The 66,518-nt window shown below is 36.4% G+C and overlaps 11 protein-coding genes, 1 long non-coding RNA gene and 1 other non-coding gene across 21 annotated transcripts in view; 6 read left to right on the top strand and 7 right to left on the bottom strand.

Annotated features, from left to right (window-relative positions):
• LOC111432524 (protein NDH-DEPENDENT CYCLIC ELECTRON FLOW 5) overlaps positions 1 to 695 on the bottom strand; it is a 3,545-nt gene extending 2,850 nt beyond the window's left edge. Inside the window, exon 1 of the mRNA XM_023069447.1 lies at positions 102 to 695. Within this exon, the coding sequence (XP_022925215.1) occupies positions 102 to 602 (501 nt within the window). The 5' untranslated portion in view covers positions 603 to 695. The remainder of the gene's footprint in view (positions 1 to 101) is intronic.
• A 3,283-nt stretch (positions 696 to 3,978) lies between these two features.
• On the top strand, positions 3,979 to 11,847 carry LOC111432385 (casein kinase 1-like protein HD16). Of its 6 annotated transcripts, none has more exons than XM_023069239.1 (18): positions 3,979 to 4,227; positions 4,331 to 4,382; positions 5,091 to 5,527; positions 5,797 to 5,922; positions 6,011 to 6,084; positions 6,194 to 6,263; positions 6,344 to 6,399; positions 6,502 to 6,573; positions 6,919 to 7,013; positions 7,143 to 7,209; positions 7,292 to 7,421; positions 7,534 to 7,752; positions 7,911 to 8,041; positions 8,286 to 8,460; positions 8,578 to 8,668; positions 10,171 to 10,328; positions 10,454 to 10,642; positions 11,529 to 11,847. In XM_023069239.1, the coding sequence occupies exons 3-18, from the start codon at positions 5,114 to 5,116 to the stop codon at positions 11,586 to 11,588; spliced, it is 2,127 nt and encodes a 708-aa protein (XP_022925007.1). In that variant the 5' UTR covers positions 3,979 to 4,227; positions 4,331 to 4,382; positions 5,091 to 5,113; the 3' UTR covers positions 11,589 to 11,847. The 6 variants fall into 6 exon arrangements, with proteins under 6 accessions (XP_022925007.1, XP_022925010.1, XP_022925009.1 ...); XM_023069242.1 differs by having other exon boundaries at positions 5,088 to 5,527; XM_023069241.1 differs by lacking the exon at positions 4,331 to 4,382.
• Positions 11,848 to 14,783: 2,936 nt separating this feature from the next.
• LOC111432388 (putative H/ACA ribonucleoprotein complex subunit 1-like protein 1) lies at positions 14,784 to 16,650 on the top strand. The gene is made up of 4 exons (XM_023069247.1): positions 14,784 to 15,051; positions 15,384 to 15,532; positions 15,628 to 15,743; positions 16,333 to 16,650. The coding sequence occupies exons 1-4, from the start codon at positions 14,889 to 14,891 to the stop codon at positions 16,499 to 16,501; spliced, it is 597 nt and encodes a 198-aa protein (XP_022925015.1). The 5' UTR covers positions 14,784 to 14,888; the 3' UTR covers positions 16,502 to 16,650.
• Positions 16,651 to 16,824: 174 nt separating this feature from the next.
• On the bottom strand, positions 16,825 to 20,935 carry LOC111432386 (glutamate dehydrogenase 1-like). 3 transcript variants are annotated; one of them, XM_023069246.1, is made up of 9 exons: positions 20,587 to 20,935; positions 19,069 to 19,216; positions 18,820 to 18,933; positions 18,420 to 18,641; positions 18,260 to 18,334; positions 18,062 to 18,178; positions 17,635 to 17,961; positions 17,470 to 17,556; positions 16,825 to 17,379 (listed from the first exon to the last, which is right to left on the bottom strand). In XM_023069246.1, exons 2-9 carry the CDS (start codon positions 19,174 to 19,176, stop codon positions 17,194 to 17,196), a joined length of 1,236 nt encoding a protein of 411 aa, XP_022925014.1. In that variant the 5' UTR covers positions 19,177 to 19,216; positions 20,587 to 20,935; the 3' UTR covers positions 16,825 to 17,193. The 3 variants fall into 3 exon arrangements, with proteins under 3 accessions (XP_022925014.1, XP_022925012.1, XP_022925013.1); XM_023069244.1 differs by having other exon boundaries at positions 19,069 to 19,213; XM_023069245.1 differs by having other exon boundaries at positions 19,069 to 19,207.
• A 9,201-nt stretch (positions 20,936 to 30,136) lies between these two features.
• LOC111432378 (glutamyl-tRNA reductase-binding protein, chloroplastic) lies at positions 30,137 to 34,497 on the top strand. Its single transcript, XM_023069232.1, has 12 exons — positions 30,137 to 30,380; positions 30,529 to 30,597; positions 30,718 to 30,804; positions 30,983 to 31,081; positions 31,179 to 31,274; positions 31,469 to 31,534; positions 31,629 to 31,719; positions 31,829 to 31,896; positions 31,985 to 32,050; positions 32,314 to 32,364; positions 32,815 to 32,879; positions 34,237 to 34,497. Exons 1-12 carry the CDS (start codon positions 30,213 to 30,215, stop codon positions 34,289 to 34,291), a joined length of 981 nt encoding a protein of 326 aa, XP_022925000.1. The 5' UTR covers positions 30,137 to 30,212; the 3' UTR covers positions 34,292 to 34,497.
• A 725-nt stretch (positions 34,498 to 35,222) lies between these two features.
• On the top strand, positions 35,223 to 35,384 carry LOC111432582. Its single transcript, XR_002708660.1, has one exon. It is a non-coding gene; the product is annotated as a small nucleolar RNA snoR138 (small nucleolar RNA).
• Positions 35,385 to 36,997: 1,613 nt separating this feature from the next.
• On the bottom strand, positions 36,998 to 38,383 carry LOC111432380. The gene is made up of 2 exons (XM_023069234.1): positions 37,547 to 38,383; positions 36,998 to 37,411 (listed from the first exon to the last, which is right to left on the bottom strand). The coding sequence occupies exons 1-2, from the start codon at positions 38,279 to 38,281 to the stop codon at positions 37,295 to 37,297; spliced, it is 852 nt and encodes a 283-aa protein (XP_022925002.1). The 5' UTR covers positions 38,282 to 38,383; the 3' UTR covers positions 36,998 to 37,294.
• LOC111432384 lies at positions 38,179 to 38,759 on the top strand. Its single transcript, XR_002708629.1, has 2 exons — positions 38,179 to 38,296; positions 38,381 to 38,759. It is a non-coding gene; the product is annotated as an uncharacterized LOC111432384 (long non-coding RNA).
• Positions 38,760 to 40,054: 1,295 nt separating this feature from the next.
• LOC111432379 (5'-adenylylsulfate reductase-like 5) lies at positions 40,055 to 42,616 on the bottom strand. The gene is made up of 4 exons (XM_023069233.1): positions 41,979 to 42,616; positions 41,022 to 41,203; positions 40,725 to 40,849; positions 40,055 to 40,629 (listed from the first exon to the last, which is right to left on the bottom strand). Exons 1-4 carry the CDS (start codon positions 42,144 to 42,146, stop codon positions 40,208 to 40,210), a joined length of 897 nt encoding a protein of 298 aa, XP_022925001.1. The 5' UTR covers positions 42,147 to 42,616; the 3' UTR covers positions 40,055 to 40,207.
• A 629-nt stretch (positions 42,617 to 43,245) lies between these two features.
• Positions 43,246 to 46,620, bottom strand: LOC111432382 (superoxide dismutase [Cu-Zn] 2-like). Of its 2 annotated transcripts, none has more exons than XM_023069237.1 (7): positions 46,465 to 46,620; positions 46,064 to 46,165; positions 45,899 to 45,994; positions 45,786 to 45,817; positions 45,564 to 45,639; positions 44,548 to 44,601; positions 43,246 to 43,498 (listed from the first exon to the last, which is right to left on the bottom strand). In XM_023069237.1, the coding sequence occupies exons 1-7, from the start codon at positions 46,550 to 46,552 to the stop codon at positions 43,479 to 43,481; spliced, it is 468 nt and encodes a 155-aa protein (XP_022925005.1). In that variant the 5' UTR covers positions 46,553 to 46,620; the 3' UTR covers positions 43,246 to 43,478. The 2 variants fall into 2 exon arrangements, with proteins under 2 accessions (XP_022925005.1, XP_022925004.1); XM_023069236.1 differs by having other exon boundaries at positions 43,246 to 43,467.
• An 83-nt stretch (positions 46,621 to 46,703) lies between these two features.
• LOC111432381 (ethylene-responsive transcription factor RAP2-11-like) lies at positions 46,704 to 47,783 on the bottom strand. Its single transcript, XM_023069235.1, has one exon. The coding sequence runs from the start codon at positions 47,754 to 47,756 to the stop codon at positions 46,974 to 46,976; it is 783 nt and encodes a 260-aa protein (XP_022925003.1). The 5' UTR covers positions 47,757 to 47,783; the 3' UTR covers positions 46,704 to 46,973.
• Positions 47,784 to 50,600: 2,817 nt separating this feature from the next.
• LOC111432405 (importin-5-like) lies at positions 50,601 to 58,454 on the bottom strand. The gene is made up of 20 exons (XM_023069270.1): positions 57,091 to 58,454; positions 56,564 to 56,767; positions 56,074 to 56,178; positions 55,732 to 55,797; positions 55,485 to 55,649; positions 55,220 to 55,294; positions 54,965 to 55,116; positions 54,526 to 54,661; positions 54,372 to 54,441; positions 54,119 to 54,246; positions 53,917 to 53,973; positions 53,255 to 53,440; positions 53,048 to 53,140; positions 52,516 to 52,601; positions 52,381 to 52,447; positions 52,226 to 52,292; positions 52,007 to 52,143; positions 51,457 to 51,548; positions 51,297 to 51,363; positions 50,601 to 51,213 (listed from the first exon to the last, which is right to left on the bottom strand). The coding sequence occupies exons 1-20, from the start codon at positions 58,312 to 58,314 to the stop codon at positions 51,049 to 51,051; spliced, it is 3,342 nt and encodes a 1,113-aa protein (XP_022925038.1). The 5' UTR covers positions 58,315 to 58,454; the 3' UTR covers positions 50,601 to 51,048.
• A 5,293-nt stretch (positions 58,455 to 63,747) lies between these two features.
• On the top strand, positions 63,748 to 65,235 carry LOC111432520 (spermidine hydroxycinnamoyl transferase-like). The gene is made up of 2 exons (XM_023069444.1): positions 63,748 to 64,419; positions 64,516 to 65,235. The coding sequence occupies exons 1-2, from the start codon at positions 63,757 to 63,759 to the stop codon at positions 65,233 to 65,235; spliced, it is 1,383 nt and encodes a 460-aa protein (XP_022925212.1). The 5' UTR covers positions 63,748 to 63,756.
• Positions 65,236 to 66,518: the final 1,283 nt, after the last annotated feature.

The raw sequence follows: 66,518 nt of genomic DNA, 5'->3' as shown, positions 1-66,518 counted from the left end.
CTACCTATTAAATACAAGATGGATAACAAAACAGAGGTAAGTAGAAATTTAAACCAATTGAGAAATGTTATGAATGCCAAAACGAGTATACTTTCTCAAACCTGAATCGATTCGCGAGGATTTCCTTTAACATCATGAAGAGTCCAACAAACATCATCTAATCGAATACTCCCGCAGTCTAGGGCTAGGGATACGCCTCCTCGAACAACAACATCGCCGTTCTCGTCCTCACAAACCGAAGAGTGAAGTAATTCCAGCGATCCTCCATGCCACATCGGCGATTTGTATGAGGTAATCAATCCGCTCGGGAACATTACAATCGCAGAACCTCCATTTTCCAATCGCAATTTCGCCGCGCATTCATCGCCGATTCCTTCGAATCTCACTCCATGCCCTAGCCCGTTGAATTCTTCCTCTAAATAATCAACGTTGATCGGTTGATAAGGAACTGAAGCCACTCTAGGAAGTTGGAATCCTCTTCCTCTGCTGCTGCGGCTTCCGGTGGATCGATTAAGGCATTGATAGACGAAGCGGCGGCGCGTGGACGGACGCTTGTAGAGAACGCCGGCGGCTGGATGAAGAAGCTTTGGAGCTACGCTCATGGCGGTCGGTCGCCGTCGGCGGCGGCTGCGACGGTTCTCTCGACTTTGGGATGAAGTGAAGTGGATAAAGTGAGGATTTTAATGGACTGGTTGTTCTTTCGTTTTGAATTTCCATTTTCAATTTATATGATTTTTTAAAAGATATTTATAATTTATAAATTTTTAAAAATAAATTAAATATAACTATATATATATATATATATATATATATATATATATATTTTAATTATAAATTTTTAAATATAACTAGTTATTGTTGATATGGTAAATTATATTATTGAAATTTTTTAAACTCAACTTTTAATTAAATTTTTTTAACTCAAATAACTCGAACTAAATAAAGAACAGAGTCTCATCTAATCCTAACTTCTTAAGTTATGTTATTTTAGGTTATTCAATTATTTATTCAAATTTTTATTTTTAATAAAAATAAAATATTAGTTCCTACAATATCTATTTATTTATATTCAAATATTTAATTAACATTTGAAACTCAACTTCAATATATATTAAATTAAAAATAAAATAAATATTGGAATATAATTGTATTAAGATAAAAATATATATTGAAATAACAAATAAATCTAATTTTATTTTTCAGAATAAAAAAGATGCCTTTAATTCTTTTTTTTTTTTTTTTATAAAAATAGAAACCTAACTTAACTAATAAGAGTATTAATTTGTTAAAAATGAAATAATATTTAAACTTTAATTTATTTTCCACCAAACTAAGAGTTTATTAGTTATTTAATTTCAACAATGAAACTCTCTTTAATAATATACAATATAATAATGGCTCCAGCTGTCTATTTTGATATTTAATTTACAACATTTTAAATAATTTATAAATTCTAATAGAAACATTACTTTATTTATCTAATTAAAATATAAAATATTTCACCATTATAGATTATTTGACGGAATTGAACCAAACAAATTCAAATTTACTATTAACTTTTTTTTAAAGGCATTTTTGCTTATTATCTATATTTATTGGTTATTGGCAACAGATTTGCGATTGTGCGACATTCACTTCCCACCAGCATCAAGTGAGTTAAGCCTATTCATTCTTGTGTCGCCTACGGCTAAGCGATGTATTCTCGAGCCTCTAATCTTGATTCAAAAAGAAAGTTTTAGAAAATAAGACAGAGAGATTTCGAAATAGAGTTTTGAAAGTAAGATTCAAGAAATTGAAATTAGTGTTATATGGGAATGAAACCAAAAGGCAACAATCACTTACCGCATATATAACTATGGATAAGCTGACCACTATATTTATTGTTAATTTAAAAAATATATATTTTTACAGTATATATATATATATATATATATATATATATATTTATTATATTATATTATATTTCATAATTATGTTTTGGTTATTTATTGTCGAACAAGATACTGTTTTTAAAAAACTATTTATAGGGTATTTTTTAAAATATATATTAAAATTAAGGTATAAATCTTAAATAAAAATTTGAAAATAAATAAAAATATTTACTTTTATTATAAAATTTTTGAATAAATAATTGCCCAACAAAAATATGATTGAGTTGAGTTGGTTTCACTGTCTAAAAAGGATTGTTTGAGTTGAAAATAAATATAATTTGAACGGTTGAGTTAGGTCAACAAAATGTTTCAACCGGATCCAACCTTCCCGTTAATTGTTAAACACAAATCTTTTGTCGCGAGAAACAACTACACTCTTGGAGTTGCTTTAGAAACTACTACTATGCTCTACTTATCTGTTGAACAGTTGAGCTGGTTTAGCATTCTTTTTCGAGTTTCAATTGGATTGAAAATTTGCTCGGAAGTGGGGTTCACAACCTCATGGTCCTACTTGTTTTTGCCAGTTACGAAGATTAAACATCTTTGTCGTTTGTAATAGATACTAGTGATGCATTCTAACAAGTAAATGTTTAATATTTGAGTTTTATATGAGATTTTAGTTATTAATATCGTTTTTTTTAACAATAATTAAAAGAAAGAACAACTCAGTGATCCAACCTAATCCAAAATGAAAATAGAGAGTTCGGTTGTGAACTTTGTTCGAGTCATTTGGGTCATCAATTTGATCAACCAAAAGTATCAAGTTAGTTCACGTGTATACCAAAAAGTTACCTATATTCATAAGAATCAGTGAGAGTATGACAAATTGCTCAAATGGGTTGTTTCGCATAACTGTAAGAAAGACCTGTCGGAAATCACCGATTGGGTTGGTCCAACTAAGAAAGGCATGAGAGTTTTTGGGCATTGTTGAGGACAAAATAATACTAAAATGACCTAGTGACCAAAGCTTGACTAACCATACGAAGCACCTCACGTACAGTTCGAGAGCCGAGTGTCACGATCATGCATGTCTAAGGCGTGTTGTCAATGGCCGCATGACAGATATCCCGATCTTGCTTGTCCAGGACGTGCTGTCCATGGTTGCATGCCCGTTCCAAACCCCCTTTTACATGCTTTCGTCCTAGATAGGTCTTTACCATTCTATATTGGGTCAGTATGAGGGTGTATGACTGTTCACCAAAATCGTGTCTACACGTGCAAGGGCTAAAATGCCCCATAATGTACTATAGGGGATATGATTAGCTGTCAACTTCTTCCTACCTGATACTTATATGCAGTAAGCCCTTATTGTTGTCGTCGTTTGCTTACATTCTCATATAACACAATTTCCAATTTCTCAAATCTTGCTTTCAAAACTCTCTTTCGAAATCTCTCTACCCCCGTTTTCTAAAACTTTCTTCTTGAACCGGGGCCAAAGGCTCGAGCATACGTCACTTGCCTGTAGGCGACGCAAGAACGAATAGGCTTAACTCACTTGTTGCTGCTATTGTGACACCGAGCCCCAACACAGGGACTTAGGTCAACACTTATTTAATAGCTCGTCATCAATTAGAAGCGGACGAGATGGTGATAAATTGTAATTGGTCCGAACATTTGACCTACGACTTATTGCAACCCGCCCAGAATGGCCATACATCCTAAGTGACCTTATTCACACACCGAAGAAAAGCCGAACGGAAGGGTACATTATAAAATCATCGGGTCTCAAAGAGCGTTCGAATTTAGTCCTTTAAGTTGACCTAATAGAGGGTAGATATAAGAATCCAATGAAAACTAAAACTACAATGTTAAAAAAGAACCAAAATAGGAAAAGTAGGGGCAAAAGCTAAAGGACTTCAAAGTGAAAATACACAAAAGTTGAAGGACTTCAAAGTGAAAATACACAAAAATTGAAGGACTAAGCTTTAAAAAAAAAAAGAAAAATTACAAAATTGAAGAGAGAGAAAGAAGAGAGAGAGAGGATGGAAATGGCAAAACAAAAAGAAATCATATATAAAGGTAAGCATCATCATCTTCATTCACAATCTCACATTTTTTTTTTCATCTCTAAAATTCATTTTTTCTCCAAAAAAATTTTACGATTTGAACAAATTAGAACAAGAAAGAACAGAAGAAGAACAAAATCTTGAAAATCTCAATCATCAACTGATAAATATTAACAAAAATTTAACAAAGATTAGGCAAGCGAGATAGATTTCTTACAGCGTTTTCCATGTCCAGAGCTTATCTTTGATTCCAACCCCACAACTCTAAAATACACCGCGACAATCAAAAAGTAAGTTTTGTGTTCCTGCCGGACTCCTTCCTTTCACCCACTCAACATCAAACCCTCCATCATCCCCCTTTTATTTATTTTTTTTGTCATAATCGTTCATCAGATCCAGTTTTGTTCATCATCGATCATTAGTTTCGCTGTTGCCTGATCTATCTGTAAGTTTTTTCTCTGATTTTTTAGGTTTTTTTTCGACCTATTTGTCCGTTTTTGTTACTTTCATCGCAATCGGATCATTACTGCTTTTGGTTTTTTGTGTTTGCCTGTCGATGATCGTAGTTTGGTTTCGATGATTTCTTGTGCGTTCGGTTTTCATTTATGACGATTGAACTTTTTTCTTTGAATTTTTCAATCTTGTTCCGATTTTTGGTATGATTTGGGTTATTGTTTTTTTCTTGTCGTACGTTGTTTATGATTTATGTTCTTATTAAGGGTGAAGAAATCGTAAGGACCTGTGTGTTGATTTTGCAAGGGAATCAAGCAATCTTTTCTGGGTACATTTTGTTTTTACTCCTTGGTATCTAAATGAACAAAACTTTGTAACTTTATTTGCTCTCCAATGTATTTTTCTTCAGTTTCTGGTGTTTTTTCTGTTCATTATGTGGTTTTTTCTTCTTTGCTTGATATGTACATACGTGTTTATCGTCAAAGAAGAAAGTTTCTTCCCCTTTGTTCTTGTTTTGTTAGACATTTTTTTTCTGAAATTTATGTCATCAGTCACGAAATCTGAATATCTTCGATGGTTATGGAGTTTTATGTGCAACAAGTTTGTTTTTATGTCTAACTCTGTGTTGTTAATGTTTTTCAATGTTATTGGATTTGAAACTTTTGGGATATAACTTCGATTTTTCGGCTACTTAAAGCAGGATGTGATGTGTATGGGGTGACAATGCCTGAGTTGCGAAGTGGAGCCAGGAGATTGAGACGGCTTGATGATCTTCAGCCTTGTACACAACCACTTGATCAAGGAGAAAATTTGGCAGTGCCTGCCCCTAATAGAACCAGAAGAAGGGTTGGTGGTGGAAGAGGAAGAGGTGGTAATGCTCCGGCTGTAGCCAAAGGTCCCTCTGTGGTGATTCCTGCTAGACCAACGGCTACCCGGAGAGGACGTGGAATCAGATTGATAGACTTAGATCCTGAGCTTTGTGAGGTTCTTCCTGAAGCTGGTGCTCTTGGTGCAGCGGAGCCTGTTTTCAATCGAGTTGAGCCTGTTGCAAACAAAGATATGGCCAAAGAGGGTGGAAGTGCAGATAAAGTAATGGGAGTAGAAGAGGAAGCAGACACATCCTCTGTTCCTGATAGGGTATTATCCCTTGTCTTCTTATGACCTCGTGCATTTGTTGTCGTATGTCTTTCTAAGAACATTCATTTACATTGACGTCGAGGCTGCTGTCAGTTACATTAACAATTTTGACCTCTTTCTTGCTTATTATTCTATCAAATTCAAAGTTCTCCCAAGTCTAAAGCTTCCATCACCATGGTTCTCATTTTTTTTTTTTGGCTTTCTTTGATCAAAACAAAATCTGAATATGGTTCGGCTATACTAGTATTTGACTACTATGTTGTGCATAGGTACAAGTGGGCAATTCTCCTGTATATAAGGTAGAAAAGAAACTTGGCAAGGGTGGTTTCGGCCAAGTCTTTGTTGGTAGAAGAGTCAGCGGTGGAACTGATCAGACAGGTCCTGATGCAATCGAGGTATCACTTACTACATTAATCCTCATTGCAAAGAATTTGACGAATAGATCGTGTGAAAGCACATTTCCGTAATAGAATGTAATTACAGGTTGCTCTGAAGTTTGAGCATCACAACAGTAAAGGTTGCAGCTATGGCCCCCCTTATGAATGGCAAGTGTATAGGTAAGGAAGAGTTATTGGATAATTTTTTTCATAGCGTAAGAATTATGCTAACAATACTTGCTACGTTATCTGAACGTCCATGGGCTTCCTCGTGTCTTGTCTTCTGAAGTACTCTAAATGGATGCTATGGAATTCCTTGGGTTCACTACAAGGGTCGCCAAGGCGATTTCTACATTCTGGTGAGGCTTGTAACTAGAATGCTCCTTATAACTGTTCAGTTTTCAAATTTATTTATGTCTGACATGTTAACTGGACACAGGTCATGGACATGCTAGGGCCGAGCTTATGGGATGTCTGGAATACTCTTGGCCAATCGTAAGTTAAATAACATTTTTGTCTTCAACACATTCTCGTGTCACGTGTTCATGTAGATTTGGCCTATTGTTCAACCTTCTTAATTCTTGGCATTTTCAATAGGATGTCTCCAAGTATGGTAGCTTGCATTGCAGTGGAGGCAATATCAATTCTTGAGAAACTTCATTTGAAGGGGTAGGTCCCCTTAACTCCATGTCTTTACTTCAACATTTTCTTTAATACATTGAAAAAATTCTTTTTGATAATAGATTGAAATATTCAAATAAGAAAAAACTGGAAGAAAAAAAAAAGGCTTCCAAGAGATTATAGAAAAATGTCAACCCAAGCATAGCTCGATTGAAAAACAGATCATTTGGATGTAGACATGTAGGTTGAGTAAATTATAGAATTCTTTGGACTAAGAGCTCCAAAGGAAAGCCACAAATGCAATTTAATCCCAATGAAGCCCCGAATGCTCGTTCTTGTTTAAACTCTTATTTCTATCTTACAAAACTTCTATCCATCCTCTTGTAAATGAAGGTTCGTGCATGGAGATGTGAAGCCAGAGAACTTTTTACTTGGTCAAGCAGGGACAGCAGATGAGAAAAAACTGTATCTTATCGATCTTGGTTTAGGTATGCTCTCGTCAATACCATAGCATCGACCTATTTTCCCAGTTGGAGTCTCTTGTCGTCGACCTAAGAGTTCACTACATGATTATTGAATCTATTTTATTATTTGTTCTATGATCATATTTGGTTCAGCTTCTAAATGGAAAGATGTAGCTAGTGGTCAACACGTTGAATATGACCAAAGGCCCGATATTTTCAGGTTTGTGGGTCTTTTCACTTCCATATATAATTTCTTAAAATATTGATATGTTCGATGTTTAAATATACATCTTTTCCACCAGGGGGACAATAAGGTATGCAAGTGTACATGCTCATTTAGGTAGAACCGGAAGTCGTAGAGATGATCTTGAATCATTGGCTTACACATTGATATTCCTTATAAAAGGAAGATTACCTTGGCAAGGATATCAGGTTGATCAGCTTTCTTACTGTACTAGAGTATAATATTATAACACGCTCGTTTCAAATATTTTAATCTTCTTTTAGTTCAGTGACTAACAAATTTTTGGAACAATGAATGCAGGGTGATAACAAGAGTTTTCTTGTCTGTAAGAAAAAGATGGCCACTTCTCCAGAGTTGATGTGCTGCTTTTGCCCAGCACCATTCAAGCAATTTCTTGACGCTGTAATAAATATGAAGTTTGATGAGGAGCCAAATTATTCAAAACTAATATCCTTTTTTGAAGGCCTGATTGATCCATGTATACCACTGAGGCCAATACAAATTGATGGAGCATTAAAGGTGACCTATCTTTTTCTATTTTCTTACCACCCAATCTTCGTTTTTCTATTTCTTTTCACCAATGTTTGCACATTTATGTTTTGGTTTCTACTAAAGTTTGAATTTAATTTGTAGCAAAGTGACTTCCTCATTTTATATGGTTTCTTTGCTATAACTAGGTCGGGCAAAAGCGTGGTCGGCTGCTTATAAATTTGGAAGAAGACGAGCAGCCAAAGAAGAAAGTGAGGTTAGGTAGTCCCGCTACACAATGGGTTTCGGTTTATAATGCACGTAGGCCCATGAAGCAAAGGTGCATTCGATTTCCTTACTCACTGCCCACTGGTTATATTCAATGATTCATGGCCTTGAGCTGTTATTTTATAGCTTAATTATCACTCTTTCATATCTGCTAAATCTTTTAGGAATTTATCTCAGTGGTATAGTGTTTTGACTTTTGAACAGCCAAGCTGTGCTTAATTTGTTCTTCAAGAGAACAATAGAGAAAAGATACAATGTGTTTATTCATTATACTAAGGAAGTTGTTGGACTTGTAGGTACCACTACAATGTGGCCGACTCGAGGATGCACCAACACATAGAAAAGGGCAACGAAAATGGATTGCTTATAAGCTCTGTGGCCTCTGCAACAAATCTCTGGGCCCTAATCATGGATGCTGGAACAGGTTTCTCTTCCCAGGTTTACAAGTTGTCATCTGTGTTCCTTCACAAGGTTACTTTTCTTCACAGAGCCTTATTTATTTATTTTTTGATAACTATTAGTATCTTATAGTGTTTCCATGTAATTTTGCTGTGTTAAATCATCTTCATCAAATCGGATTCTTGTCAGGATTGGATTATGGAGCAATGGGAAAAGAATTTTTATATTAGTTCGATCGCTGGAGCAGCTAATGGTAGTTCCCTGGTTGTTATGTCAAAAGGTCAGTGGCTTGGCTCTCTCAAGTTTTAGCATTTTAATTTTGATGTAGTGATACATGGAATCGCTGCGTAATCAGTTTACATGTTCATTTTTCACTTGATTCTGGATTTGAACCATACTTTGGAGGATGACTGACTGCCCACAAGAATACTTTATATCTTTTATGACAATTTTTTTAACTGGGTTGTCGGATTTTGGATTGAAATTTATTCTCGTAATTAGTCGAGGAATTCTTTTGTGGGCTTACTTTTGTATGTTCTTGTACATTCTTTCATTTATCTCCAAGAAAGCTTGAGTTCTTACCAAAAATAAAAGAAATATGGGCTTTTCGACTGCTTCTCCTCTTCTAGGTTTATTATCGAGAAGGGACTCTAGTGGAAAACTTGCCTACTTTATCTAACAGCCACGCTCTTATCATCCTCATGCTGAGCATGATGGGAGTTACCAATTCTAGAGAAAATACTTAAGCTCTCCTTGCTTGCCTTTTCATTGTGCTGTCTTCTAATTCTAAGCAATAGTTCCTCATTCCACTGAATTAGCTTTGGGCTTTTCCTTCTGGATTTCCCCTCAAGGTTTTAAAATGCGTCTGTTAGGGAGAGGTTTCCACCCCCTTATAAGGAATGCTTCGTTCCCCCTCTCCAACCAATGTGGGATCTCACAATCCACCCCTTTGGGAGCCCAGCGTCCCTGCTGGCACTCCGCCCGGTGTCTGACTCTCATACCATTTGTAACAGCCCAAGCTCATTGTAAGTAGATATTGTCCTCTTTGGGCTTTCCCTTCTGGGCAACCTCACGGTTTTAAAACGTGTTTGTTTGGGAGAGGTTTCCACATCTTTATAAGGAATGTTTTGTTCCCTTCTCCAACCAATGTGGGATCTCACAATCCACCCCCTCGGGAGACCAGCGTCCTTGCTAGCACTCCGCCCGGTGTCTGACTTTCATACCATTTGTAATAGTCCAAGCCCATAGCAGATATTGTCCTCTTTTGGGGCTTTTTCTTATGGGCTTCCTCTCAAGGTTTTAAAAGGAGATGTTTCCATACCCTTATAAGGAATGTTTCGTTTCCCTCTCCAACCAATGTTGGATCTCACAATCCACCCCCCTCGGGAGCCCAATGTCCTCGCTAACACTCTTTCTGGTGTTTGACTCTCATACCATTTGTAACAGCTCAAGCTCACCGCTAACAAATATTGTCCTCTTTGAGCTTTTCCTTCTAGGCTTCCCCTCAAGGTTTTAAAACGGGTTTGATAGAGAGGTTTTCACACCCTTATAAGAAATGTTTCGTTCCCCTCTCCAACCAATGTGGGATTTCATTGATTTCTCCATGTTGTTCAAGTTCTTTTGGGTTTTTCTTCAAGTGGTGCTAGTCTTCTTTTCTAATTAAAGATAATATAGCTATCATCAGATTATTCATGATTTGAACTTAAATTTGGTTTTATTGCTTGGTTCTTGATTGTTCATTTTAATCTTGTTTTCTTATTTAGTTTGAGCATAATCTTGCAGGAACACCTTATACTCAGCAATCCTACAAAGTTGGTGAATCTTTTCCTTTCAAGTGGATAAATAAGAAATGGAAAGAAGGATTCCATGTCACCTCCATGACTACTGCTGGAAGTCGCTGGGGCGTGGTTATGTCTAGGAATGCTGGCTTTTCTGATCAGGTATCAGCTCCCACTAATTTGTGAACTGTTGGTTTTTGTTAGTTTAGCTTTTGTATACAATCATCTGTTTTTGTCTTCTGAAAATTTTCCTTTCGTTCTTGTTCTGTATGAAACCGACACTCAAGGTCGTGGAGCTTGATTTTTTGTACCCAAGTGAAGGTATTCACCGCAGATGGGAAAGTGGTTACAGGATAACATGCATGGCTGCAACTGCAGATCAGGCTGCATTCATATTAAGCATACCGAAACGCAAATTGATGGATGAAACTCAAGAAACTCTCCGTACGTCTGCATTTCCCAGCACGCATGTGAAGGTACGGATAATTTAATTTATCTAACAGCTAGACGTTTTATAATAGCAGGACTAGGAAATTGACTAGGCTTATCCTACCTTTGATATTCTCGAACCTTGAGTTTTGTGCATCAAACTATTATTGATCATATGAAAATGGAAAATGCTTACCCGAAATGAAATACTCATGCATAACCATCTAGACGTTTTATAGTAGAACTAGGAAATTGACTAGGCTTATCCTACCTTCGATATTTTCGAACCTTGAGTTTCGTGTGTCGAACTATTATTGATCCTATGAAAATGGAAAATGCTTACCCAAAACGAAATATTCATGCATAACATCAACGAAAATATAACCTGAAGCGAAAGAATAAAAGTAAAAGAGAAAAGGAGGTCGTAGGGTAGTTTGAATGGCAGAGGTGAAGCTCGGTAATTCCACCACCACTGTCAACGGGTCTCAAAACTATTTGAAATCTGATCAGCCGATGGGGACTGCCTAGTTCGAGTCTATGCTGAAGGTGAACGATATGAGTTTCTTCGTCATTTCAAATGGGTGGATGAAGTGATTACTGATGCACCGTGAGTGATCTCTCAAAATTTTTTTGACGAGCACAAAATCGACTTTGACTTCGTGGCCCATGATTAGGAAAAGACATAGGTGAAAAATCTAACACTTAGATTGTGTGTAGCAAGATTAGGAAACTGACTGACTAGCCTTTTCCTGCCTTCCTTGAACTTTTATTGATCATATGAACATACTCGTGCACAACATCGATTAAAACCCGAACACAAAATGGCTTACCTCATTCATACATGATTCATTCAAAGCAATTTTGTGGTATCTGCTGGACTTTATTGAGTTAGTAGTGATGGTTGGTCGGTTTGTGCTGTACGTTGTTTTGCAGGATAAGTGGTCGAAGAATCTCTATATTGCGTCGATATGTCACGGGCGAATGGTTTGCTAATTATTATGATTGATGGACAGTGTAATTTGTATGTATATTTTGGGTATGTGCCCCAGCAGCAGAAGGTAGGGAAGGTGAGAGAGTTTTTATGGGATTTGGGAGAGAGGGGAAAGGGAAAGGGGAAGGCCATGAGGAGAAATCTTTGGGATTTGAAAATGCAATGCTGCATTACATTAGTTTAACATTAGTTTAACTTGTAATGGTAGGAAGGCTTCAAAACTTCCATTAAAAAAATGGGCTTCTTCTCTTTCTTCTATCCAATATTTTGCTCATATGAACTCGCAGCTTAGTCCGAAGCGACGAAGGGGAGTAGCCATTTTTAAATGTTTGTATGTTTTAGTTTATCTCGTGATCTTCACTAAAAAATATTTATCATCAATTTTTGAAAATTGACGTCTCTTTAGTCCCTAACGTTTCAAGAACGATACTTTTATCTCCAGTGTTTGATAAAACCAGTTTTAAATGGTTTATGGAATGAAGTTTGAGGTTAATCTGATACTGTGGAGTGTCGGGAATTGATTGTCGAAGAAGCCACACAGTCGTTGGATTTACTTGGAAGAAGAAACCCAAAAAGTCGAGTCGGGTGGACATCAACCCATCGCACTCCAATGTTCCGAGCACACTGGCTAGTCCTTCACCCTAGGTCCACATATTGCTGCCCAACCCAACTTGTCCCGTAGAACCACGAAGATGATCCGATAGCCAGTTTGTATAGTGCATGACTATCGACTTCCATCAATGACTCGGTCAACGAGCAACTCTATCAACAATTAATGATTTTAGACAGTTTGACTTGTATGGAACTTTTTGTAGTGTGCAATCGTAAGACTATCCTAGAACATAAGACAATTATCTAGCTTTGTGAATGAAAATTGTAGTAATTTATTCAATTTGTGCATGAAAACTAATTTGGGTTGTGTGGTGTGGCGGAGGCAATTACCTATCTATGCGTGTAGGTGTAATAGTCCAAGCCCACCGCTAGTAGATATTGTTCGTTTTGGCCTGTTACGTATCATTGTCAGCTTCACAGTTTTAAAACACGTTTGCTAGGAAGAAGTTTTCACATCTTTATAAGGAATGCTTTGTTTCCCTCTCCAACCGAGGTGAGATCTCACCATCCCCCTCCCAATTTAGGGGCCTAGTGTCCTCGCTGGCACACTGCTCGGTATCTGGCTTTGATACCATTCGTAACAACCCTAATTTCCAAAGGGAAGTAGAACCGCTACCATATGTATGACATAACCTCTTTAGCGGAAACAAACATCTGGAGTTGTACTACTCCTTTGTGAGAGGGCCTCGTGACAACAGACATCCGCATGTACATGGGAGTTGCCCAATTTCAAATGAATTGTACGCCCATTAGTTTCCCGTAACTGTATGCATATCTAACCCTAATGAAACGGTTTCTAATTGAGTATTTTCAATATTCATGTCTTTTTTAAAATGTTTTTAAGTAAAAGCAAGGGCGTAATAAGGTCGTGAAGAGGGGAGTGCCTAAATGATCTATAACATATGAATAAGGTTGAGAGTTTTATCTTGGTAACACTATTGATACGACCTATTTTATAATCGTTACAAATGATTTGATCCAATAAATATGAGTTGGGTATCATATACAATGAGTTTGTATAAAACTGAACCAATAAATATTTAATCTCTCCTTATAAATCCGTTAATTAAGAAAATTAATATTTCGCATGATGATCATAAGCGACTCGATCTTAATCCTAAGTCAGTTATGAACTTCTGCTGTGAGGGTTTGTTATTTAATTTGCATGGGTGAAAATGATTCTTGTAGCCCATTTAATATGTCTACCATCTTGGAGATTTGACCAAACATAGGGTTGGTGCATGAAATTCACTCATTTCCATACCTGGAAAGTAGATGAGTTATTTCTTAAGGGTTGATTTCGAGACTTAAACAGTGTGATCTCACCCTCTCATTGGCTTGAAAGGGACTTAGTTTATTATTGTATCGTAAACAAATTGTTCATTAGAGAATCATTGGTACTTAATGTAAAAAATTCAATTACAGGGGTGAAACAGACTTTTGACCAAGCTATAATTATGAATGACTCGTTTGTAATGATTGTATCAATGGACATAACATGTCTTACAGAGCATTAGAGTACAACTCTAAATTGACAGTAGAGTGACTTACCATTAATGAATGAAAATTGATCATTAATGAATGAAAATTGATTAATTAAGTAGTTTAATTATTAATTAATTTTGCATCATAGAGCTCATAATCGGTAGGTCATAAGGTCATTTAGCTACCTCAGAATCACACTATGTACCATTTAATTGAAAAGAAAATTTGAAGGGTTCAATCTACTCTTTAATATATTAGAAATATAAATATAAAAGATAAAATAGATTTAATTTGAATATTTAAATTATTATTTAATATATTAGATATATTAAACCGATAAAATATAAAAAAAATATATTTAATTTGAAAAGTTCAAATTAATATTTAATATATTAGAGATGTTAGATATAAATAGAGAGAAAAATATTAATTTGAAAAGTTTTAAAAGAAAAAATAGATTTATCCTATTTAATACCCTTCCATTTTAAATAAAATATATATTTGAAATTTGAATTAAATTTAAATTAGTTAAATATATATTAAGATATCTTATAATATTTAAATATGATTCAAATAAGATATTATATTTTAATATATCAGATATCCAAATATATTATTTGACAAAAATTATGAAAAAGTCCTATAAATAATACTTTTGGATTGAGCCAACCACAGACAATTCTCTCTCCTTTTATTTGTGTGGGAATCTCCAATTCATTTGAGGCTTTCTTTCAATAGGCTCGGAGCCTTAGCCTTAATCTTGTGGTCGAGTCATAGCAAGGAAGAACTTGTAGAGCCTTAACTTGTATTGAAATAATTCAAAAATACTTACAAGTTAGGGTTTTTACGAAGAAGGTAGAATTCTTGCTCTCGTATTTATTAATTTATTTTAATTCTTAATAAAATCAAAATGGTTGCTATCATTCTCTCTAGCAAAGAATTAAATCAACTAGGTATTAGAAAGTCGAGTCCATACATGTACCGTCACAACTCATTATTAATAAAATTATTATAAATATTAAATATTTTTAATTTTTATAATAAATTTTTAAATAAAATAGCATAGAAAAAACTTAATGGCCATTGTGTCACTGTACTTCAGCGCGAAACCACACACATAAAACCCTAAAAACCCTACACGACATATTGCAGTGAGCCTCCGTTCAGTAAAAGCTCCCTCGTTTTAGCACAGCAAGAGCAGAAGAATGCGACCTCCAAGAGGCGGCGGTGGCTTCAGGGGGGGCCGTGACGGTGGTTTTGGTGGTAGAGGAGGCGGTCGAGGCGGCGGTGGCTTCAGGGGAGGTGGTCGCTTTGGTGGTCGCGGCGGCGGAGGGTTCCGTGATGAGGGTCCTCCATCTGAAGTAGTTGGTTCGTATCTCCCATCACTTCTTAAATCTTTCATGGCTCTCTGTTTTCATTCATCTTTGTGCTTCTTCGCTCTCATGATGTTTACAACAGAGTTCATAAAATAGTTTGTTTCCCCACTTTTTTCGTTACAATGCGACATTCAGTTGTCGTTGATATTTTCGCTTGCACTATCGGTATAGACGACGAATTCTGTTTTTGAATTCTCCCTTCCTTTCTAGCAACGAATATACACAAGCTTGGATGCCTGTTTTTCTCCAGAAGGTTTTTGGTTTATTTACTCCTTTCTGTTTCCTGTATCCATCACTATAAGGATTTTTTTTTTCCTGTTACAGAGGTTTCAACTTTTCTTCACGCATGCGAGGGAGATGCAGTGACAAAGCTCACAAATGAGAAGATTCCTTTTTTTAATGCCCCAATCTATCTTCAAAACAAGACCCAGATAGGCAAAGTTGATGAAATTTTCGGCCCTATCAATGAATCCGTGAGTCCACTGGCCTTCTTGATTTTGATAGTTGTTTAGTTTTGAAAATAGCTTTGATATACGATAAATCCTTGTTTTTTTTAACCTGATTGCAGTACTTCTCGATCAAGATGATGGAAGGAATTGTGGCCACCTCATATGCTTCTGGGGATAAATTTTATATCGATCCAGCTAAACTTTTACCTCTCGCGAGATTCCTCCCACAACCAAAGTACGCACTCCTCCCACAGCTTAACTTTTTACTAGTTTTTTTTTGTTCTTCCTTTCTCTGTATTAGCTTGTTAGGTTCAGGAGTAATGTTTGGATAGAATTTTGGGTTATATGTTTGATAGCATGTTTGTAGTGATAAATGTAATAAAATCACGGGAAACTGAAAATAGGGATGCTATCCTGAATGGAGTCTCTTAATTGCCAGTTTGTCTATCGTGTATTTCACAAACCATATAGCCAAGTCTGGTGTGACAATGATGAAAATTTCAAACCTTTTGTGCTTCTAGTTCTTATTCCTTTAGTAAGCTGATAGTCCTCAGTGTACCCATTGTCTATTTGAGACCAACATTTTAGTTTTCTGTAATTTACCTCTCTTGCTTCTATGAATGGCTATCGTCATGGCTCCTTTTCTCTATTTAGTTTCCAAATACTTGTAGTTGATCATGATTCATATGAATTTTTTTCACACTGCTAGAAGGTTATAGAAATTATTTTTAAATTGAAAAACAAAGAACTGCTATGCCATGCTTCCCAACGTTTATGTTTGCTTTTTGTATGTAACTAATTTTGATGTCTGATCTTTGTTTCAGGGGACAGTTTGCCGCTAGAGGTGGTGGCCGTGGTGGGGGCAGAGGTGGTGGCAGAGGAGGCCGTGGGGGTGGTGGCTTTCGTGGAAGGGGTGGCCCAAGAGGTGGCAGAGGCGGCCCTCCAAGAGGTGGTGGCCGTGGTGGGGGTTTTAGGGGTAGAGGAAGATTCTAGATTAGCATTATGTACTATCATAGGTTTTTTCAATTTTCCATTTGTAATGTCGTTTTGATAAGCCTTAGCTAGTCTTTTCTTTTACTGTATTTTGTTTGGAATTGAACATCTCGAAATTGAATCCACTGTTTAATTTAACTCTGCTACTATTTAATTTCCTGATAAAAATTGCAACAGAAAATTTTCAATCTGTTATATATGGATTTCGATACTCATTGCTAAAAACCGACGAAATTTCGATACTCGTATTTCTCTTACTGCTTATATTCTGACTGTTATGTCTTCTTAGCAGAATAATGAAGATAGCTGTTGTCCATATGGTATGGTACTTTCTAAAACTGTTCTCATTTCTTTTACTGTCATGGAAGTTTGGTATCCATACACGTTAAGACTGACCTTTATTACAGAAGAAGGGCAAGAATTCATGAGTAAGAAAAATCTGTTTGTAAGCAAGTGGACAGGATCCCTCCACTTATCCAAAAGCAACTCATAAATCTCCTTTCGATACCGAACCAAGCCATCTATTTGTGATCTTTTAGTGCAGAGATGATATTTCTTGCATGCTAGTGCAATAAAAATAACAAATACTATTGAAAAAAGTGTTGTAATGCAGAATTCAACAGGAAGGGAAGCACCACTGGGGTGGCGGGTGGAGCATCTCTCCTTTATTTAGAGATGAGAAAAGCAGCTGCTCAGGCTTCCCAACCCCTCAGTACAGTGGCTCTGGCGACACGGTTGACTCCAAGTGTAAAAGCGCCCATGCGGAGGTCACAATTATGGGATTTGCACATCTCCTTCACATCTTTGAAGCCATTCGTCATGTAAGTCTTCAGCTCCTTGTTTACCTTCTCTTCCTCCCACATGAAACCTTGGATGTTCTGCATTTGTATTGTTTGTTTCAATTGAGTTATGTATCATATATGCATGTGTTGTCTACTTTTTTGGAGAAAAAAAACAAAAAAGGATACCTGAACCCATTCAAAGTAGCTAACTGTAACTCCTCCTGAATTTGCAAAGATATCTGGGAGAATAACAACTCCTTTTTTTGCCAATATCTACAGATGACAAAATATTATGAATTTCTAATTTTTTCTAACATCTTCATATGATCTGATGTCCATTTATGTGCTCACCTCGTCGCCCTCTGGGTCTGTTGGGTGATTGGCTGCTTCGATTATGAATTTGGCTTTGATTTCATTAGCATTTTCCTTATTGATGACGCCTCCAAGGGCTGCTGGTATTAGTATGTCACAGTCTTCAACCAAAATAGATTTGGGATCAATTGGATTCCCCCCTTCAAAACCCTTCACACCTTTGTGTTCCTTTGCATGCTTTAGTAAGCTTGGAATATCTATCCCATTGCTATTCTTTATTGCTCCTGTTACATCACTTATTGCTACAATCTTACCCCGATTTTCACTGATCAGTCTGGCTGCCCAAGATCCCACATTGCCAAAACCCTGACATATCCGTCCAAATTTCCACTTAGAATAGAATATAATATAAATAGATGTTAGCTTTTGAACGAGCAATTGTAACAGAAACAAGATAAAAGCGTGCCTGAATGACAAATCTTTGACCGGATATGCTCTTTCCATACTCATTTAGCAAGGCTTCTGTTGCATACAACACGCCTCGCCCTGTTGCTGCATCTCTGCCCAGAGATCCACCCAGATCCTAGTTTGGCAGAAGTCAATTTTGATAAGTTGTTTTTTTTTTAATAGTTATGTATGGAGTTGAGCCTTACAAGTCACTTACAATGGGTTTCCCCGTTACTACGGCTGGTGAGTAGCCATGAAACTTAGAATACTCGTCTAGTATCCATGCCATTGTCTGTTCAAATCAAAACACTCAAATTAGGAGGGAGAAACAATCCAAATACTTGAAACGAAGTTGATTGTTATAATTTGTAGGCAACCTGTGGACCTGTTCCCATATCAGGCGCTGGAACATCGGTGTGGACACCGACAAGATCATGTATCTTTTGAGTGAAAACTCTGGTCAGACGCTCCAGCTCTGATATGCTTAACTCCCCGGGATCACACCCTATCCCTCCCTTGGCTCCACCATAGGGTATGTTTGCAACTGCTGTCTTCCATGTCATCAATTGTGCTAAAGCATTTACCTCATCAGGGTCAACCTGCATTGGTATATCTATTGCTTTCAGAAATATGACTTCAATATGATTCCCGGATCATTCAAGGTCTCAAGTTCAAACTTCAAGTTAAAAAGGGACTCTAGGTAAGAATACAAGGGAGGGGCATTGATATTTCAATTATTATGAAAAGGGACTCTAGGTAAGAAGAAAAACAGCCAACCTCAGGGTGATATCTGATCCCTCCCTTCATGGGGCCTCTTGCATTGTCATGCTGCACCCTAAAACCAACAAAGGATGCTAATGTGCCATCATCCTTTGGTATGGTACACTCGACCTGTCATATTCAGAAGGCTGATTCAAGTTACAAATGTTATTCGAAAGATGCATCATTTTGAGCTGTTGGATTATTGTATGTCTGTTTCTGATACTATCTAGCCAATTAAACAAACTGCTACAGGAGGAACCGAACCTTGATTTCTCTAAATGGAATGAGCAGGCTCTTTTCAAGCTTTGAGTCAAGACCCAGAAGCCTAGCAGCAAGCTTGAAGTTTCTGTTTGTAGCCGCTAGTGCGTTCATGGTTCGTATCCCTGGATTCTTTAAGAGTAATCTGTAGCAGATATGCAGAAATTAAAGTCAGTTCTCTGGGTATGCATCACAAACTACTCGGTGGAATGGGATCTTTACTGTAACAATATTAAAAATAAATAAATAAAGTTCGTCCAAATCAAACCTTAGAACTATTTAGTGAGGAGCTTTGAACTTTGAAAATCCTAAGAGCCTATGTAATTAGTTAAAAATCCCAAGCCAGAGCATACTAATTAAGGATATTGATGTATTTGTAACCAAAGGATTGCCATTTGTATGAATAGATTCAGTCCAAAACCTTAAACGGAAGCCTTTCTTTTGGTGGAATCCAAAAGCTATAGTTTGGCAGGTTTATTATCATATTTTCCTGATAGAACAAGATTCCAGATTCAAGAATCTGTCCCTTGATTTCACGATCTACTCATCTTTCCCCTTTTCAATTGGAAAGATTCTATTGAGCCATGAACCTGCTGCCGAGTGGTGGCTTGATTTCTTCATGCATGTTATAAAGGATATAGAGGCTGATTGCATGTTGAGTTTGATAATATATTAGGATTCAGCTTCCTTTCAAAGGGTTATCCATTTTTTTAAATTGTTACATTGAGCAAGCTGTTAAGCAATCTTATGACTTCTTTCTTACAAAAATCATTTTCATGTATAGAAATACAAAATCGGGAGGTGGATTTGTCGCCTATGAGGAGAGAATACTATTTGATATCGTATTTTTTGGACTTTCCTTTTCGGGCTTCTCCTCTATAACCGATGTAGGATCTCACAGTCCACCCCCCTTTGGGGCTCAGTGTCATCGCTGGCCCTCGTTCCTCTCTCCAATCGATGTGTGATTTACAATCCACCCTCTTTCGGACCCAGCATTCTCGCTGGCACACTTCCTGGTGGAGACCCAGCGTCCTTGCTGGCACAACGTCTGGTGTCCACTCCCTTTTGGGGCTCAACGTCCTCTCTGGCACACTGCTTGGTGTGATACCATTTGTAACAGTCCAATCCCACCGCTCGTAGATGTTGTCCTCTTTGGACTTTCACTTTCGGGTTTCCCCTCAAGGTTTTTAAAACTCGTTACTAGGGAGAGATTTTCACACCCTTATAAAGAATGTTCCGTTCCCCTCTCCAATCGATGTGATATCTCACATTTATGTTCAATATTTGCGAGCACTAATATTTGTAAGTACTCGTCACGACATTTATGATGCATTTAACAAGAATCTTATATGATCTCAAAGCTACTTGTGAAGAGAGAAACCTTAACTATTTGTTTACTTTCATTTAAAGGTTAACTCTGTTTCATATTTGTAGATAGAGAGAGAAAGAGAGCTGACCTCAGTGTTAGCACCAAATAAGACAAGCAAATAGAGAGAGAAAACAAGCACAGGTTGAGCTATTTACCTTGGAGATCGACAAAAATGGAGAGCTGAAGCTTGGCCTTCACAGATAGGAAAAACAATGCTGAAAAAGTTCAACTACAGATGAAGATCAGAGCAGAGGTTTCTGGGTGATTTATGAGCCACTCTCCAAGGTATCCATTTATACACAAAAAACCCAACACAACAAATGACCGAATCAGATACCAAATCCCCCCAAAAAAATTACCCTTCTCCTCCACCAATCTTTGCCAAACCCATATCAAATTTCAGAGCCAACATGCAGAATTTTAGACACACACACACGGAGAGAGAGAAGAGAATGTGAATATGAGAATATAATGCAAACTCACTCACTCACACAGCCATTTGTCACTCTGCACTCACTGACTTTCTCTCTGTCTCTGTTTTATAGCTTACCTAGGCTATGCGAGTGAGTTCCAAATCAGATTCCCACTAAGCTTTTCTCCTCTCGTGATATCCAATTTGGACAGGTTGGTGGGTTGGAGTGAGAAGCTGGGCTTGCTTCTTTCCCTCATTTTGTTCTTGCCAATGTGAATATGATGCTTTTGTAAAGGTATTTACCACATTCTCTCACTCATGTCTCAATTATAGGCATCGTCATTTGATAGTGTTGCTTGTTCATCTTTTTCTTTTGGTTTGTGATGTAGTGCTTGTATGCATCATTATACGTATTATTGGAATATTATTGGAATGATTGGGATATATTCTTCTTATTCTTATTCCTATTCCCATGATCTAGTTTTAAATTGTACCTATATAAAATTATATTTATGAAGATTATTTTTAGACCCATATCTTTTTTTTCTTCTTCTCATTTTGATCTATAAAAACTTTAGTCCTATACCTATACCCATACCTATTATTGACGGAAATAGTTAGAGTTTTGTCGATGAGTGCATTCTTGGGGATATACGTAGTGAAGTTTCTAAAAGCCCCAAACAAAAATTGTTATCGAAAGAATCCATGTTGCACTTGTATGGGAAGACAAGAGTAGTATGGTCTCTAGCTTATAATAGTGAATGTCAAAGCAACTTTAGTGATTAAATCGATATATCTTGAATAACAAAGAAGGAAAAAAGTTGTATTAGAACGATGTTATGAGGACGAAATGAGAGGTAGAGTTGTGATAGTGTACTAGGACCTTGGGGGGCTCGATTAGTAGGGGCATGCTAGGAGAAGTTGATTATATTTGGTACGTGCATGTTACGACTAGAACCTTTGGCCTTGGTTTATGTTTCGACAAAGATGCTTCAGGTGCCGAATGTGTCAATGACAAACATACTTTTATTAATGGATATTGATTGTGTATCTTGTAATATTCATTAATAAGAGTATGTTCGTCTCTCATCATACTTAAACCTAACTAAAGAACAAAGGTGAGAGATAAGAGGGTCCTTTGGAGCATGTGGTCAGAAATCCATAATAAAGTCCGTCCACGACCTAATTGATTATTTTCATGCATAAGCTAGATTACCAATTATAAAAGATTTTAAAACCATTACGAACCTCACTTTTTCATTTCTATTGCATCGATGTTATTAGAATATTGATTCTTCTATTGAATAGTCAAGGTAATAAATATTTTTTGGTGTCAAGATAATAGCTATGAATAGTCATTGACTCCCGAGAACAAATAGAAGAAGAGAACCCATGACGAGACATACAATACACATGGAGTTGTTAATTTTGAAGAAGACTTTCTCTTTAAAAGTTGCACTAGAACATGTGGATTTTGAATCATCCCTAGATCTGTTTCACTAAACTAGTTACAATAAAAGTAATTGGAACATATAATAAAGACGTCCAAACTAATACCTAATATATATGAATAGAAACTTCAACGATCTCTGCATGTAGGTTCTAAAGTAGGTAACTCTAGAACATCGTTCTTAATTCAAACTTTCACCCTACTATATCTATTTATTTACGTCCTAATATCATAAATGATTTGGTTGATATCTAATATGGGGAGCAATTTGAGGTGGATGATATGTGTGTATCAATCCATATGATATTTTACATATATATATATATATCATATTGGAATAAGTTCCACTTGAATAGACAACTCTATTGTGTCTTCTTCCTCTTTTCTTTTAGCACCATCCCAAAAGAATAAGAATATGTTCATCAGCTACCTTCTCCAATTTGGCTGATCTTTTTACTTTAATTTCTTTTCAACACTTGAATTTGGAACCAATCAATCTCAAAGGACATACAAATCAATGGTATTGTGTGATAGAAAGTGAGATATTGGAAAACATTATCATCCCTAGTTGCCTAATCATTTTTCGTGCTAGAATTGAAAATCGTGTATTTTCTAATATACGTCAGGGCTTTTTTTTTTATAAGATCGAAGCAATAAAATCGTTTTCCCATTTGGAAGCTTGTTTATTACGAAGTTCTATGAGATAAGATTGAAGTTAATAAGACAGAGTAGAAGTAAAAGATTAAAGCACTGTACCGGGAAATCAAACCTTTGATAGTTCAGTATTTCTATTAGGGGTTGTGTAAGAGCTCTGTGCCGTCTATGAAATAGCGGCGAGTACTGCTTGATTGACTGTTTGGAAGATAGGATATTGGGATGAGATTGATTATCAACTGATAGGAACTCAAAGGAACTAGTGCAAATACTGTTCCCTGTAATCTGAAAAAGAGTGTGAATCCAGAAAAGTTGATAAAAAATTAAACATAATATGTGCAAATAAATTTGACGAACAATTCTCCAAGTTTTTAGGTTAAAGTGAAAATTGAATCGCTAGAACAGAAAGAACGAGAAGAAATAGTTTTGTCTTAATCCATTAGAATGATGTAAGCGAGACCTTTAGTGTGATTTCAACTCCACAAGCTCGAAAAGAGCATCGAGGGCAAGAAATCATTTTAAGAATTTGAATACCGGAGAATTTAATCCATATATTTGATATATAGACTCGTTTCGAGATTTCCATTAAAGTCGAATAAATTGGTATCACTTACCTACTTAGTACAGGTCTATAAATTAAACGACATATTTAATATAAATAATAAATTAGTGTTAGTACCTTAATATTACAATAAAATATTTAAACAAAAAGCACTCTACTTTTGGTTTTTAATTATGATCACTATCATCCAAAATGTTAGGTGAAAATTCACTTAACAAAGTCATAAGCTTTTTTTCATCTTATTTTATTATCTTCCTTTAGTATTGCTTTGATGCGTTGGATAAAAGGGAGTATCAACTTTAATTTATAGTTATTATGTTGTTTTGTTTTATTTTTCAATTGTTGGTTAGGTCCCGTCACACACACGAATAGAATCTCGGTACAATTGGACGTCACCCAAAATGAAATTTATGTTTGTTCTAGAAGCTCTATGTGAGCATCGGGTTTAAGTCCATATAGAGTTGTGGAATTTCAATTAGAATCGTATGTTTTATCTTAACCCAATGTTGTGGGCACTCATAGGTTCATTTCGATTGCGAAGGACAATTTCTGACTACCGATGAAGATAAAGTAGTAACTTGGGTTTACACCAATCAAGTAAGTGGTTTTACTATTAAGCCGTATATGTTATTCACGAGAGTTATGTTTGTGAAATGAAATAGAGGTATGACTTGTATCATAAGAATATACAATGGTTTAAAGCTATGGGGACCTCATGCATTTTGTATGTCACATACATCGAGATACTTTTCCGTTATGATTAGTACTGAAACGTTCTTACGATATTTATATTCACCATGATATTATACGACCCTTTCCCTTCATGGTGTCTGGCAACATGAGCGTGCGCTAGCCCAATAAGCTAGGGATATGTATACGAGCCCACCTGGTGGGTCTATGTATGTGTGCATAGGTTGTGTATGAAAGTACTACACATTCTACCCTGGGTTGGAAAGTAGAGCCTAAGGTCATGTCATGATGTTTTTATGGAAATGTAGATATATCACGATTGTTTGTGTTTGCATTCTTCAATCCCAACAGTGGTGTTACTTATGAAGTATTCTTAAATACTCAAGTCTCATGCTACTTTTCAAGTAAAAGTAAGACACTCATGTACGAATGACGGTGTCGCTGTTAAGGTCATGGAATTGAAACTAGGATAGTTGCATTTATGTTTAGATTATAGCTCTTACATTAGATCTGAGCATTTTCGTTATGTTGAACACTCTGAGCGTTTTCGTTAGTAAAGTTACCAGGTCATAAGAACACTTCTATAGCTCGAAGCTATAAAACAACATACGGCTACCCTAAATATCTATTCTCGACTCTACCCAAATTTATAACGAACACATCCAACTCAATTATTAAAAGAGAAGAACAATTGAGGTTTTTCTACGACCATTTAGAGATAGTTCGTGTTCGTGATGAAGAGTGGATCCACGTCACTCGTTCATTAATAAAATTTGATAATTTGTTATTGGGGAGGATAAGAATCAAAGTTTGAGAGAATTTGGAATTCCATGTGCAAGATTCCACTGAACTTTTTGTTGTTCTTAAATTAAATCATTTGCTTTTCATACTTTTTGGAAAGCTCATTTGGTCAATTTGCTTAAAATAGTATCCCTCCATTTTCATAAATTATTGGTTAATTAATACCACTAACTTTTGGCCCCTTTATTGCTTTAACCTTTTATGAGGGGGAGAGGCTTATTGGATGTTAGGTTAAGTGGGTCCGAGATAATATACGAGACTCGGGTTTGAATCTCTGGCCTCTTGATTGATGTTATAATTATCGGTGTTCGTATGATTCGATAATCTGGTCAACACAGACCATTAGGGTTGGGTTTGGTTAGATTATTTTCCATTTGGGTTGGGTTGAATTTGTAAAAAATAAAAAATTTGGATTCATTTGTAGGTTAACGTTTTTTTGACATGTTCAACCTGACCAAGGCGAAACTAGGGTTACAATCTAATCTAATCCTTTTAAGATTATTCTGAAGATTAAGAATATTTGACGTTTGTAACATATGCTAGTGATGCATTGTGACTTGTGAATTGTAAATGTGAGATTTTTCCAAAATAATTATAAAAAAAAATCCGACAACCCAGTGCAACCCAACTCGAGATGTTTGGGTTGCATTGAATTATAAATTTTATTTGAGTTCTTCGGGTCACCAATTCAATCAACTCGATATTTTAGATTGGTCTAAAAAAAAATTTCAACTCAATCAGTGTATATCCTATTTTAACCATATGTCAATTGAACTATGTTCAAGTTGAGATAATGGTCGGAGATAAACTGATGCTCATCCATTCAAAAGTTTTTATTTTTGTTCAAATTTGTCATTCTCGTTGGAACTAAAAATAATAATAATAATTAAATTTTGGTATATTTTAAGGGATAAAAATGTTAAATTTAGGCCTACTCAATTAGACAGTTGAGCCCAAATCCAAGGTTCAGGCCCAAAGCTAATAAAGCCCAAGCCCAAAGCTAATAAAGCCCAAGCCCAAATATTAGATCCAAAGTTAATCAAGTTCAAGCCCACACAATAACTCGATAAAATAAAATGGATTTGGAGATTTTTTAAAATGATTTTAAAAATAGTAATTTAAGCGTAATTAATTTGTTTATAATTAATTATTCGAAAGTGATATTTATATAATAATTTTTATATTTAATTTTTCACGTAATATTTGTATAGTAATTTGTTTATAATCACGTGTTTCAATAATACGTTTAAACTTTAAAAAAATTTAAAAATGTCAATTACATTTATAGTTAAATTTTAGAAAGAAAACGTTAAAGTTTTATTTCAATAATACCCTTTAACTTTAAGATATTTCATAAATACTCCTGATTTATTAAAAATGCTAAAAAAAATATCATTATCCTCCGTTTATTTAATGTAAAATATCAAAATTTTGAATTATTTGCATCTCAATTTAATTAATTAACTTTTAAAACATATATACCGAGCAAATTTGTTGAGGGTATTTTTGAAACTTTTGAAAATTTATAGTAAATGGCAACGTTCAGCAATGATCGTATTTTTTTAATTTTTCGAAAGGTCAGGGGCATTTTTGGAATTTTTAAAATATTGGAGTATTATTACAATAAAATCAATCCCTAATTGAATAATCTAGAAACCATGGATAGGGCACCTACTCCCCCATGTTCCCAAAATTACACGACCAAAACAAAGCAAACAAAAAGCTTGAACAGGTCAACCATGGCGCCCCCAAGAAAGTCAATCCATGTGGAATAGTCAAACAATCTCGATTTCCAGAGCAATTCCTATAGCTCATCAATCCATCACGCGTTCTTCCCCCAATTTCAACTTATAAAACCCTAATTCTCATCGCTTCTTCTCTCATTTTCTCTCCGATTCGATTTCCCCAAAGTTCAATCCAAACCTAACCTCTTCCACCTCCAATGTGCCCTCTCAGATTCATCCTCGTTTTCCTCTCTGCGATTCTCGCCGGATACGTCGCCTGGAGATCCGCTTCTTCTTCTTCTTCTTCATCTTCGTCGGATCTGTTTCCGGCGGTCGAATCGGAGAAATCGCCGCTGGAAAGTGAGAATCGAAGAGTAGAGGAAGACGGATTTGGATTGAAGAAGATGATTCAGAGAGGATTCTGGATCTTCGTCGATATGGCGAGCGGGAGATTCCTGTGGAGGAACTTGAATTCGTCGGCTCTCGACAAAGATCACCATGGCGAGAAGGTTGAGAGTAATTAAGAAATTCATTTTGTTCATTCTTTTACTCTCGAGATTTGATTGTGTTGTTGATTCTGGAAATAGTGTTCTTCGATCATCCGCTCTCTGTTCTTGATTGATGAACATAGAAATGTTCATAGTGAAATTCATTCATATGAGAAAACATTAGCTTCTTCAACTATTTAGTATTTGTTCTATAGCATCCAAAAAATTACATATTCAATTACTATAAAAACATCATTTAGTTCGGTTTTGACCTCCTTATTCCCGTTAGTTTTGAGTGTGGGGACGGGATGGAGACAGAGAAGGGGCTTCCTCTACCATTGCCGTCTAATCCGTCCAATGAATTCTCGTGGAGTGAATCGTGAATTAATAACTATTGTCATGTTAGTTTTGAGTGTTGGGACGGGATGGAGACGAAACAGGGGCTTCCTCTATCATTGCCGTCTAATCTGTCTGGTGAGTTCTCGTAGAGTGAATCGTGAATTGATAATTATTGTGACAACCCAGATGAGGCATTGACTTTCTTTTATGAAAGAAGTCGACCTGGCTCGAAAGAATGAAATAACGAAAAGGTAAAAGTGATCGAAATTTTAGGAAAAAACTTTTATTTAGCATTTTTGGAAATGCCACCTATTTCTTCGAGTTATTATTAAAACCAATTATGTGAGCCGTAGGTGTTAATTTTTACAGAAAAATTTGAATTTATATCCATTTAAATATAACTCGATTTAATTGGAATATGCATTTAAATAAAACTAAAACTTTTTAATTAATTACGGAGATAAAATTTCACCTAATTATAAATTTTTTAAATAAAACTCAAAATTTTTAATTAATTACGGAGATAAAATTCCACCTAATTATAAATTTTTTTAAGTTGGGTTAATTCGCGTTATCTAGATAATATATTTAATTTAGTAAATGATTAATTCATAAAATATCTATTTATAATTCAATTTATATTTTCAAAAATTACTTTTAAATAGTTTAAATTATTTTTCAACATGATTGGAGAATAAATAATAAAAAAATAATAATTATGACATTAAATAAAAATAAATCAATAAAAAAAAATTTATAATGGTACAAATTAGGTTTGATTGAATTTTTCAGACCCCTTCAAGAGAGTTCATTAACTTTGGATACATTCAAAGGACATATATCAATCGTTGACTTTAATTTTTTTTAATGAATCGTTGACTTTTTTATTTTATTTTTAAGCAAACTTTTTTTAATTCTTTAATTTGATAATGGATGAGGAGTTTCTTATTTAAGATCGTTACTTTATTAGCACTAAAGGTTGTAGGAATAATTGTGCATTAGAGTTAGTGGAGGTGGTACTAAAAAAAGAATTAGTCAATAAATAAATAAATATATATATATATATATATATATATATATATATATATATATATATATTATAGAGATCAAAAGTCAATATTTTAATTCTTTTTTAATGAAAATTTGATTTGAAGATAGGTTCGATCTTATTGTAGTCTCTATCTTGATTTTTTCTTGTTCGATTAGTTTGATGCCTTAGTTCAACGTGACGATATATATGTGTGTATGTATGTATGTATGTATAGGACCAACCGAACATAAAATCTCAAAATTCAAATACCTTTTACCCACGATTCTAAGGAAATATCCAACTAGGATGCTTACCCAAAAAGATCTTGAATTATTGCTGGATCGTCTACAACGAACTCATCGATGTTGATTATGCTGGGATTTATGCTCTAAGACTTTATAATCAAATATTTCATTTTTAATAGTAATTTTAATTTAACATATATTAATTATATGAAAAAATTTAAGGAAATTAGCGTGATCTTCAAAGTACGAGGTTGACATACAGAAAATCATATAATGTCTATAGTGAGATTGAGCGTCTTATCATGCTAATACTATTAATACGACTCACTTTGTATTTGTTATAAATGATTTTATCAAACTAGCTGAATCAATTCATAAATTTTCAAGTTATTTATAATGGTTATATCTATGCACATAACTTGTTCTACCGTATGTAAGACTGCAACTAGCAAATTCGTAACTTCAACCAAGGTCTCGTTGAAAAACATACATCCACATTTGGGTGTTGGAGGAAGCACCTATAATTCTTTGATTTTGAGCGGCTCAATTGAAATTCTTCGATTTTAGAGCTAAACATTGAGCGGTGTGCCAGCAAGGACGTTGGGCTCTCATGTGATGTCCCACGTTAGTTGTGGAGGAGAACAAAACACTATTTATAAGGGTGTGAAAACTTTCCCTAGCAGACGTGTTTTAAAGCCTTGAGGGGAAGCCTGAAAGGGAAAGTCCAAAGAGGACAATATCTGATAGTGGTGGGCCTAGGTTGTTACAAATGGTATTAGAGTCAGATACCGGACGATGTGCCAACTTTCTCGCTGTTCCCCGAAGGGGAGTAGACATGAGGCAGTGTGTTAGTAAGGATGTTAGGGCCCGAATGGGGTGGATTTGTGGGCAATCCCACATCGATTGGAGGAAGGAAAGAGTGCCAATGAGGACGCTGGGCCCCGAAGGGTGGTGGATTGTGATGTCCCACATTGGTTGGAGAGGAGAACAGGCACAGTAAGGACGTTGGGTCCCGAAGGGGGTTGATTTAGGGGCGGTCCCACATTGATTGGAGGAAGGAAAGAGTGCCAACGATGACGCTAGGTCTCAAGGGGGGTGGATTCTCGGATTATAGGGTGTATCAATTAAAATCGTATATTTTATTCAAATTAAGTTAATATTAAAGAAAAATGTTAAAATTAATTGTGATTTGTTGTTAATATTCCTTTTTTCTTCTATTTATTTAAAAGGTGAGAAAAGACATTTATTATTTTTATTTTTATTTTTTGTAAAAAATGAGGAGGAAAATATATTTTAAAATAAATAATTAAAAAGAAAAAGAAAAAGATCAGGTGCCGCGTGGAGTTGCTTGAACCGGCCGGTAAGGGAGTTGGAGTTCGGTGAACAATGGCGACTGTAACGCCACCTTCCCTAACCTTCCAATTTCGTTCGCGCAATACCTTTAATGGTCGAATCGGCTTTCACTTTCCCCGTTCTTTGGCCTCCTCCTTCAATCCTCGTCTTCGTTTTCGTCTTCCATTTTCAATGGCTGCGTCAACGGAGTCCACTTCTCAGGTATCTCCTTCTCTCCTCTTTTTCATCCATCAATTCGTGGTTACGTTTGTTGTTCTTTTGCTGATTTCGTTCATGTAGTAACAATTTTATAGTATACGAAAAGAGATTTACTGTCTTTCCTTTTGTTTTTGTTCTTCTGATTGATTAGGCTGTGGCGTCTGGCGATGATGCTAATAGCGATGAAATTGATGTGTCGAAGTTGATTCAAGCTCATCAGGTATTTCTTTCCTTTGATAATATCTTTTGTCCGATTCAAGTTTGATTGCTTGTTTTGAATTATTTCTTGTGTTCTGTTTATTTATCAAGTACTTGCTGTATGTGGTTGGTGACGTTTTAGGAAAAAGCGGCTCGGCTTTTGCCAGCTGAGGAGATTCGAACACTGTTGGATCAGAGTGTGCGCGGCATGCTCTCCACCTTTTCTAGGGTATTCACTCTCTTTTAATCTTTAGTTGTGTTATCTCTATTGTCTTCGGAATTCGCTACATAACTATGAACTTGTGATTGACATTCCTAGTGTACAATTAGATCTGATTTCTCTGTAAATCATTTGCATTTGATTGGTTTCTTAGTCCTTAGTAGTAATAAGGTTTGCTCCTGTACAGAGCTTTGAAGGTTATCCTTCTGGATCTTTTGTTGACTTTGCATGTGATGCTGATGGTACTCCTATACTTGCTGTAAGCAGTCTAGCAGAGCACGCTAAGGTATTGTACATCATTCATCGTAATGCACCCAGTTGGAAATTTTGGTGTTGGCAGCATTCTTATTCTTTTGAAAGTTTGGTTTTCCTTTTCTGTGCAGAATTTGGCAGCTAATCCGAAATGTTCATTGCTCGTGGCAAAAGAACCTGAAGATAGGGGAACTTTAGTGGTCACTGTTCATGGTGATGCTGTTCCTGTAAGATGTATAGCTTATGTTCAGTATTTATTTCTTCTTTCCATGTGTCGATCTGTCTCATTGCTTGTATGCATTCATTAGAAATGCGTAGATTATAGATGCGTGTCTGTTCATGTGTGTCTTTCAGGACAAGTATTATTCTTCCTCAATGGAATAGCATGACAATCTGAATTATGTTCTTTTTCATTATTTAGGTTTCTGAAGAAGATAGACCTGCTGTTCGTGCTGCTTATTTGTCCAAGCATCCAAATGCGTTTTGGGTAGCTTATACCGATCTTCAGGATACTTTTTTCATGAGATGTTTATTCCAGTTTATACATAAAAGATGAATTAATTCTTCCTACTTGTGTGAAGGTTGACTTTGGTGACTTCCAATTTGTGTACATCAAACCGAAAGTGATACGATACGTGTCGGGGGTTGCAACAGCTTCTTTGGGTTCAGGAGGTTTGTTTACATAGACTGCCTTTTCTACTTCTCCTCTTTTCTATTTCTTCTGATATCAGGCTTGTTCTTGTCACACTGACATCTAGCTCTTTTACCTTTTTAATCCAAGAACTAAGTAGTGAAGAGTACAAGGCGGCACAAGTTGATCCGATAGTTCAATTTGCAAAGCCTGTCATGGTGATAGCATCATTTTAAATCTTGCTTGTTATTTCAATTAATAATCATTAATCACATATTTTCTAAATCGGATTCTGTTTATTTACAGTCTCACATGAATAGGGATCATACTGAAGATACAAAGATGATTGTGAGACACTGGTCATCCATTCCGGTATAAAAAAATGATCTATATGTTTGGTTTAAATCAAGTTCACATAGGACTCCGTTTGTTTTTTATTTTCAATCTGATTCTGCACTGTGTGATCAGGGCTGAATTACCTGGTTACAATTGGCCGGAGTATCTGGGCCTAGGGTAGCTTTTGATAATAATACCTATGCAATTATACTTCGTTTAAGGTTTTTAACCGTTTCAAGTTTAGTAGCTAAAGCTTTTGATGAACTGTTCATGTGAGACTGTACTACTTATATCTGCAGGTTGATTCAGCCATCATGCTAGATTTGGATAGCCTTGGTTTTAACGTCAAGGTATTAGTACTACGAACTAAATTATTTGTTCAACCTTTGTTGGCTTGTATTATAAGAACTAATTATTATTACGTGTCTTTGCTAAAATATTACTACGAATTAAAGTTCTCTGTGCGTTTGCTGAAATATTAGATCATGTTAGGATAGAATGACATTAAAAGTTCACGTTAGGTTAGTATTAGTTATGGGTTCGTACCCGTAATCATTATGCTGGGGACTAATAAATTTTGACAGGAGCAAATGAGAATATGGATAATTGGAGGCAAGAATTTTGGCCTATGATATGTTATATTGGAGTAATACCAATCTTAAGGATCAAGCTATTAGATTAATATTTACTAATTAATGTACATTTAAATCTTAACAAAAGGTGTATTGACTTCAGCTCTACTTTCCAAAGGCTAATAGATGTGTATATTTGTGTGTTTTTTTTTTCTTTTGTTTATTTAGGCTAGTTATCAGGGGAATTCATTTAAGCTTCGTGTACCTTTTCCAAGACGAGCAGAAAATAGAAAGTAAGACTCCTTACCCTATAATTCTCATTGCTGAGGCAAAAAGATGTCTATTGCATGCTTTTTTGCCCCTATATGTTTCTGGTCTGCTGAATGTACCATTTGTTGATTAGTTGCTTCTGTTAATATAAATAATGTTTCTTCAATTCTAGGGAAAGATTCAAGGGCAAGTTTGAAAATTAGCCAAAAACCAACCAACAAATCATCCAAAATAACATACTAACCCAACCGCAAGAACACCCAAACTTCAACCGTAAAATTGTAAAGTAAAAAAAAAAAAATCGAACTTAGAACCAAAATGACTAAAACTAATAAAGTGAAGTAAAGTCACAACTCAACTTTACGACCATAAGACTAGCACCTTGCTCGATCATAGCTTGTAAGAACAATCTTCTTGCCGTAGATCTCTAAATGGTTGAAATTCATCTAACTAATAAAAGGCATAATTCACCATTTGTTCAAGTTCAGACTTGAATTTATGAAATTAAAATCTTAAGTTCGAAATTAGCTCTTCCATCTACTAACACTTAACATTATTAAACTGGCTAAGACATTATACATTTGTCCGGGGTAAGATGTAACAAAAATAGAAAAAAGACTCACCCATTTATTATCTAAGTACATGGACCAAACAAAATTTGACCTAAATTCTATATGCAGTGTAAGAGGACATTGTATCGGCTTATTTTTTATTTATTGGTTGTGTGAATTGTAATAATGAATTGAATTCCTTTCTCCGTATAAAACTTCATTAAATTGCATTGCAACAACGAACGGACTATATGCTGGAAAAAATTATGAGGATTATGAATTTCTGAGAACTGTGTAACAACTGCTAATTTAATCCATAAATTACAACTTAAATTGTTAAATTTCGAACACGAGAATGCATGTTTAAGTATTTGATACTTTGGGACCAGAGATATTTCTTTCCATCTTTATTTTCATTTACAATTCTAGATGCATGATGTTATTTTCTTTCCTGTTGAAGTCCTGGTTTATGGTGTGAAGGTTGATCTCGACTTCTAAGGAGTTAGATAGATGACATGTGGAGATAATAGGATTGTTATTTGAAAAAACTTTCTGCACCTCTGATCGTCTCGAATATTTAGAGTTTCGGGCATGTTTGAGAATGATTTTAGTGAAAATGATTTGTTATAAGTGATATTTATTAAGAGTTAACTTTTCATATAATAATTTTAGTGTTTGGTTTTACACTTCTAAATATGATTTTCTTACCATGAAGCTTGAATACTCCTGAACATGATAAAAATGATCTTAACCATTTCAAAGTTTCTTCTAGTCATTTTAGTCCCTGTTGTTTGAATTTCTTCTCACTTTTTCTATTGCATCTTTTTAGGGATGTCAAGACACTTATAGTTGAAATGCTAGAAGCTGCCAAGCCTCAAGTTTAATCACCTTGACAGGAAGATGTTCTTGATCTTCTTTTTGTAATGCTTAAATTGAACTTGTCATAACTTTTCTGGCTTGGCTTGTTCTTTGGCATGCTAAAGCATTAACATTGCTCACGAAGCAGTTTTAGGTTGCACATGGTATCTATGAACGAACCCATACATGTAAATTCTGATAATGGCCACTTGTAAATTCATTTTATTGGTTGAGAGGAACCCTTACTACCTCTCCCTAGTAGACACATTTTAAAACCGTGAGGGTGATGACGTTATGTAATGGACCAAATCAGACAATATCTGCTAGCAGTGAGTTTGGGCTGTTACATGGTCCAACTCGATTATGGGTTGTTACATGGTCCAACTCGATTATGGTTTGGCTCAACCCAATTCTTAGTTCAGCAGATTTCTTCCATTCTAGTCCAATTTGAATAGTTTTTTAGTTGGCTTTGATCTCAATTTAGGGTTCTTTTGAATTTTTTAAGCAAGATTCATGAATTGTTGGTGTGAGTTTGGATCTTCCATTCTAGACCAATTTGAATAGTTTTTTAGTTGGCTTTGATCTCAATTTAGGGTTCTTTTGAATTTTTTAAGCAAGATTCATGAATTGTTGGTGTGAGTTTGGATCTTGTTTGGGTTGGATTAAGACAATTTTCAGCTAAAGGGAAATATTTTAGGGCTAAGTTAGATGAATTGAAAAGTCGGATTCGATCAGCCAATTTAAGACCCATACCCGATCCGAAAAGCCCAAACCGTACCGTACGTGGAATCCCTAAGCCGAACGTCGTTATTAAATTGTTCCCGCCCGCTTTCTCCGCTCCGTCGCCTAAATTTTGAATGGAGGAGACAATTTTTGGTCGTCTATTTCTTGGATGATCCTTCTGAAGGTTTAAAGTTTTGTTTAGATTTGGGGTAAAATTTTGAAAATGGAAATGGTTTAGCCTTTCGAATGACTAGGAGGTGAAACTATTCTGCAACACCTTTTGGTTCAGACAAAGGCTTACATCAATTGATCGGATATAAAATTCCACTACGGAATCTGTTTGAGGGAGTCGAACGTTTTCTTCTTTGTTCCTCTTCCGGATAGCTTCGGACATTTCTCTTTTCCCCCACTTCTTTTGTTTTTTTTTAGTCTTTTTAGCTCTTTTGATAAGGAATTTGATCTGGGTTTTGTGTGCTTTTCGAATCTAATCTATCTGAATTGGATGTTCTTCCTTTTTAGTGAATCCAGGATGGATTTAGATGCTGTAGATTAGTGTAAATGATCTTCTGCGGATGGTTTTTGGCCTAGGGTTTTGATGTTCTTTGTCAATCTGATTGTGAAATGTGGGAGTTGATTACGTAAATGGCTTGCATTATGTGATGTTCAAGGCAGTGCATTTTTGTCAATAATACAATCGGCGAAGCTACGGTTTATTGTCAAGTTGTCATGCCATTATTTGATATTTTGTGCCTGGTTCAAATCCCACAATGGAGCTTTCACTTTCTGAAGTGGTGGAATCTCTGTCTCTTTCATTGGACCCCAGATTTTCTATTTTTTTCTCAAGTATTTCTTAGAAATTTAAATGGAGGAAAGGAAAATGATTTGATCTGATCAATTTAGTCTTATTGTTTACTGTTCAAACCTTGAAAGAAAAGAAAAAGAAAAGAAGAAAGGAAAGAGAGAACTCTATCTGTAATTGCTTGCTCCATTATTCGGCCGGTCACTCTCTGTCTGTTTCACTTTTTTTTTTCAATCCATTTCCATTATTTAGCCCTGTACTTATATTCATTTATTGTTTGCATTGTATATAGGCGATTTTAATCAGTGGAAGAATATCCTAAGTTTGGGTTGATCACCTGATAAATCGTACCAAGCTAGCTGAGCAAAGGAATAAACCAAGCACCATCATATACTTGCTTGTGTAAGCCATATCTCCAAGTCCCTTGTTGCTCTGGTTTTTGTTGGGAATCACGACTCTCTTCAATGGTATGATATTGCTCACTTTGAACATAAACTTTAATGGCTTTGCTTTTGGTTTTCCAAAAATGTGTCGTACCAATAGAGATGTATTTCTTACTTATAAACTCATGATCATCTCCCTTATTTAGCCGATGTGGGACTCCCCACCAATAATCCTCCCTTCAAACAAAGTATAGAGCCTCCCCTCGAACAAAGTATACAATAGAGCCTCCCCTAAGGCCTATAGAGCCCTCAAACCCCTTAATTGAGGCTCAACTCCTTTCTTTAGGCCCCTCGAACAAAATACACCTTTTATTTGACATTTGAGTCGTTTTTTAACACCACCTTTGAGGCTCACAATTGTTTGTTCGACATTTGAGGATTCTATTAACACGATTAAGTTAATGGCATGACTTTGATACCATGTTAGGAATTACGACTCTCCACAGTAGTAGGATATTGTCCACTTTAAACTCTTGGCTTTACTTTTGGTTTCCCCAAAAGGCCTCGTACCAATGGAGATGTATTCCTTACTTATAAACTCATGATCTTTCCCCCACACCAACCGTTTTCATTGAGTTAGACAGTAAAAAGTTTGTTTATAGGGGCTTCACTGGTAATTAAGATTCAGGGTCTTCTTTAATGAGGAAGACTTATCCATTGGTTACATTTATTAAAGTGGGACAAACGTTTTAATACAGAGACCACGCCATAGGAGTTATTGTATATGGACTAAATAGTGTCTTAACCGTTCAAGATCAAGATCAAGATTTATGCTTTTAGAATCATCTCTTTCATTTCCACTGCTCATGTGTATAAAGATTGTACCATTTCCCCACTGGAACACACAAACAAACCATAAAAACCTATAAAATTCAAAGCTGATCAAGACTGTATTGGCGTAGGCTAACTAGGACCCCTGAACCTTTTTTTTTTGTACTTAAAACTATAATCTCTATGTACAGACTTCTAGTAAAGTGATAGAATTGGTCATTTTTAAGGGCAAATCCGCCTCAATTCATCCTCTAGTGTAGAGTTTGTCTTAGCAGAGCCACCTCTAAGCTTCCTTAGAGCCCATCATAGCGGCCGCCACAGGTTATGTGAGCCCTTGTCTGTGGAAGTCCTCTTGCTGCTGAGATTGCTTCATTTAACTTAGTAGCTTGCTGAACCGCTTGCTTTAATTTCTGCAACCAAATGCTATGAAATAAGCTCTGCTACAATTTATGGGTTTTATGAACCGAATTGAACTTCTAACCTAACATTTGCCTTAATTCATTACTGTTTGAGGTAATATTGCATGAACGTTTTGAATTGCTGACCTTATCATTGGTGTAGATCTGGATTTTCAGCTTTTGTTGGTTGCCTCCATAAAACAGAACACAAATCGTGGCAGCTGCAACCCCAAAGGAGCAAATGGCTCCAATCCCATTTAAGCTCCACTTCAATATGTTCAACCCACCGATGGATCCATCATCCATCTTATTGCTTTCCTGGTTCATCAAATCCATCCTGGGGGAGTTCGTACTGCTCTCTTTAGCCTCACCATCATCATCAAACTGATAACACCCTACATCAATTTGAGCCTTGGTTCCCTTGTTGCTGGACCTGGGTGAGTCTATTTTCATGTCGACGAATTCATTTTCCTTCATTTTCTTGAAGAAAACTTGAGTAACAGTCTCTTGATCTGCTTTTTCCACAGCCCCTTTTTGATCAACCTTCTCACTCACGGCCGATGGCTCAAAACTGATCACCATGGGTACCTTTTCTTTCTCTTTCATTGCCAGTGAATCATCTGGGACTTTGATAATTGGTGAGTCCAATTGTAGATGAACAGGGATCATCGGCTGTTTAGGTAACCCTGAAGAACTCCTCGGCGGTTGGCTGATGTGCTCGGAAGAATCCATTGACGACGGGCACAAGAAATAGTTCATTTCAACCATAACCTTGGCTTCAGAAGCAGAAGCACTTCTCTTAGCCGCGATGATCTTCTTCTTATCATCTTTGTAATCAAGCAAGGCATCATCAGAGAGGATTTCCCACTCATGGATATCCATTTTCTTTCTCTGGAGGTACGTGAAATATGAACTCACAACTGGGGGGGCTTTATAATGGAAGAAGAATCAAAATTTTCAAACTTTAGATGGAATTTGCAGGTCCTTTGGCCATAGGAACCCACCAAGAACTCAAATAAAAAACCCTCTGGATTGTTTGTAACCTTCTTCTCAAGAATATGCTTTGTTTGGGGGAAAATCTTAGAGAGAGAAAGAGAAGGGGGGGAGGGTATTATGAACATTTGATTATGGTAGGTGAATTTTTATAGGGATTCTAAGAAGTAAACAGCCCCCACTGGAATAAATGGAACCACAAGGATTGAAAAAGAGGGTCGGTTGCTTGCTGGGATTGTCTAGAAACGATCAAGAAAGGATAAGTTTTTAATTCTTTTTTCCTCTTTTTCTCTTTTTTTTTTTTTTTCTTTTTAAATCATTTTGTTATTTTTTTAATGAGAAAAAATGGGAAAGTTTGATGCTTTAATATATTCTTATTTATTAGGAAAATTTTCATTGTCACCTCTAAATATTGCCTGTTCTATCAATTTTCAAGCTTCAATTTTTACCTTTTTTGAATTTATATAAATAAATAAATTTCAAATTTTACTTTTTTTTTCTTCCCAATTTTCCTTTATTTGTGTGATCATCTGTTCTTTGAACATTTCTTTAGTTAAATGTTTTAGGTGTCCTCATTCATTACAAAGTTGAATTGAATTTATCATGTCAGGTGTAACTAGCCAAGCTCTTCCTTATTTAAGGGCAATAGCTTCTTAGCATAATTCAAGTAATTACTTTTATAATATCATTATCAAAAGAACTTATTTTATACTAGCGCCATTCATTGTTTGTCACGAAAGAATTATTTAAGAACAGTGAGATGTCCATAAAATAAAATAATATATCATCAAATGATGTCAAATATGGAATGCAAAGGAAAGAAATAACTACTTAGTAGATCCTAAAAAGCTTTCCATCGCCTCTATGTGCATAACCTATATACAAAAACTTTGCTTAACCCTCGTACAGATCGTAATAGTCACGAAAGGGCATCGGTAATAGCCACGAAGCGTTATCAACGAGTCGGTAATAGCCACAAAATTTCATGGCAAAATACAAAAAGAAGAATACAAGTACTATTTGAACAAGCAAACTCCCCAAGTCTTTGGCATTTGGCCGCTCATACACCACACCAAATATCTTCAGTCACATTCAATCACAAGAGACCCCTTTTCTTCCCAACAAGCAATCTTTGAAAATGGAAGGCAAAAACAAACAAACTCTCAAATCTAGGCCTTAAATCACGCCCCCACAAGCCTGCTCTTATCCTCTCCTCTCAATTAATTAGCCCGATCCTCATTTTAAACCTGGGATTATCGAAAGATTACGTAAGTCTCGAGAGGTGAGATTGAATGAGTACCAGCAAGGATACTAGGTTCTAAAGAAGGGTGGATTGTGAGATCACACATCGATTGGAGAAGAGAACGAGCGTCAGTGAGGTCGTTGGGGCTGGTGAGATTGAATGAGTACCAGCAAGGACACTAGGTTCAAAAGGAGAGTGGACTGTGAGATCCCATATCGGATGGGGAGGAGGTGTAAAAGTCTCTCTCTAGCAAACATGTTTTAAAACCTCAAGAAAAAATTCAAAATAGAAGGCAGGACAATATCTGCGAGTGGTGGACTTTGAGCTGTTACACAAGAACTTACTTACCTACTATTTAGATAACAACATCGTTATGACCCAACTGTGAACCGACAACAGCTTGTTTGGGTTTAGACATGTTTTGGTCGTGTAATGTGTATAATATTCAAAATGAGAATCAATTTTTTTTAACTGTACAGGCCTTGCCTTGCCCTCTACTCTCCTGCTACCTCTAGTGCAAGAAAAGGCCTCAGAAATTTGCATTTTCAATTTTTACAAGATGGTAGGTGAATCTAAGTCGATCTCGAGGACGAAGATTCACCCAACGAGACGGAGGCCAGAGACGATGCCCAAACACGAGCATTCCTTGCTCCTTTGTGGAAGTTCTTCGTCTTGCATAGCCTCAGCTTCGCCCATGCCCTTCTCATATCGACCATGTGGAAAATCCGCCCCATCAGTTGTCGTGTTTCACCAAATATTTCCAAGTTTAGGTGGGGCATGTAAGATCTCCAAAGATTGTTAAGATGATATAGCACATGTGGTAATTTGACCATCGCTATACGAAGACATATGAATACAAATGAGAACGTCAACAATGGTTCGCTCTTCAATATGTTCTTCGGTGAGGAAATCTTTGACCGTTCGATTATTGGCCTACCAACGCTCTCAATTCTAAGTAACTCATCTTCATTATAATAAGGAACCGATTTTAATCCTGACATAACAAAACGCGATTTAGATATACATATACGTTCACCAAACACAACCCGTTAGAGCTTGATCACACACACCCACATTGGAGAACCTTACCTGTTACTCGGTTATAGAAACGAACGAGCGAATGTATATCTTTTGGACCACGATATTGAATCCATGATGTCCTGTTCACCAATAATATAGTCGGGAAGCTGCGGACTCCATATTTTGAGAGTACGCTACGAAACGGGAAGACAAATGTGTTAGTAAAGAGGTTGTAAACCAGCAAGTTATTATCCTATTCGAGATTCAACGACAGAAACGATCTCATTAGCACTTAAAAACGCCAATACGAGGATCGCTAAATTCTGTCTCATTCAAACAAATGAACACAATAGTTCAACTACTTACTTTGGTAGTGTAGAAGATTGCTCAACCACCAAGTGTTCTATTTGAGGAAACAACGAGCTGAGAGATTCGAATGTGGGGTGCAAACGGAGAGAAAACGGGCACCACGACGCATAAAAGAACATGGAGGTGTAGCCGTTCTTCTTATAAGACGTCAAAGTCTTATCAAGGAACTTCCCATCCACCTAAAGATCAGAAGAAAGGCAAAGAAAATCAATAAGAGAGAAGAAATTACACTAGCACACCATGACTTCAACACGTATGACCTTTCAATCGAGAATATAATGTCTTAATCGTAAAGAGTTAAAGCTATGCTCAGGTTAGCAGTTTCGAAAGTTGGGCTACAAACTCCTCAATCCATCCCCAACTCGACCCGAAAGTTGGGTTACAAATGCCTCAATCCATCCACAACTAGACCCGAAAGTTGGGTTACAAATGCCTAAATCCATCTCCAACTCGACTCGAAAATTGGGTTACAAATGCCTCAATCCATCCCCAACTTGACTCGAAAATTGGGTTACAAATGCCTAAATCCATCCCCAACTCGACCCGAAAATTGGGTTACAAATGCCTAAATCCATCCCCAACTCGACCCGAAAATTGGGTTACAAACGCCTCAATCCATCCCCAACTCAACCCCATGAACATTCTAACTTCTGATTCAACATCAACTCTTCCAATCTAATTCTTCAGATAACAGTAAAGAGAAAAGAACAAATATGCACAAATTTATTCCACCTCCCCTCAGCTGAATGTTCACCACATAAAGAACAATCAAAGAGCTTAACACAACCAAAATTCAGCCATTTACAAATCTTCTAATAATCTAATTCTAAAGGTATAACAACGAGGCTGTTCATGTTGTTCGTGAAGCTAAGACAAAGAAAACAGAGATGATATCATCAGCTAAGCAAAACGACAATCAACACAAAACCAAGAAGATAACAGAGAATTTCACACCTGTAAAGCCGAGCTGGGAAGCACAGAGGAAGGGCATTGAGATCGAACCCCATAGAGAAAGAAATCCGAATCTCTGGGGCAAAATGAAGATCGGGGAAGGGATTTTGAAGACACAAACCCTAGAGGAGTAAGGGCAAGAAAATAAACAAAAAGGGAAAAGGCAGCCATGTTTGGAGAAGAGATTAAACCATAAAATGATGAAGAACAAGAAAAAGAACAAATGGGTATTATAGAAATGAATCAGAAAGGGAAAGTCGAGCAGAAAAAAACGACGAAACAGATAAACAGATAAACAGATATGTATTGGTTCCTCAAGTTTCTAAAAAAAGGGTATGGTTCAATCAGATTTATCTAGATCATACGGTGGCCGTGACGGCGGAGGTAGCGGCGGCAGCGGCGGAGGGTTTCGTTGAGAATCCAACGGACACCGATTCAATCGCCGATTTGGGAGGAGGATTCAGGTTTTCTTATACTTTCCGCTTCGAAAGCTCCAAATAAAATCCAGCTGAGATATTTGCTGATTAACTTTAGAACTTTCAAAAGGGAATGAACCGAATGGAGTTTGTGTTCTTGTAGTTGATCTTCTGTTCTACGTTCCTTTGAATGTGGCGGCACTACTTCAAAGAATTTAATGGAAAAAAAAAAAGGATCCGTCCTTCAAAATTTGAGAAAAGATTTCTCCCCGGTAGATGAACTGGGTGAGGGATAGGGATTATATTTTCTACTTTCAAGTTCTAATATAAACATATATATCCGAAGAGGAGATTCCACTCTCAAAATGCGTGCAACAAATATCATTTTCTCCGAATTTAGGTATCAAGAGTGGAAACATACGAGTGAAAATATTTTATATAACGAGTTTGTATAAGACTTGACTATAAAATATTTGATCTCTTTTTCATAAATCCATTAATTGAAAATATTCATATTTTACGAGAGGGTCATATACAATTTGATATTAACTCTTGACTATAGGGAGAATCAAAAAACCTTCGTGAAATCACACATAGATCTCATGTTATGAACCAATGATAGAGATCATAACTTTGGTTGGGAGGACGATCCAAACTACCACAAAGGACAGATGAATATATTGCAAGCAAGATTCAGAGCATCTAGTTTTAAGCACAACCATCATTGTCGATGGTCGGTGTTCATGATTTCATGTCATTTAGTGAATAACTAGTCTCTTGAAGAGTCGACCTACTCTCGGGAAGTATTACCTTATAATGCTAACATATACACAATTTAAGACTTACATTATACATCGACAATATTGTAATATAATTTTTATTTGAACGATGAATTGAACATTTCCGACCATAAACCTCAAACTCGGCCTATTTTCACATACCCGACTCGAAATAACTTAATAACTTAATTGTTGATGGACTCATTTATTTGTACAGAACAGAAAGGAAAGAAACAAGAGAGAGAGAGGGTTCCAGCACAGCCAACCTTTAAACAGAGGATTGGATCCCAATAATGCCTGCTCAACAATCAAGCAAAACTTTCAAAAACCGTACAATAAAACCATAAGGGTACAAAATGCTTAGTTCTATGGAACAACATAACATATTCTCTATCACCCAAAATCCCTACTTACGGTCCGGGGTCCGAGGCCTCCGCTATCTTGATCATGATTTTCCATGCTTCCCTTCCCTTCCCTTCCCTTATGCGTTTGTTAAAGAGTGTTTCATCGATGGGAAGGCAATATCGATATCGCATGCCCTACATGCTCTATTGCCTAAGGTTTGCCTCGATTTCTTGCTCGACGAGACCAAATTGAGGCTTCTTTGGGTTAGAAATGGCTTTGCTCGTCGAAGAACTTTTTCACTAGTTTTTTTCTCGATCTATCAGTACCTTTGTTAGTTTCTTCACCTCCGCCCCACCCCGCCCGTTTCCTTTCATCCTTCTGTCCACCTGCTTCTCACCATTCTCTTTCGTTTTTTTCCAAGTGATCAGACATCTTCTAAATAAAACTTATGTTCTTTCCACATGCCTATTCTCCTTAATTTAGTGCGAGATTCCACACCGGTTGGAGAGGGGAACAAAAATTCCTTATAAGGGTGTAGAAACCTCTCCCTAGCAGACGCGTTTTAAAACTTTGAGGGGAAGTCTGGAAGAGAAAGCCCAAAAAAGACATTATCTACTAGCGGTGGGCTTGAGCTGTTATAAATGGTATCAGAGCTAGACACCGAGCGGTGTGTCAATGAGGATGCTGGCCCCCAAGGGGGTGGATTGTGAGATCTCACGTTGGTTGGAGAGGGGAACAAAGTATTCCTTATAAGGGTGTGGAAATCTCTCCCTAACAGACGCGTTTTAAAACCTTGAGAGGAAGCCCGAAAAGAAAAGCTAGGGAAAGCCCAACGAGGATATTAGGTACTAGCAGTGAGCATATCATCTTCCATTTCAATAGAGAGGGAGCATATCATCATCACGTAGCACTTCAAATTGCATCATTACAACAAATATTCATGCTAAATCCACCCCATCTCTAGCAGACATTGTTATATATTGTTATAACCTAAAAACCAAAACCAAATATGTAGAGGATTTGCATACTAACCGCATCCGATTCGTGCACCAGCATTTCCAGTCGTCTTGCTGAGTTCATGCCCGCCTATTGCATTTAACATGTACGATTAAGCCAAAAGGCAACAACGAATAGACGAAATGAACGTGTGAACGACAAATCAAACATAATCTTTCGAACTGACAATAGAAAGTGATACTCATTCAATTATCAACAAACTAAAGAAGTGGGTCCTTGGAACCTACAAATATGTGTAAATATGTGTTTAATAGGTCGCTCTTGTTCGATATTCTTTATCACACAAAAGATCGCTACAAACATCATTAAGGTAAATGATAAAAGACATGTCACTGTCTGGTTATTAAATAATTTATCAAGAGATGAAAGGTAACACAACTCAAATGGCTATTTTATCCTAATCTCAAGAACAGTACAAAACGTTTGTGTGAGATCCCACATCCGTTGGAAAGGGGAACGAAGCATTCTTCACAAGGGTGTGGAAATCTCTCCCTAGCAGACGCGTTTTAAAAACCTTGAGGGAAAGCCCAAAAGGGAAAGCCTATAGAAGATAATATCTGCTAGTGGTGGGTTTGGGCTGTTACAAATGGTATCAGAGTAAGACACCGGGTGGTGTGCAAGTAAGGACACTAAGCCCCAAAGGGGGTAGACATCGGGTGGTGTGCTAGCGAGAACGCTGGGCCCTAAAGGGGATAGATTGTGAGATCCCACATCGATTGGAGAGAGGAATGAGTACCAGCGAGGATGCTGGGCCCTAAAGGGTATAGATTGTGAGATCCCACATCGATTGGAGAGAGGAATGAGTACCAGCGAGGACGCTGGTCCCTGAAGGGGGGCTGGATTGTGAGATCCCACATCAGTTGGAGAGGAGAACGAAGCATACTTTTATAAGGGTGTGGAAACCTCTTTCTAGCAGACGCGTTTTAAAAACCTTGAGGGGAACTCCAAAGAGAACAATATCTACTAGCGGTGGGCTTAGACTTATACCGTTTGAAGGCTTAAAGACGAGGTAGAATAGAACAAACTCTTACCCTTGCCAAGATCATCGGGATCAGCGTGCACAACAACAGCCCGTCCAAGTATCGAATGAGGTCCCTTAAGTGAAATCTACACATCAAAACACAAGAACAACAACGAAAATATAATCCACAACTCACATCACAAAGAACAAACGCAAATTAGAAGCCCAACAGTGGCTCACATAAGCACAACTCACTGAATAAGAAGCAGTCTATAAGGATTAGCAAACTTACCAGCCTATCTGTAATGGAAACTTCAGCAACCCCTGAAACATCCCACAGCTAAAATGTCATACGAGGAGCTCAAGAACATTCCAATGGAAAAAAAAAGTAGAAACTCTACTAACCATCAGGGCCTGCATAGATGTTCCCCAGATCTCCAGCGTGACGTTCTGAATCCCCAGGAGCTCCATGGTTCTTCTTCAATGGATTAAAATGAGGCCCTAACAAAGAAAAAATCGATTCAACCAATGGAACGAGGCGAAATTAGGGCAGAAAAAGAGAGGGATTACCAGTGGAGATGCAGCCATTTGTGGTATCGCCAAGAGCGTGGATATGGAAGCCATGGAGTCCAGGAGATAGCCCACTTAATCTACCATTAACATGGGTCGCCCCTGTTCATGTTTATCAAAAACCCTACAAGAAATGAGCGCAAAAGAAGCAAAAACAAGCATCGCACACAAAATCCTTTCAGAAATACGTGCAAAAACAAGCAAGAACAATCATCGCAGACAAAACCCTTCGAAAAATGGGCGCAGAAGAAGCAAAAACAAGCAACGATTACAAAAACCCTATGAAAAATGGGCGCAGAACAAGCAAAAACAAGCATCTATTACAAAAAACCCTATGAAAAATGGGCGCAGAAGAACCAAAAACAAGCATCGAATTCAAAAACCCACATAGAGAAACAGACCATTTGAATCTTGGACGAACTGAATGGAGCCTTTGACGTTGGAATGATCACCTCCTGTGATGAGCGCCACGGCTTTGAGAGCGCCCATTTCGCACGTCTATCGCCTGACTGAAGATTTAGCGGTTAATTGATGAACGAGTGGAGACTATGAGCGGTTTCTATATCTGTGGGCCCTTAAAGTAAATGGGTGCGTTCTGTTTTGTTCTGTTTTTATATTCCCAAACGGAAAATAAGGCAAATCCCTTCAAAATGGAGTTTATTCATGAACAAGCTTCTTAATCACAAATTATTTACATACCCTTTTGAATTTTAAGCTTTTTAGATTGATTTCTAAATTACCCACCAAAAGTTTGATCTTCTTTAAATGGTTTCTGTCTCCAATTTCATGTTTTAATCTCCCAAATTCTTGTACGGACAACATTTGTCATAAGAAAAACACTAAAATCAAGCACTAAACAAAGAAAATAAGAGATAAACCCACATGGTTTATCTTAATCTGTTCATGATCATCAACAGAACAAAGAACAGAGTGGTGGAAGATCCCAAATTGCCTCAGAGGCCTCATGAACAGCCTCCATATACTCCTGAACTCCATTCATGGCATATAAAGAAGCAGAAATTTGCCTCTCAACTTTCATCCTCTCAAAAGCTAACAATTCCAAATCCTCTGAATGCTCGCTTTCCGCTTGAAGCGCCGCCGCGTTCACCGGAAACTTCATCGATTCTTGCACCATCGAAAGCCCATCAACAAACCCACCTCCAGAAGAAGCTCCCAATCGAGAAGAATCAGAAGAACAAGATGAATCGCTACAAAAATCAGAACCCATCTCTGTTTCTTCCAAACAGTTCGTCATGTCGGGTTTATAGGCGCCGTCGAACAGCCGGCCGTCCTGAATTATTGGAGCGGCGACGGCGGCGGCGGGGTGGTTTTTGAGTGGATTTAGAATTTGGTTTTTTCTGCTGTTTAAGAGGCTGCGAATTCGTGAGGCGATTGGGGAATTAGTGGAGATTTGTGGGATGAAATTCGTTCTTGTATTGGAACCTCGAAGAAGACAAGCGGCTTCATCGTAAGCTCGAGCGGCTTCCTCCGCCGTCTCGAAAGTTCCGAGCCACATTCGGATTTTCTTTGTCGTGTCTTTGATTTCCGCCACCCATCTCCCCGACGGCCGCTGCCGGACTCCGACGAACTTGTTAGCATTGTTCCCTCTAGTTCTGCCTTTGAATTTGCTTGATTTGCCCAATGAAGCGGTGGCTCCGCCGTGGGTTCCCGGCGACTGAAAGTGGATTTCCATGGAGGTTTTTGTTTGTTTGATTAATGATTGGAAACTGAATGTTGTTAATTGATTGTTGGGAAATGGAGATTTATATGAAATGAAAATTGATTTCATTTTTTTAATTATTATTATCACTGAGTTGAATTTGAGGAGCAGCTACAAAAACTTTTGTATTGTTTTCTTGCATTTGGTTTCATGTTCTTGGTCTTTAATTTTAAAAAATAAAAAAAAGGAACCAAAAAGGTATTTCATAGCTAAGTCTTCAATTTATGTTTTTTTTTTGTTTCCAAAAATACCCTTTTCAAAATTCAATAATGTATCGGATGAATGATAAGTCAGGCATTCCCGACCCACCAAGCGAAACTGGTGGTTTCTTGGTCACGACCAACTAAAGCTAAAGAGTGTTTCTATGGGGTAGAATCTCCTTTGAGAATATAAGGTTTTCATGAGACTGATCTCGAGCGGTAATCCAAACACAAATTCCTTTGTTTAAGAGAATATTTTTCATATAGAAATTCTCACATTCAAGATTTTCAGTTGCACAGATTTCCTAGGAAACAAAGTCATAGGCACGTAGGTTCATGGCTAATGAACTACACGAAGAGCACTCATCCATAAACCGTACAAATATAGACTATTCATGAGAGTTTATAAAAGCATATAGACTATTTTACCGGTTTTATTAAACGATTCCATTCCGGCCAAATTCTTGGGGTGTACATTGAACCCAAAAATCTGGAAAATTGGACCAACTCAATCCGAATCAATGATTCGGGTTGGATAATTTTTTCTTTTTTTAAAATCAAACTGGTTCAGCTGTTCTTCCCAAAGTTGCACGTCACACCAATTGTCTCAGATTGATTTCTCAAAGAACAAGGCTTCGATCAACCTCCTTTCCCTCTAGTTTCACTTACTCATTATGGAATCACACTTTCTTCTCCTCATCTCAGGTCATTTTTGGAACAACAAGAAAGTTTCTAGCAGACATGGACGGACATGCCCAATTGTTACCCAACATTTTCTTGCATCAACGGTAAACTCAACTCAACCCAACCTAACTCGAACATAAAATGTCGGGTTGGGTTGTGAAACAATTTTGGGTTACTTGAATTACCAACCTCGAGTTAGTCTATAAAATGTAAACTCAATCTAATCCAACTCAAGTACACTCCTGCCCTGCTACTACTAGAGGGTAATAAATCATTTTTTCCTAAAAAGGCAAGGGCAAAAAAGTAATTACGCATATTTTCTCTCTCCCTTGAAGTGGCACAAGGTCAAACAGTAGAGAGAGAAAGTAATGGAAGCCTAAAATACTGCCACTTGGAGGCTTAAGAAAGAAGATCCAAAATAAATAATTAAATAAATAAATAAAAACAAAAATAAAAGACATAAAAGTCTAATCTTAACCTACGAGGTATTGGCTGCCTTCATAAAACATTTTTTTTCTCTCAATTTTTTTTTATAGAATTAATAATTTGGCGATCACGTCGATCTATTATATTATTTTATTTTAGAAATTAATTTAGTAAAAACAAAAATCCAATTAAAATGGATCATTTTTTTAATTCATGCTAATTCAATCCACGTGTAATATATTATAATAAAAATAAAAATTGATTAGTGGGATGAAAAGGGATTAATACTAATTTTAAAATTTCATAAATATATTTTCTTTCAAAATTAATATTTTTTTTATATTTTTTAAAAAACATAGACAAGAGTATTTATATATATATATATATATATATATATATATATATATAATGATTTGAAGAGAAAAAAAATAAAGAGAAAAGACTTTTTCCTTAAAAAAAAGAAAAAATTATTGGAGTAGGTGTCCAATCTGTAGGGGAAGTATTATTTTAATTTTTTTAAAAAATATTAGAATAATGAATAGATTTATTATTATTATTATTAATTTGAAATAGGTTACAAGTATTATTAGACGTCACCATTAAATTAATAAATAAACTGATTTTTTGAATTAAAAAAAGGAAAATAATATAAATTAATAGGGAATAATGGTGTCCCATTCTGCACGTCGCCATTGTTGTAACATCCATTTCAACCCCCTAATGGTATAATCATCATCCATTAAAATAATTTTATAAAATAAAAATTCTATTTTGCTAGAAAAATATTAATAAAATTAGAATTTAAAAACATTATATTATTATATGAGATTACAGTCTCTACCTTCTAATCTCTTTAATATAAATGTTTGAAATTTCTAATTCATGGAGTTGTTAAATAGATTTATTATTATTTTGAAATTTACTTTAAAAATAATTTAAAAAGTTGGTTGAAGAATAATTATGAAATAACCCTAAAATAAATATATTTATAGATAATTACATCATAACAAAAAATTTAAATAAGACATCGAGGCTCCTTCCACTCAACATAATCAAATCACTAAACTCAACTTTTATCCCTATTCCGAGTGGGTATTAAACGATGGCTCTTCCACTCAGCATAATCAAATCACTAAGCTTAACTTTCATCCCTATTCCGAGTGGGTATTAAACGATGGCTCTTCCACTCAGCATAATCAAATCACTAAGTCTGATGTCCCTACTCGACGAGTAGGTATTGCAATCAAGCTCCCTTTTGCCTTTGCACTCAAGGGTCAATCTCCATATAGCTCGAAAAAAAACTTTTACACACCTCAAATCGTACGATCGTGCTTTCTATGTATCATCAAATTTCACTAAATATCTAAAAAAGAAATCCAATTTCATTTTGAGCCAAATAAATAACTAAATCAGGAATAGAGAACCAAATTATAATTTAAGAAGCAAAACATAACCATTATGTGTATGAATGCACGCTTTGACCTCAATATTTTCAAAACTTCAAAGCCTCAATAATAATAATAATAATAATAATAATAATAATAATAACAATAATAATAATAACCACTCGACATTATTTTTGGAAGTTTTCACTCTTTTTTGTGAGGGAGGACGACTCTAGTTCACCAATACTTTTGTGGACTATACACAAACTGTATCTACTCTTTCTCCGACCCATGCAAAATCGATGCTTTAAACAAAAGCACATAACGAAAAATAATACATTTATCAGACAGGATGACGACACACGACGCCAACGCGCAGCAGCTTTCTTCGAGGGATGGCTGCTGTGCTTCGCAATGTAAAAGGGGCGAGATGACATTATCAGGCGAAAACACTTCGAAAAATACCAGAAAACACATAGCCAACCCATCCAAGAGATGTACGTAAACCAACTCAGGATCTGACACAATCTGGAACAAAGAATGACCTGCCTTGCCACAATACAAATTACACTAAGATGAGAGGATTGACTGGAGTGCAAGCTGCTGTTGTGGTTGCAAGGACGACCACGTCGATGCTAGCGTGGACGGTGGTAGAGTTTGCTGAAGCTGCCTTAAAAGGTTCACCATTCGGCTCACGGTTTGCTCACTCGCAAGATCCTTACCCGCACATAGAACCTACAAACAACAATGCCCCCAGAAATTGAGAAATCGAAGCATACAAAACATTCTTGTGCACGTTCCTTAACGATATAGCATACCTCGGCAAAAATGGAAACTATTTTAGGAAGATACTGATTGTTGGGCCCTAGGAGTTCTTTATCAGACCTGTTAATTAAATGGAGGAAAAAAAATGAGGAAACAATGAATCAGGCAAACAAGATTATTGAATAGAATTTGTTATGGGATCAACATTTCAACCTTTCAACCATTGAACAGAGCTGCTCATGCACCAACTTAGCCTCAATTAAATCACCCTTGATAGGCAAGCAGCTTAGCCAAGCAGGAACCAACTGCCAAAAAAAGTCATAGAGGCAAATAAGACGCAGAAATAAGCATGCCATAAAAGAAATGTGGACCTGAGCAGGATCCATTAATGGAATAAATAGAATTAGTTTCCATCATAGAATATGTTTTACCAAATACATGCTACAGGCGACAAATATGTACACAACGAAATACTATTAGTACAATAAATAGAATTTGGAGGTCGTTTCGGTCGAGAAACAAATTCATTGTGCTGTTTCAAAGAGCATGGAGTATATATCAATATTATCGTTCGTAGTCTAATTTGAGTACAACCCTTGTCAAATACTCAAGATTACGATGCTTGCATATTTCATAGGCACAATCATTCACTCACAAACACTATCATGAAATCTTTTTCTTAATATTTACTACACGAGGAAGAGGAAAAGCGAGTTCATTTTAAATGAATGCAGATGAATCTAGTACATGAGAAGACACAAACCTGTGATGCATTTATACTATCTCTGTGAAACTGACATATCTTTCCAAGAGCTGAAACAGCATTGTCATATGCCATTACGTTTTCAGACTGTTGTGCATTAGGGTGCCGAATCACAACATCCAACCTGGAAAGGGCCTCTGCACAAAAGAAAGAGAAGATATAACAAAGTCATCCACCATTCTCAAAACTCAAAACAAAGGAGGTGCAATCGAAGCCAACCTTGAACCAGCGGTTTGAATACAGAACCGCCGAACTCGGCACAAACACCAATACCATAAACAGCAGCCTGTAAATGAGTAATGATTGAATTAGATAAAAGCTTGAATTAACAAAAGAAAAATCATTATTTATGAGCATTTAAAGGCAGAACAAACCTGACGGACATCAGGATTCTCATCATTGCAAGCCTCCAACAAGAAGGGAAGGTAGGTATCATAATACCTGATTCACAATAGGAAAAATTAATACAAATGCTCGGGATACAAAAAAAATTACAATGAAATGATTACCTGAGGGCTGCTTCACGACAATGCTCCACAACATCATCAAAAATACATATTGCTATTCTCCTCTCCTCTGCTGTCCTATCCTTACCCTGCACACCGAAGATCATGACCATTAGGGGGTAAGAACTTCCAGATACACTTCAAATAAATTAGTTAATTAGAAGTGTTTCAATGTTCACTTAAAAGGTCTAGCTATAAACTGTAAACATAACAGTGAATGAAGACGTTTTCAGAATCATCAAGAAAATGTGAAGAAAACTGTAAAAAATGCCAGAACCCTCACCTAATAATAATATAAAGAAAATGTGAAGATTTCAGAATCATCAACTTACAAAAAAAGATTATATTTTATTTTCATTCAAGTGATTGGCTCTACTCTGTGCACAAAACTTCACATCTTTGAATGATACAGAAACAGAAGCATTCGAGCAAACTCATAAAGAATGGAAGTCTTATGTAGATCAGAATGGTGGGTATTTTCTAGGATCAAAGTTAGAAAGCTTTACAGACAGATACAAATTCTCAAGAAACTTACCCACATAGGTGTCAAATAAGATGAGAGCTCATCAAACATAGGCAAGAACGAGGCCTTGAAAGTCTTGATCAAAGTTCCCAAACAATCACCAATCTAATCAAAATACAAAATAAGACATACAACATTATTCTCACACTAATCTTCAAATACACCTGAAAACACGACTACTAAACAGCATAAGAAAGCATATCTATCACAATAACTTACCTGATCAAAAACTTCTTCTTCTTGCTCATTTTCTTCATCAAGCAATTCTCTCTCGTCTGCATCAAAATCCTCTGCTGTTGTCCTCTCCAATCTTTCAAGCTTTCTTGATGAACTAGCAGTGATGACATATTTAATCTCATCCACAATGCACCTTACTTGGCTTTCATCAAGAAGTGGTCCAGAGATCTAATAGAAAGAAAAGCCACATTTAGTTCAAGAATGCATATAATTCATACTTTGGGGAAAAATTCTAACTTCAGTTGACTGTCATCCAAATAACTCCAACTACTACACAAAAGGCAGAAAGGAGAAAAGAAATGAATGAACTAAAAAGAGAAATTTAGTTCAACGAAAGAATGAAATAAAAACACAATTACAGCGCACAATTGAACTGAATTCTCTTGAGATACCAATTAGCTAAAGGTGTCTGGATTTAGTTAGCTTTTTGGACTCAAAGACTCACATTGGAGTTCCTTATATATTATTTTTCTTAACAAATACCTTGAATTCCTTGGCTACAGAAACAAAAACAAAAGGCTGCAGAAACACCGAACTAAATTTGTAACAGACTTTGACAGAAATTGAACATTAAAGCACATGATACTTGTAAATGATAACTATTTCTTTTGTACAGAATATATTTAACAACTCATCAAACTGACCTGCACGCACTCATTAAGTGCATCCAACATACTGGCACATATCTCCACCTCAGGCTCCTGTAAAGCGTTTAGCATAATAAAACATCGTAATTTAGCTTTCAACCCCCTCAAGTACATAAGAGCATTAAGTAACAAAAAGTGGATGGCAATTTAAAAGTATAAAGATCTATCATTGCTGGAAAAAATATAATCCACACGTAACCTTGTGTAATGCCTCCACCAAAGCTGGTATAATATAATCTGACAACTGCTTCACATAGGATTCATCACGACCTTGAGATTGCCCTTTCTCAACGGCCAATTTTGCTGAACGCAATAGCTCTGGCATGGCTGTTTACATAATAGACAACGTGTAAATAAGATAATTTAAATGATTTCTTCCAATGACTTTAAAGTAGAAAAAAAAAACATATAGAAAAAGAAAAGAAAAGAAAAGAAAAGGAACAATCTACTACCTGAAACAGCAGCCCTCCTAACTTCTTCATGAAAATAAAATTTGAGGAGTGGAACCAAAGTAGGAGCAACCTAAGTAATAGAACAACCATTAGTACAGCAGTAGACGAAAGACTACATATTAGAAGAACAAAAAGTGTAATTCATTAAAGCAACCTGATCGATCCAGACAAAAAATCCTTCTTTTAACTCATCAGCATAACAACACAGCATGTTGCAAGCTGTGGCTTTTTCCTCCAAAACACTAGTCTTGATGCCAATCCTTTTATCACCGAGAGTTATTGTTTCAATGCTGCAATAAAGACAATCAACGTTTAATTAACAGAAAAAATACCTTGACTAAAAAAACTGGTGAAAATTTTACATCAAAACAGAGAAGTAGCAAAGAACACAACTATATTAAACATGCTATTTATCATAAGATAAATAACAACTATTCTTTCCCAATGTCTTGGAGGTATTCAATTTATTAAAAATACTATACATAAGAGAAAAAGGAACCTAAAACAACGATAAATACTGCAGGGTACACTTACAAGAATTTAGATTGTTTTCATTTCAATGAACAATTAAAAATAAAAGTTGAAAACCGAACCTATCATCATCATCATCAATATCAGCATCTGAATCAGCAGATGTGATTGTCACATCAGGCTTAAGTTGAGCAGATTGAAGCAAAGGTGGCATCACAACGCTCATGTAAGGAAGAAAATCCTGTCCAAGGCATTTGCAGAGTCTTGCCCATGCCTGCAAAAGAAGTAAGCAATTATTTTCTTTGACAAATAAAATTAAACCGAATCTATCCAAAAAGATACACCACTTTGTATTGCATAAGATCCTCAAAACATACTTGTAACATGTAGCTGGTCGTGGGATCATCTGCTTCCATTGGGGATCCTTGTAGTGACAACAAAACATCCATAACCTTCAAAAATACATGGACCATAAAAGATTTCAGCCCATAATAGAGACAAAATAATAACAACTATTAATTTATGCATAAAGATTGATTGAAATAACTATTTGATTTACAAGAAAGAATAACAACATTCACTAAAGATAACACAAGTCCAAATAGAATAACCAAATGATGGATAAACATTATCGAAAGTAACCTGCTTGGCATCTTCCTTAAACTTGTCTTTCCCAACAGCCATACCAACCAAACTGATACACTCCATGGATTTGGCCCGAAGCATACGATTGGATTTGTCACTTGCATTTACAAGAATAGCTTTTAAGTAAGGCATTACAGCATCATAATATTTCTGGAAATGCTCCTGTCCACGTAAAAACAAAGCTTGTAACATCCACAACAAAAGAGCGTTCAAAAACTGAAATAAGATGAAAGAGTAAACAAACCTGGGATGAATCGGCAACAGATGCAAGAGCTGTCAAAGCACCCTCCTGCACCATCTGCTTTCCATTCTGGAATGCCGACAAATGATATAGCACATTAATAAAAAAAGAATATGAAAAATCAAGCCATCTTTGTAACAAAAGCAGCAACAGATAAAAAGAAATTATATTGAAGAAAAAAAATTGAGATGCATCACCATTTTACCTCAAAAACAAAGAAATATGAAATAACATTTAGCAGAGCAGGAAAAGAGAATTTCAATCAAATGATTTATCAAATTGCCACCACGTAGTGAAATACGTATCTTATAAATTGAGAGTAAGACCACTAAGAAAGTAGAATACCTGCAGTAGTACAAGGAGTTTGCTCACAATTCCATCCAAGTAAGGCGTTAGAATATTTGGGGTACAATTTTCACTGAAATTGAGGACTGCTGAGGCAGCATGTGCCTGTAGGATTAAAGAAAGAGACAAATTAGCCATGTTACCTCAATAGTAAAGAAGTAAATATTGTGTACTGTTTTTTAAAGAACAAGCAAGAAAAACTCTAGTGATGACTGTTTATTCAAATATTGTGAACGAGCCAAGGGAACAAAATACTGCATATATCTATCCATTAATCTCATTAAGAAACTGTTACTTCCTAATCGATCATATAAAAGATGTGGATGTAAATCAACACAAAGCGACAAGTATCAGCACATAAGCTTCTAGAAGGGAAAAAAGACAACAGAAAAAATTGGATAAATAGTTTGCAGAACAAGAAAAGATAAATATCTGTAGAAAAGACGATTAACTGGCTACACCCATTCAATAAGAGCAAAAATATACAAACCTGTACTCGTGGATTTTGAAAATCATCCATAGCTCCAGCCAAAGCAGGCACAACTAGGTGGTGATATTTAGACTGCAAATCTGGGCCTAGATCAGTAGACAACTGGCCGATGGCGTTAATGGCTGCCCATCGTACACGTGGATGTGGATGTTGGAATGAATTTAAAACCATAGAGAGTACTTGCTCAAGATTCTTTATCATTACCTGCACAAATAGAGCATGGGGTTAGAATGACAAACCAATGCACCAAGTATAAACAAATAGAGCTCTAACTCAATTGAACGGAACCACCAACAAATAATAACCAAGATGATGCTTAACATAATAATATAACATATACCATTCAGAAGTTTGAAATTGAATTGATTTGCAACATTATCAATGCCTTTGACATATAACAATGAACGAAATCTAGTAAAATAAAGAGGAGCACGCTGTAGAGACTTCATGATTGTAAACTTTGTCCATTAAGAGGTAAGACAATGAAATGCAAAGGAAAGATGAAAATTCAAAGCAAGGACTAATACCTTCGAGCAACCCTCTGCAATTTGTGACAGTGCAATAAGTGCTGCATGATGCTTTTGCCATTCAGGTGCAGCCAAGAAAACAGGAAACATCTCGGAAGCAACAGGCACAATAGAATTTCCACCCAACGAAATAGATAGTCTATCTAAGCACTCTTGCCCGAACCCATAATTATCAGTCTCACCCGCATCCTCATCCTCAGTATCGGCGGTATGCCAAGCAGGATCATCCTCGATATCCAACAACATGTTCATAAGTATCCCAAACAACCTACTTATGAACTGCGGCAACTTCCTCATCATCCCGGGAGCTCGCTCTCTAGCCTCAGCAAGCGTTATAACAAATTCAATTGCCAAATGCCTAGTAGATTCTTCAAGGGAATCCGCCTCAGCAATCTGCAACATGGATCCAACCACATCAACCAGCTGCCTCCTCAAGAATCTGGGCTCAGACCCTGCCAATTCAATCAACAACTCGAGAGCATCCTTCGCAGTGACTTCTTGTCCAGAATTCAAAGCCTCAGTTAACGTCTGCATCATCAAGGGCAATAGATTCTGAAACCTATCCCTATCAGAAGCACTAGACAAACATTGAATAAAATTAATCGCAGCACCCAAAGCTGCAATTCTCACATCGGCAGTCTTAGACGAACTCAAACACTGCGAAAACACAGAGTGAAGTGTATCCAGATGTGGAACTAGGGTTTCACCAATATACTGAGCCAATTGCGCAAAAATCAACAAAGCAGACTCCTGCATCTTAGCGCTATCAGAAGTAACACACTGAAAAATAAACGGCATCAATTCATTCCAACCTCCATCCGGCAAAATCCCAGAAGCAAGCTCCGCAATAGTATCACACAACTTCTTCGAAATAGACTTAGATTCCTCCGTCTGAAGAGACGAAAGCAAAACAGATTTAAGAGTTGATTGAGTGGAAGGAGTAAGACGAGGCCAGAGATAAGAATCATCACGAATGAGTTGACGGCGGAGGAGAATGGCAGACATGGTGCGAGCCTCGGGATGAGCAGATGGGTGGAGAAGATCAGCGAGCTTAAGAGCGAGAGCATCTGGGTGGGCTTGTTTGCAGAGATTGAAAAGGGACTCAGCCTGTGAACGCTGGTCATTGGAAGAGGACATAAGATGGGAAATTAGGGCTTCGAAGTGGGTGCGATCGGAACCCAGAAGCAAGGCCATTTGATGATGCTGAGCAGAATCGGCCGCCATGGATGAAGGATTAATGGAGGTTTTTAAGCTGCAATTAGGAAGAGAGAGATGAAGAATTGGAGATGGTGAAGGAGCCGAGAGAGATAGAGAGAGGGTTTTTTTTGTGGCGCCTCCAAAAGAATCTCAAAGGGAGGGAAGTAACTTGGAACGGTTTTATTGCGTGAGAATGAAGGGTTTTTATTGGGGTTTCTCATTCGGGTTTCCGGTTCGGGTCGGATCCGGTTCGGGCTCGGACTTTTTTGAATTTTATCCATTAAACCTTTTTTTTTTTCTAATTTAGGATGTAAAAAAAAATTGATGAATTAATTAATCCTCCACTTCTCATTTCATTTTATTTATCTTATATTTATAACAATAATAATAATAATAATAATAATAATAATACGAGTACGAGAGAAAAGCTAATGATTTATTTTTAAAAAATTATTAACTTCGATAAAAATTAAACATCACGAGCATGGACCAAAACAAAATTTTAACCTAACTAATACTGAAATGGAAATAGTGCGACGTTGGATCGAAACCCTAATTTGGAGAACTGGGGAGAGGTTGTTCAAATTAGAAAATATCAACCGGGTAGCTCACTATCTTACTGAAGAAATTATATCTGCTTACTGGATTATTTATGGAATTGTTTACCATAAAGATTGCATGTAAACCAATTTGAGCGGAGTTCAGTTGATAATAAGTTAATTGACATTTTAAAAGCGAGTATGTATATAAATATATATTTCCTTTTAAAAAATGGGGATTATGAATATAATGACGAAGATAGGGCTAGAAATGCATACTAATCCTAATTGGAGAGGGGTACTTTTAGTAATTTTGCTTTTTTTTCTTTGATGAATTTTTGTGGATAAATCAAATAATAAAAAAATGATTAAACCCGAGTACATTTCGATTGCATGACAATTTAGAATTAATGTTAGCTGTCTTTTACTTTTGCTTTTAAATCACGCTTTGAAATAAATTTATATTTTTCCTTAAATGGTAAATTGTTAGACTTTTATGTCGTTTAAATAAAATGATGTCACCGAGCTCTTTCGTCACAATCGCAAATAACGTAGCGACAATGAAAGTTTGTTTCTTGGTTTTTTTAGTACAAGAATCAACGGCGGATTTTGGGCGGGTAGCTAGGCATGGGCTCCAAGTTTTGCTTGGAAGTCATACCGTGCTTCTTTGTGTGAGCATTCAGATTATCGATCGCTCCCTTGCAGATGAATCAGGTCAATAAGCCTTCCACAGTAGTATGATATTGTCCACAATGGTATGATATTATCCACTTTGAGCATAAGCTCCCGTGGCTTTGCTTTGGACTTCCTCAAAAGGCCTCATACCAATGGAGATAGTATTCTTTGCTTATAAACTTATGATCATTTCCTAATCCTTCCCTCGTACAAAGTACACTATGAGCCTCCCTTGAGGCTAATGGAGCTCTCGAACAGCCTCCCAAGGCTCGACTCCTTTCTCTAGAGCCTTCGAACAAAGTACACCATTTGTTCGACACTTTAGTCACTTTTGACTACACCCTTTTAAGCTCACAATTCTTTGTTCGATATTTGAAGATTCTATTGTCATGGCTAAATTTAGGGCATGGTTCTATATCAACTGACATAATATCTAACACTCAAAAGTGACAATAAATCTGAAATTATTGTTACTGAAACAAGACAATACAGAAAAAACTAAAATATGGAGTCTTACTATAGCTATAGTTTACTAACAGTAACACTTCTATTTAAACTAAAATAACTTCTCTAAAGACTGAACTGATCTTCACAGAAATATCTAACTAACCTACAACTAATTTATTGAATAACTTGACTAATTCAAACTAGCAATAAGTTGCACTAAATTCTGACCCCCTCTGTTAGTGCAAGGTTATTTCTTTCAATAATTTCGAGAGCGTTACTGAAAACTTCAAACTTCACTTTGGCAAGTGTGTTAGTAAATATGTATGCAACTTGCTCATTACTATGTATTTTCTGCAATTCAACATCCTGCGATAACACTTTTTCTCAAACAAAAAGATAATGAGTTTCACTCTTTTTTTGTGAGGGAGGACGACTCTAGTTCACCAATACTTTTGTGAACTATACACAAACTGTATCTACTCTTTCTCCGACCCATGCAAAATTGATGCTTTAAACAAAAGCGCATAACGAAAAATAATACATTTATTAAACAGGATGACGACACACGCGACGCCAACGCGCAACAGCTTTCTTCGAGGGATGGCTACTGTGCTTCGCAATGTATTGCTCACGTGGATTATTCTTTTCATGTTGAACCACAATGGACTATTTCATGTTACTAGAAAATGGTTTGTATGAGTGCAAAATTAACTCCAAAAAGATTTGATATAACTCTACTTTTGGAGAGATATCACATATAATCAGAACAATAAGCTTTGACTGTGACTATTATGGTTGTGAGGTCTCTATCATTAAGTTCTACCTCTTTGTTGGAAGGACTCGCTTTCCCCTCCCCTGCCTTCAAGTCTGCACCCCCTGGAGAAGTTGGGTCGATAATTTCTATTACTCTCACTTATGTAAGCCCGGATCCACTTTTGGTCTTGGAATTGATCATTGTTAAGGTCAATAGTCGTTCAACTGCGACATAGGTCGTTGAATGATCTTGGACCCTCTATTCGTTAAGCTTGGCATTCACCTATGGCTTCAGCCCCTCAACAAAGCTGAAGAACTTGTCTTTCTCAGACATGTCATGAATATCCAACATAAGCCTAGAAAACTGCTTAGTGTAGTCTTGGATATTCTCAGTATGCATCAGCTCCCTTAACATCATTTTTTTTTTTATTATCTCGACATTATCTAAGAAGAATTATGAGCGGAATTCTTGTTTTAGACTCTCCCAAGTTTTCGTGATACATCTGTCATCTTAAATGTCCATGTACGTCGATCTCCAACACAACTTTGCATCGTTAGCTAGATGCATTATGGCTAACGTAACTTTTGTCTTTTCTACCACGATATTTGTGGCTCGAAACTATTGTTCTAAGTCAAAGATAAAATTCTCTAAAATCTTGCCATTTAGAGCCCGATAGAAGGACTTAGGCTCTGGGACTTCACCTTGTTAAATTGAACCGCACCCCAATTAGAATTTGGCTCCCCACTGCTCTTATGGTGAGGTTTAGCTTGCCGCTCAAATCTGCCACTTCAGCTCGCCCACTCCAAGAGTTGCTCTTTAAGTCCACAAACATTTCTAAAACCATCTGAACGATCACTTTTTAGGCATTGTCTAACCCCTAGTTTTAAGATTATTATGAAGATTAAGAACATTTGACGTTTGTAACCTGATTACAGTGATGCATTATGACTCACAAACGTTATGACGTTTGTAGCCATACCTTTGTTTCGACTAGCGTCAATTAGAATCTTCGAGATATATTTAATTATTTATCTGAGAGTTGACCTAGGTTTCGACCTTTCTCTTGGACCAGACCGAACCGGATTGAACCGGGTCATAGAGTGCCCAAGGAACATCTTGGAGTAAAATTGTGTTGGGCCTCAACTTCCTAGGCCTTAGCCCATCAATGCTCTCTCCCTGGGCCTAATTGGGCCTCAAAACATCCCTCTAGCCCATGTGTTGAGCAGTTATGTTGGGCTTTCATTTTGGGTCCAATTATATCCATACAAATATAATAAAAAATTGTAATATTTAATAATTTATTTTAAAATTTATGAAATTATATAAATAACTAATTAAATATATCTCAAAAATTCTATTCGATGACGTTTTGTAAGTCATAATGCATCACTATAATTGGATTACAAACGTCAAATATTCTTAATCTTCCTAATAATCGTTAAGTTGAATTCGGTTGTAACCGTACTTTTGGATTGGTCTGGTTGACCCAACAAAAAAAAGTCAACTTGCCAATTGCATCGAATTGTTGATTTTAAAAAAAAATCAAACCCAATCCAAACCGAAAAAAATATAACCTAACCCAATCTTTATTGTTTGGGTTGGATAGCTTTTGTTGGTCGAGTTTTTGAGTCATAAGATATTTATCACACGAGCATGGATTACAGAATGTTACGTACGAATACACACACCACGATATTATATACACTCCTTTCTTTTCCATTGGTTTTTGACAACACAGCATGCATACCCTATAGTTAGACCTAAGGGATACGTATACGAGCCCGATTAGTAGATTCATGAGTGCACGTGTAAATCGTGCATAAAAATAATAAGTCTTAATAGTTACGAAGTTGTTGCATATAATTGCATTTTCTGGTCTATATACAGAACATTTTTAAATTGGTGCATGTTTTAATTATGTTTTCATCCTAATATAAGTCAACAAAATATTTTATATAATTTTTCGCACATAATAATTGTCTTTTATAATAAAGTAGGGTTATTATAATAACGCCATCGAAATAATTGCATGCTCGGTATGACTATAGGTAGGAACGAAATAATTGTTGATAACTATTTCACGACAATTTTCTTATTAGTGAGTACCCGTGAACTTTCTTAAATTCATTTTAATCAAAATAAATAAATCTATATTCACACCGTGGTCTCACATATTTTAAATATTAACGTTGAAAACTAGACCATATTAGCATTTGAAATGTCAAACTAAATATTAGACAGACAGACTAAATATTTTGGTGACTTAAAAATTTGATCAACTCAATTCATACCATCTCGGTTCAGTTACAAATTTATTTATATTAGATTGGTTCAAATAAATAAAAGTAATTATATATATATATTATATTTATTTATTTATTTTATTCTATAAAGATATTTGGTTTATTTATTCTCTAAAATTCTTAAAATTAATTTTTAACTCTTTAAAAAAGTAATTTTTAAAATATATATATATTAAAATTGAGTTATAAATATTTGAAAATAAATATTTGAAGTGGGCATTGAACATAGAACGAGACATAAAACAAAACAAGGGGTAATGAGTAGACTTGGGTGTCACAGATAGCTTTGTTGAAGGGCTAAGTAGGGCCCCGAGCCTTAACCTCGAAAGTTGAGGTTCTAAAGAGAAATTGGACATACGGTTCTGTAGTCAAGTCTATTCATATGAAATAGGAAAACTTGCGAAATTTGGAATCAACGGGACGCTCCACGACACTGTATGTCTATTCGTCAAAATCATGTCTACACCTGACAGATTAAAAATGTTTCGAAATATACGTTAGAAGGAGGCATAATATCAGCTCTCCACCATCCCTAGGCCCTGTGACCTAATTCGGGTAGTTCACCTTGTTCGAAGTGGGTCTCAGTGGGGTCAGGACTCATGGGTAACTCTTTCCTTATTCGAGGCGACTCTCCTTATTCGAGATGGGTCCCGATGGGGTCGGGGCTTACGCGTAAAGTAGACATTTTTACTTATATAAAGGGTAGCTTCCATAACATCTCTCCAATCCAAGCTCTTGAAATCCAACGTCAATGGCATCTATAACCATTCATTCTTCCTCCACCATCGTCCCCAGCCACCCTACTCCCACCGGCATACTCTCCTTCTCCGATTGCGACCAATACAAGCCATGGACTCACGTCCCCACCGTCTACGTCTACAAATCCCCGGCAGCCAAGGTCGCCGACGTCGAGTCCTTAAAAACCTCCCTCAGCCAAATCCTCGTCCCTTACTACCCTCTCACCGGGCGTCTCCACTGGATCGCTGGCGGCCGCCTCGAGCTTGATTGCTGCGCTGCTGGAGTCCTATTCGTCGAAGCTTCCTCCAACGCCAAGCTGGAAGATTACGGCGACTTTGCGCCGTCGGATGGTGTAAGAAAACTCGTTCCGGCCGTGGATAACAATTCTCCGATCGAAGAGATTCCGATGCTTCTATTTCAGGTGACGAGATTCAGCTGCGGTGGGCTTGTCATTGGTGTAGCTAGTTGTCATACTGTGGTGGATGGAGCCTCTGGCATCTTGTTCATCAACTCCTGGGCGAGCATGGCGCGCGGAGACAAGACGGTGGACACTATTTTGCAGCCATTGCATGACCGGAAATTTCTGATGCCGGAGAACCCGCTTCGTCCGCCACGGTTCGACCACGTTGAATTTACTAAACCACCACCAGTTATCCTTGGCAGCTCCGACCCAGAGGTAAGTGGTCCGAGCCCACTGTTAATAGATATTGTCCTCTTTGAGCTTCTCCTCAACGTTTTTAAAACGAGTCTGTGTTATTTCTATTCTTAACAGGAGGAGGGAAAGCAAAAAACCACATCGACATTGCTCAAACTTACCAAAGAACAAATTGAAAAGTTGAAAAAGAGAGCAAATTCAAACCTAGCCAATCAAACCATGGGGGTGGCTGATGAATTACAACCACGACCATACTCCCGATTTGAGGCCATTATCGGACACATGTGGATTTGTGCATGCAAGGCTCGTGATATCGGCGAGAGCCGACAACCGACGGTGGTTTGTACCCCTATTGATGTAAGAAAACGGATGAAGCCACCCATCCCAGAAAACTTCTCAGGAAACTCATCTATCATCGTCCGAATGCCAGAATGCGTGTTCGGGGATATTATGACTCAACCATTGAGCTATGCTGCAGGAAAGGTAAGAGAAGGAACATGGAAGATGACCGGCGAATACGCGCAATCAATGATAGACTATCTAGCAGGACAAGAGGACCTTAGCTGGTTGAGAAAATCATCCCACTCTAATGTTCGAGCCAAAGCTTCGTTCTGGGGCAACCCAAATCTTTCAATAGTGAGTTGGATGTCCCTTCCATTTTATGAGGCGGATTTTGGTTGGGGACGACCGTGTTACTCTGGACCAGCAATGTTGCACATGGATGGGAAGGGATACATAATGTTGGGGCCAACCGATGATGGGTCGCTCATAGTAGCGATACGGTTACAAACAAGGCATATGGATAATTTCAAGAAGTATTTCTACGAAGATATATAAAGATTCGAGTAACACCGAAGTCGTGAGTAGAGTAACACTCTTGTCACCATAGTTTGCTATAGAACATCTTGCATGTTCTTCATGATTTTCACCATGTTTGCTATGTACTCAAGCAATGTTCTTCTTTCTATATAATATTTTGTTTAAGTTGGGCTATGTTTAGAATAAAACTAAAGTTTTAAACTTTATAAAGTGAATAGAAAATGAGATTTTTAATAAAAGTAATGTCGATGCTACGATGGTCGCTACTCCTTTCGGGTGTCCGACAACAATACCAGAGAATGCTAGTCCAACTAGAAAAGGGGTGCAGAAGGTGTGCGAACCGACTGGTGGGTCCATATTCACACGTATGGGTCGTGTATAGAATAATAAATACACATCCAATGACTCGGTTATGATAGTCACCTAAGTAAATACGACATTAAAATGATAGGTCTCATTCATGTTGTATATCTTTAGTCACTTGGATATTTGTTAAAATACTCAAGTCATGTGCTACTTCTATATTTCAGATAAAGGCAAGACACTCCTACAGATTGACAACGACGAACATGACACATTCATAGGGTAGATGCATTTAAATTTATTTAATATTTTATTTTTTATTTGATATTGTTTTAAAGATTTTTTTTGAACATGTAAGCCCACGAAGTTATTTTATGAAGATGATATAAACGATTATTTCCATAAATGAAGTTACGTTATATATACGACGACGGTGACTTTAGGTTTATAGAATCTAGGGTTATTTCGGACATTATCAAAATTATTAATCGAAAGTAATGATATATAACATCTAAAATTAAAATAAAATAAAATTAAAAAAAAAAAAAAAAACCAACATGACCTAACTTTTATGGTTTGGATTGTGTAGTTTAGATTGGTCGGAATCTCAGGTCATATATGAACACCTTGAATATCTACGAATGATCTAAAGAAATTATGTTCACTCTTTAAAAAAATATTAGTATTCGATAACGAGAAAATGATAAATATTTTTATCAGCCTCCTACATTTTAACGGTGTAAAATGTATTTTATTTGTTAGTTCCTGAACATCGCTCATTAAATAAAATATAAATTATTATTTTAAAAGTTTAGAAATGATATACGAGAGCCTAAATAAATGATTTTCATCTGTAAAAGTTAACGGTGTTAATGCTATTTTTAAATTTTGATAAGTATGGTTTAAATATGGTTGTAATAGTTATAGTATTTTTGAAATTTGTAAAAAAATTGCACGGTATTAATGAAATTTCATAAAGTTTAAGGATATTTCGAGAA

This window comes from Cucurbita moschata, unplaced genomic scaffold (genome assembly GCF_002738365.1).
Source record: "Cucurbita moschata cultivar Rifu unplaced genomic scaffold, Cmos_1.0 Cmo_Scf00038, whole genome shotgun sequence".
Lineage (NCBI taxonomy): Eukaryota > Viridiplantae > Streptophyta > Magnoliopsida > Cucurbitales > Cucurbitaceae > Cucurbita > Cucurbita moschata.
The sequence above is the reverse complement of the archived record's forward strand: the minus strand, read 5'-3'. Positions and strand labels throughout refer to the sequence as shown.

What these genes read in the sequence shown, in the direction of transcription:
- LOC111432385 (XM_023069241.1), top strand. Translation starts at nt 5,114, where the DNA reads ATGCCTGAGTTGCGAAGTGGAGCCAGGAGATTGAGACGGCTTGATGAT. An exon ending in CATCCTCTGTTCCTGATAGG is followed by an intron (nt 5,528 to 5,796) that starts GTATTATCCCTT and finishes TGTTGTGCATAG; the next exon opens with GTACAAGTGGGCAATTCTCC. An exon ending in CGTAGGCCCATGAAGCAAAG is followed by an intron (nt 8,042 to 8,285) that starts GTGCATTCGATT and finishes TTGGACTTGTAG; the next exon opens with GTACCACTACAATGTGGCCG.
- LOC111432388 (XM_023069247.1), top strand. Translation starts at nt 14,889, where the DNA reads ATGCGACCTCCAAGAGGCGGCGGTGGCTTCAGGGGGGGCCGTGACGGT. An exon ending in TCGGCCCTATCAATGAATCC is followed by an intron (nt 15,533 to 15,627) that starts GTGAGTCCACTG and finishes ACCTGATTGCAG; the next exon opens with TACTTCTCGATCAAGATGAT. An exon ending in AGATTCCTCCCACAACCAAA is followed by an intron (nt 15,744 to 16,332) that starts GTACGCACTCCT and finishes TCTTTGTTTCAG; the next exon opens with GGGACAGTTTGCCGCTAGAG.
- LOC111432386 (XM_023069246.1), bottom strand. Translation starts at nt 19,176, where the DNA reads ATGAACGCACTAGCGGCTACAAACAGAAACTTCAAGCTTGCTGCTAGG. An exon ending in TAGTAACGGGGAAACCCATT is followed by an intron (nt 18,179 to 18,259) that starts GTAAGTGACTTG and finishes CTGCCAAACTAG; the next exon opens with GATCTGGGTGGATCTCTGGG. An exon ending in GTCAAAGATTTGTCATTCAG is followed by an intron (nt 17,962 to 18,061) that starts GCACGCTTTTAT and finishes CGGATATGTCAG; the next exon opens with GGTTTTGGCAATGTGGGATC.
- LOC111432378 (XM_023069232.1), top strand. Translation starts at nt 30,213, where the DNA reads ATGGCGACTGTAACGCCACCTTCCCTAACCTTCCAATTTCGTTCGCGC. An exon ending in CAACGGAGTCCACTTCTCAG is followed by an intron (nt 30,381 to 30,528) that starts GTATCTCCTTCT and finishes CTGATTGATTAG; the next exon opens with GCTGTGGCGTCTGGCGATGA. An exon ending in AGCTTCTTTGGGTTCAGGAG is followed by an intron (nt 31,720 to 31,828) that starts GTTTGTTTACAT and finishes TTTTAATCCAAG; the next exon opens with AACTAAGTAGTGAAGAGTAC.
- LOC111432380 (XM_023069234.1), bottom strand. Translation starts at nt 38,281, where the DNA reads ATGGATATCCATGAGTGGGAAATCCTCTCTGATGATGCCTTGCTTGAT. An exon ending in AGATCTACACCAATGATAAG is followed by an intron (nt 37,412 to 37,546) that starts GTCAGCAATTCA and finishes ATTTGGTTGCAG; the next exon opens with AAATTAAAGCAAGCGGTTCA.
- LOC111432379 (XM_023069233.1), bottom strand. Translation starts at nt 42,146, where the DNA reads ATGGCTGCCTTTTCCCTTTTTGTTTATTTTCTTGCCCTTACTCCTCTA. An exon ending in TTCCCAGCTCGGCTTTACAG is followed by an intron (nt 41,204 to 41,978) that starts GTGTGAAATTCT and finishes TCTGATCTTTAG; the next exon opens with GTGGATGGGAAGTTCCTTGA. An exon ending in TTTCTATAACCGAGTAACAG is followed by an intron (nt 40,630 to 40,724) that starts GTAAGGTTCTCC and finishes TTGTTATGTCAG; the next exon opens with GATTAAAATCGGTTCCTTAT.
- LOC111432382 (XM_023069236.1), bottom strand. Translation starts at nt 46,552, where the DNA reads ATGGGCGCTCTCAAAGCCGTGGCGCTCATCACAGGAGGTGATCATTCC. An exon ending in GTTCGTCCAAGATTCAAATG is followed by an intron (nt 46,166 to 46,464) that starts GTCTGTTTCTCT and finishes AAACATGAACAG; the next exon opens with GGGCGACCCATGTTAATGGT. An exon ending in TTTCCATTACAGATAGGCTG is followed by an intron (nt 45,640 to 45,785) that starts GTAAGTTTGCTA and finishes TTTGATGTGTAG; the next exon opens with ATTTCACTTAAGGGACCTCA.
- LOC111432381 (XM_023069235.1), bottom strand. Translation starts at nt 47,756, where the DNA reads ATGGAAATCCACTTTCAGTCGCCGGGAACCCACGGCGGAGCCACCGCT.
- LOC111432405 (XM_023069270.1), bottom strand. Translation starts at nt 58,314, where the DNA reads ATGGCGGCCGATTCTGCTCAGCATCATCAAATGGCCTTGCTTCTGGGT. An exon ending in TGGTGGAGGCATTACACAAG is followed by an intron (nt 53,974 to 54,118) that starts GTTACGTGTGGA and finishes AACGCTTTACAG; the next exon opens with GAGCCTGAGGTGGAGATATG. An exon ending in TAGTTTCCATTTTTGCCGAG is followed by an intron (nt 51,214 to 51,296) that starts GTATGCTATATC and finishes TGTTGTTTGTAG; the next exon opens with GTTCTATGTGCGGGTAAGGA.
- LOC111432520 (XM_023069444.1), top strand. Translation starts at nt 63,757, where the DNA reads ATGGCATCTATAACCATTCATTCTTCCTCCACCATCGTCCCCAGCCAC. An exon ending in TTGGCAGCTCCGACCCAGAG is followed by an intron (nt 64,420 to 64,515) that starts GTAAGTGGTCCG and finishes TATTCTTAACAG; the next exon opens with GAGGAGGGAAAGCAAAAAAC.